Source organism: Gigantopelta aegis, chromosome 14 (genome assembly GCF_016097555.1).
Source record: "Gigantopelta aegis isolate Gae_Host chromosome 14, Gae_host_genome, whole genome shotgun sequence".
NCBI classification, from domain to species: domain Eukaryota; kingdom Metazoa; phylum Mollusca; class Gastropoda; order Neomphalida; family Peltospiridae; genus Gigantopelta; species Gigantopelta aegis.
This window is the reverse complement of record NC_054712.1, coordinates 29,309,078-29,381,166: the sequence shown is the minus strand read 5'-3', so window position 1 is coordinate 29,381,166 and position 72,089 is coordinate 29,309,078. Positions and strand designations below refer to the sequence as shown.

Below are 72,089 nucleotides of genomic sequence, written 5' to 3'. Positions count from 1 at the left end.
GACTATTTAATTTTTGTTTCTTTTCTTTGTGACTAGGACATGAGTACTCTGTGACATATTGACCAATCAGAGTTATCGGGGTCAGATAATTTGTATTCTTGGAACTCTGGGATGCGTTCAACCAGACCGAGCGGAAAAACATCTGCTAGACTAGTTTAGGCGCCTCACGTTAAACCAAATGGCCACGTCGGGAACCAATCAAATAGTTCGCGAACGTTAGCGAAACGTTTGCTGGCTGAACTTGGTTGGTTGCACACACACGCTAGGCTACTTGACAACTTGTTTCGCATTTATGATGGTGTCTAAAATTAAATTGTTGTTATTTTTTTAGATTATCTTTATTATGGCATCCTACATTTGGAATAAAATCTTTTGTAATGACAGATATATTTGTTTTTATCAACAACATTGGAGCCGTTCTAGATAATAACGTAATGCTGACTTGACATAGATGTCAGAGCCGTTCGTAACTGGTAGTGATAGGTCAAATGACGTTTTGTTGGGGGGGGGGGGGGGAGAGACTGGTTGCGTAATTGTTGAATTAAAAAAAACACGTGAATGTCAGTGCCCCAACCAACACTATCAATTGAACTAATCGTAGGTCTACGTTTAACGAGTTATTTAAAAATAATAATAATAATAATAATAATAATATGAGGGATCCAATTCAGTCGGTAATGCACACCTGAGATGCTTTGATCGTAGTTCTAACTGAACCACCTCCTCAGAACTAGTGTGTTTTTCCCATCACAACTATCCTAATCATATTCATTGTACATGAAATTCAAGATAAGTTGATTCCTACGCATGTTTAGCTGCACGTTGATCAAACCATCTCACACTGAAAAGGTATCTAATCGTGTGCATCAAATTATCTGCATCAGTGTAAGTCATAATTATATTTCTATAGCACTGCTCCTGCTATTTTTTATTAACACCATTCCTGAAAGGGAAAAGAAAATTAGACTACTTTGTTGAACCAGTTATGGATCACTGGTCGGTGCAAGTGGTTTACACCTACCCATTGAGCCTTGCGGAGCACTCACTCAGGGTTTGGAGTCGGTATCTGGATTAAAAATCTCATGCCTCAACTGGGATCTGAACCCAGTACCTACCAGCCTGTAGACCGATGGCCTAACCACGACGCCACCGAGGCCGGTCACATAAAATTAGAAGAAAACATCATTGGTTTATTGGTTAATGTTTGCAATATATGTCTCTACATTTAAATGTACCAATTACTTCATAAATTAATAATGCTTAGTTTTCACTCGCCTTAGCATTTTGATGAATGCGATTTTTCTCTCGTCTAAGCTTTTTGAGGTGTGCCTTTTTTCACTCGCCATGGTTTGTCAAAAGCTAAGGACTGTAGATCTGTTAGTCCAGCTGTTCAAGTCACGGAAATACCCACAGAGATGACTGTGTTTGTGTGTGTGTGTGTGTGTGTGTGTGTGTGTGTGTGTGTGTGTGTGTGTGTGTGTGTGTAGGCGATGCAAACATTAGGGTTGAGCTTGCTTTTCGCAAACACTAAAGCTGCCACGAAACATTTAGTGACTAACAATATGGTTGGTTGGGTGTTTTTGAATAAACAAACGGTCAAAGTAAATACTGTGAAAACATCTACCTAAAGATGAATTCACCAGTCTACCTAAAGATGAATTGGCCAGTACACCTAAAGATGAATTGGCCAGTACTTTAGGTAGGAAATAAATAGATGCGCTCAGAAAGTAAACATCATTGGCAATATTGAATATATTTCCTAATGTTAGCACGGTTGTAGTGCTCGTTTTGATGCGTTTCAATCACGTTAGAAGAAATATGGGATATTATCAAGATGTTAGCTCAAACAAAAAGTCAGCCGATACTAACTACATCCAAGAAAGTAACGTTACTAGTTTATTTACGAAACGATAATTGCTGAATGCATACGACATGTGACGGTACATGCTGTTAATTTCTTTTCGCCTGTGGCGATATTAATTGTTTTAGAGGGCCGTGTGCAGTTCCAAATGCACTTAGCCCAGGTCGGCACCTTGTTACGTAATACCTTCGCGCGATCGTGCATCCCAATATGCACTTAGTCCAGATGTGGAGGCCATGTGGCCAGTAGTTACGTAACACCTCTGCGAGTGCGGTTTCGACGACCGTGATTTTGGCGACTGGCGACAGAATGTCTGGTCATGTAAGAAAATATACCGACTCTGGGAGAGGTGGAAATATCAGATGATAGGTGAGGTACCGCGTTGTGCCCCCAGGCGATATTCGCTGTCTCTGAGAGTTTTGAATAAATAGCTAGGATTTTAGAGATATCGGGGAGAAACATAGGAAGGCTTCCAGGGATCGCTGTCCGTCCGAACTGGTAATTATATATTTTCTGCTCTGTGTATAACCTTGATGTGATTGATGTGACTTTAAATATTTTAATACTGTATTATACCAATATTATTTAGACGGTGCTGCCGGTCATCTGACGCAGTAATCTGTAGGCTCACTGTCTAATATATATAAAGCTTAAATAGTCATCCTAGAGGACCTAGGTAAACTGTAGGTTATTGTCTTCATTGTGATAGGTACCAGTATTAAGTCTGTATTACAAGGTTACTGAATGAGTAGTAAGGGTTAATTAAAAATTAACCAGTTAGGAATAGAGTTGTAATTCCTTTATTAATTAAGTTCCCCTGGAAGCGTTTCTCAATTATCACACGTTACTGAACGAGTAGTAAGGGTTAATTAAAAATTAACCAGTTAGGAATAGAGTTGTAATTCCTTTATTAATTAAGTTCTTCTGACAGCGTTTCTCAATTATCACACGTGTGGGTGTTGTGTCACGGTGAAGTGATTAGCATATTGTGTAAACTAGACACCTAGAGATTAACTAATTAAGTGATCAGTTCTGGGTTGTTATTATTTGTTGTTGTTAATTAACTACTGCGGCAGTACAATTGTCAGCGTAGGTTAATACAGATTCCAAAGTGTATTGTGTTTTTGTTGTGTTTTCTAGTGAACTAAACGTGCTATAATAATATATACTTTATATAAGATCTTATCTCTGATCATACCTAGACGAGCCAGCGGGTATAACAGCCCGTTACAGAGAGATCTAATAGATATACAGTTAGGAGAGATATTTGGACAATCATGTTTCATTCAGTTACGGGTATTATAGGATCCCCGTGACACGACATTAGAGATATCTTTCATATTTTTCGGCCCAGGTCTTTCTTTGATCGCTGAGCTTCATAAATGTTATGTGTATATTAGCGTCATTTTAACACAAATTAGTTCACACCCAAACACACCCAAACACACACACACACACACACACACACGCACGCACACGCATATATATATATATATATATATATATATATATATATATATATATATATATATATATATATATATATATATATATATATATATATATATATATATATATATATATATGAATGATATTACAAAGATATTAACAATTGACCCAGATGAAGTACTTCATAAATTAATAAAACACGCGATTCTGTTAGTAGTTTATGATTACAGTATAATATTATTTCTTGCAGGATTGTCTGTACAAAAACGAAAGACAGAAAAGATAAACGTTATCTGATTGTCAAACGCAATACGTATTAGATATAGGTTTATAGGACAGTTATCAAAGTTCCACTGTTCTAGGTCATGTCTGTGTATATTATTAGACTCGACATTTCGGCTTTAATGTTTCTGACGAACACGATATCGTGACAATACGTACTGATTTCTTTACGTCCGTCTAAGAAGTGTCATAATTTTTTTCAGGACACGTTAAAGTTTGATTAAAGTGAATAAATGGTCCACTTGCATTTCTGCATTGGACCCTATGTTTACAGAAATCATTATGATATATGTTACGAATATTGTGTGAAACATATGACCGAATCTTATTTAGTTGAAGCGAGACTAAGCTGGGTTAATAATCGCTTAAAGTGTGGTTACAATTTCGCTAATTACTGTTGGCTCTCCTCTTTCATATTTGATATGGCTTTTTATCAAGTGATAGTCTATCAACCACATTCCCTCCTCTTTTAATTTTTTATTTTATTATTATTATTTTTACGTTTCGGGCATTTCCGGACAATTCGCCGGGTGCCCCATTTATTTTGTTAATATCCTACCTATTTACTATAAACCAGGTTCTCCTTGAATGTTAAAATGTATGTACATTAGAGTGTTTGTGCTTGTATCATAATAAAATATATTTACTGCATGCTTGTGTTCTTGTTTTCATTTAAAACCTTTAGTGTATGTTATTTAAAATTGATTAGTTAAAAGATTCTAACCTGGTTTGCTTAGCTTAGCTTAGTAACTGGTTTAACGTGTCCATATACCACTAGGGTTTCGAACACGCCTATCCCGAGTCCGGCCTCCGATAGGATCGGGGGTCTGACTGAGGACAGGGATAACCTAACAAATAGGGTACATTTTGAATATTAACGTCAAAAGTATACAAATGGGTTTAGGTTAAAAAGTTTTGGCTGCGCCCTTAAAGAAAAATATCAACATTCCTAACCTATATAAATTATTAATATAATAAATTTTAAACATTGGTGTGACCAGGTGAGGGTCGGGAGGGAGGGGAGGCCGGCCCTACACAAAACCTAAGGCCGAACCGCCTACGCATATAGCCCCAAAGAATGCCCTAACTCTCGGCATCCCATCACCCCCCCCCCACCCCCACCGTGTCCAACCGCAGTTCAGCCCAATCCTGGCAGCCTACTAGTTGTTTAGGAAGTTAATATAACTTCCCAAACCGGCGTCACTTGAAGAGTGACGCCAAAGGGTTATAAGAGTTTAATCGCTGGTGCCACTAGTTGAGTTGCGCAAAAAAATCCAGCGATGATTAATTTAATATTTAATTTTAAGTATCAAGCCTGCCAGAAGGAGAGAGGTGAACCCGGCCGATCCATGGAAAAACAGGCGACTCCTCAGTTGTCCTCCAAAACAACACGATTACGTTATTTAGAAGACGCGGCGAACACTTTCATCTATAATACCTAGGGCAGTAGACGAAAAAAGTAAAGTAAAGTTTGTTTTATTTAACGACGCCACTAGAGCACATTGATTTTTTTATCTTATCATCGGCTATTGGACGTCAAACATATGGTCATACTGACACTGTTTTTTAGAGGAAACCCGCTGTCGCCACATAGGCTACTCTTTTACGACAGGCAGCAAGGGATCTTTTATTTGCGCTTCCCACAGGCAGGATAGCACACGCTATGGCCTTTGTTGAACCAGTTATGGATCACTGGTCGGTGCAAGTGGTTTACACCTACCCACTGAACCTTGCAGAGCACTCACTCGGGGTTTGGAGTTGGTATCTGGATTAAAAATTCCACGCATCGACTGGAATCTGAAACCAGCCTGTAGACCGGTGGCCTAGCCACGACGCCACCGAGGCCGGTGGCAGTAGACGAGGTAATATTAACCAAGCCACTACCAAAGGCACAGACCAGACACCTGCCCTGTTAAATTACATAATTTGTTTTTTTTAATTAAAAATATAAAATAATGATTAAAATATGGATAAAATATGAAAAAAAATATATGAAAAAATGGATATATTAGAGTCCCAGACTGACTGAGTAGGCAGGGAAACTAATATATTTACTGGATTATTAGCAACCAGATTTCTTACTTTATAAAGATGTTTCAGTTCCTGTTTTATGCGTCTGAGAGTAAGTGGGAGGACACCCAACTCAGCTAATACACTATCATGGGGCGTGCACACCGAGGCCCTTATAATAATACAGAGGGCCCTGTTGTACACGCTCTCAAGTTTTTTTAGTTGGGCGACACTGGCACAGCCGAAAGCCTGCGCCCCATACTGCAACCTTGAAACTGAACGCCTCGAAAATCATGAGCAGTGTTTTTCTATCGCTACCCCATGGAACTGCTAATAAAAATGTTATAAGATTTATGTAATACTTACACGTGCCAACTACATTTGTTATATGTTGCACGAATGAAAGCTTCTGGTCGAAGGTCACTCCCAAAAAGCGGACCGAATTGACCTGTGTAATTAATTTGTCGCCAAAAGTTAATTCAAGTTTTGGTGTCCGTTGGCCACGGCCTAAAAAAGATATACAATTAGTTTTAGATTGGGAAATGGTAACACACCAAGTTTCTGACCATTTTCGTAAAGTATTTATGTCCGACTGGAGGTCGTTTTGTACTAAATTAAAGGTATTACCTACCCTCCAGAAGGCAGTATCGTGTGCAAAAAGACCGATACTGAGTTGAGTTTCTTTTGACTCATTATTGTCAGTGAGAGTTTGGGCGAAATCATTAATAAATATTCCAAAAAGTGTGGGTGCAATCACTGACCCCTGGGGGATGCCATTTTCCAGTTCCAACTTGGGTGAAGAATAGCCTTTAAAGTTAACTGAGAAGGTTCTATTATTTATAAAACTGTCAATGAATGTAAACATTGACCCTCTTACACCCATTTTATAATTTTTTTGTAACAGTCCATGTCTCCAAACCATGTCGTATGCATTTTCAATGTCCACAAATACTCCCGCCACCTTGTGTTTCTTCCGAAATGCGTTTTTAACCTCGGTTTGTAAACGTACAAGGTGGTCAGTTGTGGCGTGTTTTTTTCTAAACCCACTTTGAAAATTTGTAAGCAAGTTATTTAATTCCAAATAGTGGGTAAGGCGAGTGTTAACCATATACTCCATGGTTTTACAGACACTGGACGATAGGGATATTGGACGATAATTTTTTGGATCCGTAAGGTCCTTTCCACTCTTTGGAAGTGCAAACACTTCTGCATGCTTCCAGCTGAGGGGGAGATAACCCAGCTTTCAAATTAAGTTAAATAGCTCCAAGAAAAGTTCAAGTATATTATTTGGCATGTGTTTAAAAAAATCAATAATTAAATTTATCAGGGCCTGGAGATGAGCCCTTTCGGTATTGAAAAGCCTTGAGCATTTCTTGGAGTTTAAAGGGCATGTCATATTCACAACCGCTCTTATGGAATTTAGCATCCAGGGGAATTTTATGGTATTTTTCTACATATAATTTACTTTTTTGGAAATCTTTAGAGAAATTAGTAGTTGCCGAATTTTGTTTAAAGGTGGCTCCAAGAATGTCAACTTTTTCCTGATTACTTTTATAAATTTTACTGTTTTTTTAAATATTATGATTAGTACTCGGTTTCCCCTGGATTCTTTTGATCTTGGACCAGACCTCCCTACCCGTGGTATTTTCACCGATGGAACTGACAAATGTTTCCCATGAGGCCTTTTTTTCTTTAGCTATGGCATAAGTTAATTGGTATTTAGCATTGTTATAATTTTGAACATTAATATCAGTTTTATGTTTTTTAAGTTTCTTCCTTAGTTTATTTCTATTCATTTTAAGTTTATTTAATTCATCTGACCACCACGGAACAGAATTATTTCTAGCTTTATGGTGGGAGACAGGGATAGTTTTATTAGCTATATCGATAATAGTTTTAATTAATTGATCATTATAAATATCTATATTAGTATTTTTAATCTGCTCAGGATTTATCTCGGCGCACAAGTTCTCACATTGGGGCCAATCTGCTTTATTTATATTCCATTTATGCTTCGGTTTAGTTTTTTCATCCCAAACATAATTTAAATTATAAACTGTTTTAACGGGTAGGTGGTCGCTACCCAGCTCATTCAGGACCTCCCACTCACACTTAGCAGCCGCCCCCCTCGAAATCATGGTCAAGTCCAGACATGACCAAGTATGATAAACATCAGACATAAAAGTAGGGGTGCCATCATTTAAACAGGCCAAATCATTATTATCCATGAAATTTTCCAATGTTTGGCCTTGAGCTTTGGTAACCTTTGAACCCCAAAGAGCATTGTAACTATTAAAATCTCCTGTAATTAACGTAACTGAATCAGTGTTACCAATAATTTTGGAATAATCATTAATTGAAATTTTAGAGTTACTGGCACCCGGATGGATATAAAAATTAAATATATTAAAATTTTCTTTAAGTCCATGTATGGAAACGCCCAATGACTCAATATTTGGATGGATGGCGACATTTGGAATAAGGGAGTGCGAGATACCATCTTTCACATAGGTAGCTATACCACTCCTAGAAGTGACTCCACTATTAAAAAAGAGACCAGTATATCCGGGAATTTTGTATTCAGTAAATAATTTAGTTTGTTTTTGTTTATCTGTTAAATTTGCAATCCAGGTCTCTTGAATGGTAATCACATCAAAAATATTATTATTATCAATCAAATATTTTTTTAAGTTCGGGCCCATGGTTGCGCAAACCTTTGGCGTTCCACTGTACCACCGTTAGACCTTTAATTGAGTTGGTTTTATTTTATTTAATTTTAATACTTTTATCGTTTTTAATATTATCTTTCTTATTATTAGTGTTATCTAACTTAACTTTAGGTCTTGCACCCATAATGAGGGACGAGACAATACTAGTTGCCAATAAAGAATTAATATTATTTAGTCTACAGTGTTGTTAATGTCTTCTGACAGGATGACTAAATTACGTTCCCTATACCATTGAAGATTTCTATTGTTAACTGACGCTGATTCTATTTTGATAGTCAAGTGTTTTTCCAGCATCCCGCATGCCACTTTAGTGGTACCCTCAATATCATCTACAGAGTATTTTTGTTGGGGGGTATTTTTGATCGCTCCGGGTACAGAAGCCTCTGCAGAGAGGGTGGGGGACTCCGATTGGGGGGTACCCACTTCACTCGGTTGAGGATTAGTTTTAATTCGCTTAGAAAGCGAGTAAGGTGTGGATATAATGGAAGAGTTAGTATCCTCCCCCTCATCTACACTGGACTCTGGGTCTAAACTGTCTTGTTCCAAACCAATGTATACACTGCCCGAGGAGTCAGCCGGCAATTCGGAGATGCCACTAACATCCAGGGACAAGCGCGCATTGGGCGGAATGTTATAAGAAGAGTCAGTGGTCGGTACCCCCCGGAGCAGCCTGCCCACGGTCAGTTTGGCTCGGGTGTCCCGGGTGTCCCGGGGGTCGGACATATCCCGATTGACCTTTTTTGCTGGCGTGGAAGAGCTGGATGGGATCCAGGCAAGATTTGTATGGTCCCACTCCCCACATCACCATTTTTGATAGAACGGTCAGATATGGCGGAGTTTGACTTGCCATTTAGGCTTTCGTCCAAACGGCTAAAAGCCTTATCGACTGAGGCCCTCAGAGAATCCATGATTTCAGAGACAGTTTAATGAACATACACGCTAACAAGAATACTTTTTAACTTACAAAATATTCATAATAACGACGGGCATCTGGCAATGCACGGCGCTATAACGAAATATTGTGAAAATAGGCCACGAGACGTAAACAAAGGACAGAAAAAAAGGAAAACTTCACAAATTACACAGTAACAACAACAAATTACAAATACAAACTTACACACCACAATTACACTTGCTCGGCAAAGATTAGTTAATACAAAATATAGTTTAATTATCAAAGATGGCGATGAATTTAATTTTATTTTCTTCAGAGCTCTAAAAAGTCGACCATCCGCCTCCCGGAAATTGCTCAGGGTGTTTCTAAGGCTCTTACATTTTTAGCATCAGTATAACACAAATCAAGCCAAAATAAGTGGGGTAGTGAACTGAAAACAGTTAAGTGTTTGCCTTCAGTCCAGCTAATCATGCTTTTTTAAAACCTTTTTTAAAGTAACCCATCAATTTCCCACCCCAACAATTTCATATTTGCGCCATGTTGTTGCTGTTGATTTCAGCGTCGTGTTAAATGTTTGTTATAATTTCTGCTTGTAAAATACCTAGGCTAAGAATGACGACTTCACAGTATATTCCATTTATAAAAAGCAAAAAAACAAAACAAGACAAAAACCCAAACAAACAAACAAACAAAACGTTAATAAAATTAAAATTTACGGTCTTTTTAAAATCCAGCTAACTTATTAAATGTTATTTCACAGTCTTACAAATATGTATCTAACATTATCTAACAAATATGATTATTGTAAACTAATTCAGTGTACGTTTAACTGAAATGTGTATAAATACTGCATGTTCATTTCTCTCGATCGCGATCTGCATGCATGCTCTCGACCATAGGTACAAAATTAACAAAGACAAAGGAAATAAACGAAACTCCAGTTACGTATTCATTGATGCAAACGACTATTGTTTTTCTATAAATTTACATCAAGATTTACTTTTGTGTAATCGTATTGTTTAATGTCCGTACAGTGGCAAAGGCAGGATTGTGTATTGGAGGGGAGGGGGGCACCTGGCATCCAAGCAAACAATGACATCGAGTAGTGGGAACCTTTTTAATGTAACAAATAAGCGAAAAGGTAAACATTTCCCGGGATTGCCCCCCCCCCCCCCCCCACACACACACACACACACCACTGTCCGTAACGATGTCTCTTTAACACGTGGGTGTCAGCTGACTGAAGCGTGACGTATATTCGCGCCTAGAGTGCGTCGTTAAATAAAACATTTCCTTTCCTTCTTCCTAACGTTCGGGAACTATTTCATTGGTGTCCGTCATGTCTATTTGGTTTAACGCGAAGCGCACAAACCGGTGTAGCGAACGTTTTGTTTTCACTCGGTCTGGCAGAACTCAGCCCTTGGGATAGCCCACGGGAGGTTCAGGCCTATTTTTTCTACGTTTTGTGTATAATTAGCCAATAATTTTCATAGTTGATATGTAATGTCCAGGCCAGTAGCCAGGGGAGGATCAGGGGGATCGGACGACCCCCCCCCCCCACACACACACACACCCCGCAGAGTTGAGAGTTCCACTCAAATGAAAAAAAAAATCGGATTTTCCATATAAAAGTCCTTGTTCCCAAATGACCGGGATAACGTAGCCGGGTTTGCTGCCCATCGGACTCCTCAATCACCAAATCAGTTATAGCGGTATGGTTAAATAATAACAATGTATTAAATACGGTTCCAATTAAAAGTTCCGAAATTCAAAACAGTCCAGGGGCGTGCGCAGGAAATTTTGCAGGGGGGTGGGGGGGGTGGGGGTCGAGGTGTTGAAGCCCGTGGCGGGGGGTCTGAAAAATTGACCCCTTCTAGGGCTATTCTGAGGTGTTTTCTTACCACATTTTTTTGGAAAGAAATTACCTTAAGGGATATGAAATTTTGTTCGCCTTGAGCGGGGGGGGGGGGGGGGGGGGGGGGTTCGACCCCAAACCCCCCCACTCCCGCGTACGCGCCTGCAGTCTAAACTGACAAAACAGCAGTATTAGTGAGTTTACAGATTAGAGTGGAAGCATAGATTAACTGCAGTTATTTGTTGTTCTTTTGTGGTCGGACACAAATGCATGTAAATATCGTTAAAGATTCAAACTACGCGTTTCTTTCTTTGACGAAGTATATAAACAGTTTAATTCAGCGAAGGTCACATGACGTGATATAGATGTGAACGAGGTTGCAACATTATTCGCCCAGCAGCACCCCAGGAAAATGCAACTCGACTCTGTATTTATACAGAGCGACGTGTGTGCTAACCTGTTCGTGGGATGTGGTAAGTGCATATAAAGATCCCTTGCTGTTATTTGGAAAGAGTAGCCATGTGGCGACAGCGGATTTCATTTGTGACAAAGTGCGTTTGCCATCCAATAACCGCTGATTAGTAGTCGCTGTGTTCCAGTAGGCTTAAATTTGATACAATTTTTGCCATGTATCATTTATTATAAATACATTGGTACGACTGAAAACAAACAGTGGCTCTGTGACCAGGCCATTTTACATGTATACCACAACTTGAGACAACTTGTTAACGTATATTTCGCAACAAAAAGTAGTGTAACCGGCGTCATCACATTGTTTGGCAAGGGCTTATATATATATATATATATATATATATATATATATATATATATATAGCCTACTCGAAAGTATTCCCCCAAAAGAAACACAACAAGGCTGGGAAGGGTTCGAGGGTTTCTCTCGATCACACCATACGCGTGGTTCTGTAAAAATAATTACAAACGATAAATACACTGATACTAACAATAATTAACAACCTCGACGTAATCATAAAAATAAATTACAAATGTCGTTACATAGCAATATATATACTCATTTAAACCATTATCACACAATTATGCCAAGTTACTGGCATAATACTTTCCTTCAAAAATATACATACGTTTCGGCGACGTTAATGCCAAAAACAATCAAAATAAGTACATGCATTTAAGATAATTAAATGCGGTTATACAAAAAAAATTACCACAAAGCAGTAAAGACTTGGCAACATTATTGCCAACGTTACTCGATTACAAAACAAACAACTTCCCCATTTCAAATGCTGTCAATATAAAACAATAACGTTCGGGTTTGTATGACAAACATTAAAATAAAGACCATTACAGAATACAAACTGGAACAATCGATTTAAAAACAATAATATATATATATATATATACATAAAATACTCGGTTACAGCGCAGGTGAAACAAGTCACGTACGTTGGTCAAGACGCACGTGAAACACCTTCGCTGCAAGAATTGCATGTAATAAAGAAATAGACAATACTACTACTACTACACACCTTCGCTGTGGGTGATGAACCGTATAGGATGATAACACTATTACATGTACGTGAGCTTCATCCTGTGAATAAAAGGGTAAAATATAAGCTACCACTCAAATGGATAATAAAACTACAGCAATTAGACATCTCATCCAACACTAATTACTAATTCTGTTTATACAATTAACTTGCGCCTCTATCTATATGTATACGTTTAATAGTATATATCCAACACCTTTACTTTATTACTGTTTATAAAGTTAACTCATCCATATATATATTTATTCGTTTAGTGTATATATATAATGAAAACGCAAAACAGATATTTTTCAATATTTTGTTGTGATTAATGAAAAATATATTTATTAGACTTAAAATAACAATTTATGAGAGGAAGCCATTGATTGGTACTTTTGTCTGGGTTTTAATCCTGGTTCTGTTCTCGTTACACATACAATAGCAGAAACATACAAAATGGTGTGAAATGCGTTCACTACATGCTGCATGCAATGCACGTGAAATGCCAGTATGTGGACACATAAAAGTCACGTAACGGTGTCATATTCCTCGTCACATTAAGAATGTCACGACTCAGAGAAGAACAAAGGGAGCGAGCGTTGGGCATGGTTCAAAAGGGGACTTCGCAAAGCCAAGTTGCTAGGACCTTCAGAATCCATCTATCAACTATTGGACGACTTGTTGAACGCCATCAACAGACCGGGAGTGTCCGTGATCGACCTCGATCTGGTCAACGTCCCGTTACGACCCCACGCCAAGATCGGCAGATTCGACGACACCACCTCCGTGTCCGGTTCAGAACTGCGACGATGGCAGCAAGCAACACGATAGGACGTCATGGAAGGCCTATCCATCCGATGACGGTCATCCGTTGACTCAGAACAGCTGCACTCAGATGAAGACGCCCGTACAACGGTAACATCATGACATCGCGACATCGTGCTGCGAGACTACAGTTTGCTCTCCAGAATGGTAATCATCCACCAGCCTTTTACCGGAGCATTGTTTTCTCAGATGAGTCTCGTTTCTCTGTCTCCTTTGCCGATGAAAGAGCACGTGTGTACAGGAGACTCCATGAACGGTACGCTGACGGATGTGTGAGGGAACGTAATCGGTTTGGCGGCGGTTGTCTGATGGTAGGGAAGGGGTGGGGGGGGGGCAATCAACTGTGATTTCAGGAGTGATCTCATCATTGTCCACGATGCCCTTACAGCCCAGCGTTGTGTTGACGTTATTCTAAAACCAGTTCTCCAGCCACTTTTGCGCCGTCACCGAAGACCAGGAGGTCCCCTTCCGTTTCCACAAGATATTCCGGCAAGGCATTCCTGCAACAAGCAGGTATCACCGTTATGAATTGGCCTGCCGTTTCATCGGATTTGAACCCAATTGAACACGTGGGATGAGTTAGGACGTCGTGTACGTCACCGCCAGCCACCACCGCGTAACCGCTTGCACAGGCGTTGCAGGGGGAGTAGGGGAACATTTCCCCGTCTTCTTCACGCATGCTCACGGGCCAATGGTGGACACACCAGATACTGACCTTGATATGGGGGGGGGGGGGGTTGTTGAACTTTTCGATTATGAATGCAACTCGATTACTGATGATAACTGGCCATGTTTTCATGTGAATGTATCTCATGAATACCAACCATTAATGTCATATTACATTATCCATCAATTCATTAATAGTTATTTGCAATGAAAAGTTGTTTTTGCGTTTTCATTGTGTTTCAGTATATATATATATATATATATATATATATATATATATATAGATAGATAGATAGATAGATAGATAGATAGATAGATATATATACACACACAAACACACACACACACACACACACACACACACACACTGATGCAAACGTATATATATATATATATATATATATATACTCTTCAAAAAAAGAAACGCAAAAGGGTACAAATGGGTTATAACTCCGATTTTATGTTTCCTACCGGTTCATGCTTTGTGAATATAAGGTCATTGCATGTCCCAAACACATTCCCACGGTTACATTCCATAAAACGCAGCTACTGTACAATAAAGTTCCAAAATGTGAATATTCGCAAAAACGCAGCCACGTGCAAACCATGTCACCACTGCACGTGCGTTGTCTGCACGTGCAACATGAACACCGACAGTATAAAAGTGCAGGGTGTTCGCTTGCCTGGCCTCTGTATCTGGCCGACAGTTGACAATCCAGGACATGCCACGTCAGTGAACCGCAGAGAAACAATGCCATCGGCCGACTAGACGCAGGCGAATCCAGAACGGCCGTTGCCAGGGCATTCCATGTGTCCCCAAGCACCATCTCCAGACTGTGGGACCGTTACCAGCAACATGGATCAACACGTGACCTTCCTAGATCCGGTCGACCACGGGTCACTACCCCCGGGCAGGACCGCTACATCCGGGTACGCCACCTTCGGGAACGATTGACTACTGCCACCTCCACAGCCGCAGCAATACCAGGTTTGCGCAGGATATCCGACCAGACCGTACGGAACCGCCTACGTGAGGTAGGAATTCGTGCCAGACGTCCAGTTCGAGGTGTCATCTTAACACCACAACACCGTCGACTCCGACTGCAGTGGTGCCAGATTCATCGACAATGGCCTCAACTGCGATGGAGACAGGTGTGGTTCAGTGACGAGTCCCGATTTCTGCTCCGACGTCATGATGGAAGATGTCGCGTGTATAGGCGTCGTGGTGAACGTTATGCGGCAAACTGCGTGCAGGAAGTGGACAGATTCGGCGGGGGTAGTGTCATGGTGTGGGCAGCCATCTCACACACTGGCAGAACTGACCTGGTCCACGTGCAGGGCAACCTGAATGCACAGGGCTACATTGACCAGATCCTCCGGCCACACATCGTTCCAGTTATGGCCAACGCCAACGCAGTGTTCCAACATGACAACGCCAGGCCTCACACAGCACGTCTCACAATGGCTTTCCTACAGAACAGCAACATTAATGTCCTTCCTTGGCCATCGACATCACCGGATTTGAACCCAATTGAGCATCTATGGGACGAGTTGGACCGACGCCTCCGACAGCGACAACCACAGCCCCAGACCCTGCCCGAGCTGGCAGCAGCCTTGCAGGCCGAGTGGGCCACCATCCCCCGGGACGTCATCCGTACTCTGGTTGCTTTAATGGGCAGGCGGTGCCAAGCAGTTGTCAACACACGCGGAGGCCACACCCGGTATTGACTCCAGATGACCTTGACTTTGGTGGTGTGTCCTATCACTTACTCACAATGGACTAGAGTGAATTGTGAACAATCCTGCAACATTTGGTAATTATCGGACTCGCCATTCAATAATTAAATCAATTCTCCAAATGTTACGACAATGTGGTTTTGCGTTTCTTCTTTTGAAGAGTATATATATATATATATATATATATATATATATATATATATATATATATATATATATATATAAAATATCTGGGGAAACCCCATACCACCACCACTACCCCGTCTACGGCTCCGCGCCTTTCGGTGCTCGCGTTTGAGGAGTTCCGTCTACATGAAATTTCGATCCTCCCTGCTAAACATGCTGCACGAGGCAACGACCCCTTCGAAACACCAGTGTTTTAAGATTTTTTCTCTTCTGTTAGGCCATTCTAATGCGGCAAAATATTCTGTTTCAACCCTTGAATATATACTGAAAGAAAAAAGAAACTTGATTTGATTATAAAATGCCCCACAACAACACACTGCAACTTGAGGTAACTTGTTATATTATGCTGTGTCCACCTGTTGACATGACATTCCACACATACAATACTCAGTCACGCGAGATGTTGCACGTGCACGGTCTATTTTGTGAAAAGCATGAAATGCACGTACATCATGTCACGTGACCACCACACCTTTGCTACAGTGATACGGATGTATGCCAATTATTCGTAGGACACGGAAAAACACACGAACATGTTCGGAAAACAATTATTCGAAAATGCCTAGACTATGCAATACCGACAGAGAACGCGCCATGGGTAGGCTGCAAGCTGGACAGTCTGTACCAGAAGTTGCGCCAGCCTTTGGTTGTAGCCAACAGACAATCCACAACCTAAGGACACGTGTTCAGCAAACCGGGTCCACTGCAGATCGCCCACGGTCAGGAGCACCTCGAGTGACGTCACGTTTTTAAGACCAACAAATAAGGTTACGTCATCTGCGCAATCACTTTATGACTTCCGTTTCAACATCAAGGGAATTGTTCAGGGGGAGGGTGACACCACAGACCATTCGAAACCGGTTGCGCGCTGCAGGACTTCGTGCCAGACGTCCTTACGTTGGACCCATTTTAACGGCAAATCATCGTCTTCAGCGTTTACACTGGGCACGAAGACATGTGAGATTTACTCAAAGACAGTGGAATAGGGTTGTATTCAGTGACGAGTCTCGTTTCTCGCTGAGATTTGCCGACGGAACCCACCCCAGAATCTCCGAGAGCTTGGAATGGCGCTTGTACAGCAGTAGCGTCAACTCCCGGTGCGGATGTTTACACAACCCCTACGGTCTATGAGAAGACGTTGCAGAGCTGTAGTGAAAGCTCGAGGTGGTCACACACGTTACTGACTGTAATCGACTTACTAATCCGTCACTTGTTATTTTGGAAATTAATACCCCCATGACGTCATGATGCTTACGGCTTAAATAAAATAATGGAAACTCGCACGGTTTTGTTGTTGTGTCGTTTATACTCAAAGGATACTATAATCGACAACTCTTGTTCTTAAACGTCTATTAATTTATCCCTGTGCTATATGTATTCCAAGTCAAGTTTCTTTTTTGTTTCAGTATATACTGTTTGAAAAGTGCCATTTCATTACATGGTTTGTCACCCTCTAATAATTTTTGTGTAGTCCAAATTACCCTTATAACTTTACTCCAGACAAAGATCCCTAAGTTCGACGCATAGTTGCCAGGTTTATGTTTAATTCCAAAAATCATTCTCTGTTGTCCATTGGAATTTAATCAGAATTTGTATCCAAAACGTTTTTTTAAAGATGGGTTAATTTGTTTAATAAACTGTCTAGTTTTGTTGCAGTTAAAAAAAGGCGTGTAAGACTGAGTCCACTCCGTCGCACACAAGGCACTCGGGGGTGGACTCAATCTTCCAATCATAGAGATGTTTTCTAACTGCAATTACATTTGTAATCATTTTATAAATTAAATCAAAATCATGATTTTCAATTAGGCTGGAATTTAGTGTCGGCCCCTACTACTCTTTTTCTTGACTTTACCTTGCTTTATAGTGATACCATTTCGTATCCTCCGAGGTCGGGCCCGTCCGCACCACTATACCAACCCATGACAACTGGACTATACCCTAGTCTGATACTCTCTCTCGTTCAGCCAGACCCGGCTTCTCAAGATCTGTATTTCAGCACAGCACTACACCTTCAACGTCTTTCGACTGTCAATATAGGGGTTTTCTTGACGGGATGCAACCCATCTCGTCCCTATAAGCTGTGCACCCAAACGGCCATAACGAGGCCACTCACGTGGACATATCGATCGGACTTTAAACTTTTAGATCTGCGTTCTAAAGTTTATGTCGAAATTACTTCTTCTTTTTTTTAATATTATTAAATAGTCCGATCCTCTCTTCTTTCTCTTATTTAATTTTGGACTGTCCTTCTAAAATGCTCCAAATTATATAAATATTCGGACGAGCAGTCAATTCTTTCTTTTTTTGGCTTGTAACTTTTTTTTCTTTTTTTTATTTATTCTGTTAACGTTTAACTAATTGCTATTTTCAAAATTCTGCCCATTTTCAACTCTACAGTCCCGAGTCAGGCCACCGATCTTATCGGAGGTCGGACTCGGGATGGGCGTGTTCGAAACCCTAGTGGTATATGGGCACGTTAAACTAGTTATCATCATCATCATCATCTGCCAAACATTTTTCCAATTTATGCTTTCAGTAAAAATGGTTTCCCATCTGGTCTTAAACGATGCATTTTTGTGAGTTCGTAATAAAACTGTGTACATGTCTTAGTTTTCGCGACTGTTAAGTCTTTGTTCGTATCACCTCAGTACCATATGGCATAGTTAAACTTTCCGTGTGAATGACAAGATCAATTAAATATTAATACGGAGATTGGATGTTGTTTGTTTAATTATCTTGAACATTTAAATATATTAATGGATGCCTCTGATATTTGGTATATAGAGATTATTATACGAGCTTGTGTGTCGTACTGATTTTACAAAACGAATGTCAGGATTTTTGTATTGCCCGAGCGAAAGCGAGGGTAATACATGAATCCTGACACGAGTTTCATAAAATCAGTACGACTCACACGCGAGTGAAATAATTTCTTTATTATCCATATTATTATTGTTATTTTCTTTATGGATAACAAGACCCAACTCAAAATGTTTCAGCCACAACTAGAAGGAGACGACAAAATAACCTCATATTTAAAATGCACAGTCTGAGCTAGGACTGGAGAAGCAACGTTATGTTATGACGTCGCTTCCCAAAGTTACGTCATTACACTTGTTATTACACGTGTGCTTCGTATGATTATTATTAACTCGGTTATGTTGAACCATGTGGATAATAAAAGTGTACATTAGTGTGGTAGTGCAATATGATCACGGGAAACGGGCTGGCTATTTAGAACTAGGTTGACATCTGATTTAATGGTGGCTTTCACATTTGATGTATCACATGACATTTAACAGACTTGAAGAATGTTCGTCCTTTACACAAATATCACTACGAATTGGGGAGACATCTGTTTTACACAGAACGCACTGACTGGAAACTATTCAAGCTGGAAGCAGTCTGATTTCATGCTGAATAGCCGTTTTGCATTACATACTGATTCCTCGTATCTCAGGCGGGCGCTGTACTGACTGAGCTAGATAATGAATTTAAAATTAACTCCTAGTCCTACCGAGGCAAAGTTGTACAATGAAGTACCAGCCTCGGTGGTGTAGTCGTTAAGACTTCATAGTGACACTAACGACCCAATGGGTAGGTGTGTAGAGTATCGTACCAGCCTCGGTGGTGTAGTCGTTAAGACTTCATAGTGAGACTAACGACCCAATGGGTAGGTGTGTAGAGTATCGTACCAGCCTCGGTGGTGTAGTCGTTAAGACTTCATAGTGACACTAACGACCCAATGGGTAGGTGTGTAGAGTATCGTACCAGCCTCGGTGGTGTAGTCGTTAAGACTTCATAGTGAGACTAACGACCCAGTGGGTACGTGTGTAGAGTATCGTACCAGCCTCGGTGGTGTAGTCGTTAAGACTTCATAGTGACACTAACGACCCAATGGGTAGGTGTGTAGAGTATCGTACCAGCCTCGGTGGTGTAGTCGTTAAGACTTCATAGTGACACTAACGACCCAATGGGTAGGTGTGTAGAGTATCGTACCAGCCTCGGTGGTGTAGTCGTTAAGACTTCATAGTGACACTAACGACCCAATGGGTAGGTGTGTAGAGTATCGTACCAGCCTCGGTGGTGTAGTCGTTAAGACTTCATAGTGACACTAACGACCCAATGGATAGGTGTGTAGAGTATCGTACCAGCCTCGGTGGTGTAGTCGTTAAGACTTCATAGTGAGACTAACGACCCAATGGGTAGGTGTGTAGAGTATCGTTTTGTAATAAAGTGGTCCATTGTGATAATAAAAAACAAAAACAACATTAATTCTAATCTACTCTAACTTAATCTTGGGGCCGCAATATATACCACCTGACCAAATTTGGCATATTTTTTTTAGCAATAGTGCTAAAGTGTCATTTTGTAATAAACTTTATTTTCCATATGTTATGTTGCTTATTAACATCTAAAAATCACTGCCAATGCTCAACAGGACATGGGCAACAAATTCCCATTCCAACGTTTATCAGTTTTAACAAACAAACGGAATTATTTCAGTTTATTACAAAATGACACACGTACATTTTTCAAAAGTGTCATGTTGTAAAAAAGTGACGAATTATTATTAAAAAAAAAAAAAAATTAAATTCTAATCTACTCTAACTTAATCTTGGGGCCGAAATATCTACCACCAGACCAAATTTGGTATATTTTTTTTTATTAGTTTGTCGATCCACAGACTTGGGAAATTACCCATATTGTTAAGTGTGTTAAGTGCGTTTTTGGAGCAATAGCGCTAAAGTGCCGTTTTGTAATAAACTTTATTTTCTTTATGTTATGTTGCTTATTAACATCTCAAAATCACTGTCAATGCTCAACAGGACACGGGCAATAAATTTCCATTCAAACTTTTATTAGTTTTAACAAACAAACGGAATTATTTCAGTTTATTACAAAACGACACACATGTACATTTTTCAAAAGTGTCATTTTGTAACATTTAATGAAGAAAGCAGGCAACATACACCATTTTGAAGCTTAGGCCTTGGAGATTTTAAAAATGTTTGGTGCCATGTTTTCCTGACAGCTTCAAGGTCACATGTCAAGGTCAAAGGTCACGAATTGTCAAATACAGCTTCAGACGTTTGATAATAGAATCAATCCAAGAAAAACATGTAGATATTGAGTAAAGTTAATAATACATAATGTATTTATGACTACTCTAAGGTCTCACTACACAGATGTCATCTGCCATTGAAACCCATGTTACATTTCCCAACTTCAAATGAATATTTCCAATAGAACGAGTTCTCGTTGGCACTAACAACATACACCATTTCGAACATACATTATGTAAGCATTTATTTTCACTCCAAAATTGAGAATATTTCCATCTCAGTTTTGTGCTACATGACCGCATCTGGCTGTAGTACTGGTCCGAACAGGTGGTTCATTAACATATTTCACAATTAGGAACTATAGTGGACCGTGATGAATGAACTCTCACCCGGAAGTGATCTGTGTAGTGAGACCTTAAAGTCTATTAACAGATTTTGTGAGACTTGGTTTGAAGTCAGTTTGATAACTTGGATCATGTACACCATGAAAAGCCATACTAGATCAGTGTAACTTATGAACTCTAAACAATACACCAAAAGTTAGATGCACCATACCATCCAATAAAACCTTCATATCACATTATTACTTCCACACAATAGATGGTCACCAAACAAACAGCTACTACATGGTAATGTATGACCTTTTTGGTAGTTCTGATATTAGGACCATAAAAAGAAGCTTATTATCTAGTTAGTTCATTACAAATATTAGCTTTAATTAATGGCTGCTATTGGCAACAGTTATTTCACAGTGAAGTGTTGAAATCCTGGGGGGTTTCTGTATATTTCAGCATGAAGATCCACACATTATTAATGGCATATACAAATTCTACTTTTATAGTAGAATACTATGTTATTTATTCACTATACCATCAATACTATTTGTCACTATGACTGTAGATCCGAGAAAAAAAATTCATAATTCACAAAATCACAGAAATTAGTGTGAATTTGGATATTGACCTTATGACCTTGAATTTTGACATTTTACAATGAGAAACTCTATTTTTGTGACAACTTCAAGGTATCATTTCAAGATTAAAGATCAAGAATAGATAAATACAACTTTTGAGGATTGATAACTGAATCACTCAAAAAAAGCATGTACATACTGAGTGAACTTAATAATTCTTAATGTATTTACTTCTATCCTAACATGGGGCGGGACGTAGCCCAGTGGTAAAGTGCTCGCTCGATAAGCGGTCGGTTTAGGATTGATCCCCGTCGGTGGGCCCATTGGACTATTTCTCGTTCTAGCCAGTGCACCACGACTGGTATATCAAAGGTCGTGGTATGTACTACCATGTCTGTGGGATGGTGCATATAAAAGATCCCTTGCTGCTAATCAAAAAGAGTAGCCCATGAAGCGGCGACAGCGGGTTTCTTCTCTCAATATCTGTGTGGTCCTTAACCATATGTCTGACAGCATATAACCGTAAATAAAATGTGTTGAGTGCGTCGTTAAATAAAATATTTCCTTCTGTCCTAACATATTTACAGTGATACAAGTGGTATGTAGCAATTAGGTAGCAATATATATATACTACTCAAAAGAATTTAAGGGTCAAAAATTTATAACCAAATAAGTTTCAGAGTGTATTAGATTGATGATGTAAACTACACCAAAATTTTTATTTATTGTTCCATATTTACAAAAAAACACAAATAAATGTCACTGTATACAAGAAAGTCACATGACATGCTGTCAAAGTTGAAGGTTGTCAAACATGGATTTTACACATTAGAACATTCGTTTAATAGTGTGTGAATCTACCCCTGGCGCGAATACACTCGACACATCGTTGCCTCATGCTGTTGATCAGACGTCTGAAGAACTCTTGGGGAATGGCCTGCCACTCTGCCATAAGAAGTTGACCCAGATCATGAAGGTTGGCCGGAGGGGCATGGTTATCCCGAACTCTCCTGCCTAATTCGTCCCAGGCATGCTCTATTGGGGCCAAGTCTCAGAGCAACATTTCTTTGCGTATTGCCATCCTGAAGCCAAGCAATAGCCCTTCCTCGATCTTCGATAGTCAGTTGAAGTCGTACTATTGTCGAATTTGGAGTGTGCACCGTACACGAACGCAAGCTCCAATTATACGGAAATTCAGCATTGGGAACATGGAATACACGTGCAAAGCGTGCAAATGAAACGCTTTGTGAAAAAGCAAGTTATGGGCACTTAGCAGACCTTTCGCTTTCGCCCTAATTTACGTGCAAATGTAAGCATGTTTTCGCCATTAGAACTAGTCGACAGTGTCAATGACAGTGGATTTTAATTCATTTATGGGTTGCTTAGACCCACTTTCGTCAAAATGGAACAATACCATGCGTGACATTATGGTCTAGCTAATATAATTGACATTCAGAAAATAATGTCGAAAATATCGTCTGACCCTTAAATTCTTTTGAGTAGTATATATGAAACAACATCTGCCTGGTTCAAAGTTTGAAGAATTAGGATCGGTAAAGATCCTTCCTGTTATATTCAAAATTAGCATCTTCACACCCACCCCTTTTTGTGATATATTTGAGGTTGAGGAGTTGTATTATTTATATTTTAAGTGTTAATATTGATTAAAAAGTTGCATGTGGTAGAAGTCAGATTTGTTTTGGTGGGTTACACCCAGATATATATTTGTTTTTGTGTGTCAATAATATGCAATTGAACTATACTAATTGTTTATTGGGTTTTAATAACAGTCACTACTAATGAAAAGACGTTTTTGCCCTATATCTCATTAACTTGATATAATTAAATTTCATTCCATCTATACCTTTGTGGCAAAAACAATACCTTACCCATCCCTAAGCGAAGTCATACAAAATATAATTGTAGTCAATACTTAAATGAATATTATCATTATGCATGGCGACTGGCTTGTTATACATAAAATATCTTAAATAATTATGATGCTAAATGTTGGTAACTTGGACTCGGAACTCTATTAGCGTGCCCCTATACCACAGATATTTCAGGCACATCTGTTACAGGTCCAATCTCTGGCATGACCAGTGACCTGAACATTTTCATATTAACATTAATTTATTTAATATGAAAATAGCATATGCTCTAATTTAGGTTATTGTTTTGAATCTTCGTTAACAAAATTAAAATAAGATATAAGACTGAAAGCATTCTAAAATTGTATAAAGACCATGTTTGTATTATCATTTTAGCATATCCTTAAGTTAACCAATTTTTATATTAAGTAAATGCATTTATATTTAAAAAAAAAAACAAAAAAAAAAACCCAAAGTAACTGATGATTTCCATTATTGGGTCCTGTGCAACACTTTTCATTCCTTCTGCTCTTAGTGTTTGTAACTATAAACTTGTTTAACACTGACCTGGATCAGTTAGTTAACCGGAGCACAACCCTCATACCATCAAAGGCCGTGGTAGGTGCTATCTTGTCTGTGGGATGCTGCATATAAAATACCCCTTGCTGCTAATCGAAATGGAGTAGTCCACTGCGTGGCGGAAGAATATTTCCTTTGTTATTATTTTTATGGTCCTTAATTCTATGTCCACACCATATAACCGTAAATAAAATGTGTTGAGTGTGAAATAAAATACTTCTTTTTTCCTTCATTTAAGCTTGAGGCAGCATAATAACTTGAAAGAACATGAACACTATTAAGATTATAATTTCTTCAATTACTGTACACTTAATATCTATAGGTACGTGCAATGTGTTTTGCGGCTTGTATGGAAAGAATGTCTAATTTTTGCTCCCCAACAAACTTTCATTCTGGCCCAGAAGTGCAGTGCTCTATATTTTCTTCTCATTTGATACGTTTTGACTTCATACAGCTTTGTATTACCACATCCTATTCCTCATAATAAATAGCTCTTTCGGTAACATAACTTAGTGGAATAATACCTTCTGATGTCTTTCTCTATCAACTTAAATATAATTGAAAATAATAGTATGTTGATACCATTATCAGTACTACATAAATGGAAGCAGTCATTAGGACCTTCATCCCGAATTAGTATTATTACCTGCATACACTGATATTACTTCAGGAGTAGGGGTAAGATTATATTTGACTTCAAGAGTTTAAAACATTGAGCTGAGTGAGCATAGATGTATTGTCCTTAAGGCTTAAAGTTTCTGTCAGCACTGTTGCCTGCATTTACATTATGTTGTTTGTGAGGAAAATGGTAGTAGAGATGAGGTGATATTTTATTATTATCAAACTTTTAAAATTTCATAAATTAATACAGTTTACGTCTTGTGTCTACTCAAAAGACAGTTACCGAGTTTAAACATGTACAATTTAATTAATTTAAGTTGTGCTGTGATGTATATTCCTAAAATCAAAGTTACACCGTTTGAATTCAGGATTCTAGTCAACACAAATATAATCCTACAGGCTATTTCTGTAATAAAATTGATAATATTTGGATGTGCTGCTCTTATGATTATTAACTATCAAACCTAGATGTGTGCATATAACCAAACATGCAAAATATACTACATTATATAGCGTATTTCAGAACAGACTTTAACTTGACCTTGAAACTGAATAAAATTAACTGTCACCTTTCTAATTTGTAATACTATGCTTAAAGTTTTATTATTGAAAAGCCAATATATACACCAGTGTTGTAAAATTGTTTGTTTCCATGAGCATGATCCTTTAAAATTAAATTTAAATGTTTCACCGTGGTCAGCTATGTTAAAATTTGACGTTTACCTTTTCCATTTCTTCCATGATTTGAAGTAATTAACGTGTAGATAGAGGGACCAATGTCCGAAATTAAATTATGTGATTATTGTTCAGTAAATACTTAATTGAATATTAATATTGGAGTTATTTCATGAAAAAACTTAAGTATTTCTCGCTAATGTCGTCTGCTTTGCGAGCGAAAATGCACGAGGCATACTACTTCCGGTTTGTTGTAAAGTACTGTTGGTTGATAAACCGGAACCGTGGTGTTATCGCTTAACCTGCGAAAACGATGTTATTGTTTTAATTAATGTTATGAATAATAAATAGCATTGATATTAGGAATACACGCTCAGATACTCGGTGATTTGTGTATCCGTTGTTAATTGTAAAAACTTATTGTGTTTTTCTTGAGATAATATTTTACGTCATACTAGAGATTTAAAAAAAAGACCAGTAACGTCAATGTTGGGGTATAAATAGAACTGTTACGTCAGTTGTAAACAGTTGGATCCAAATTTTTACAGCAATCAGCTGTTCGGGCTTAAGTTTATAATTATAATGTTTTACTGAATATATATATATATATATTTTTTTTTTTTTTTTTTTTTTTTTTGGGGGGGGGGGGGGGGGGGTCTGGACAACACTGTGAGGTAAATGGGCGATTGTCTTTAGCTTCCTTTGTGGTTCTTCCAAATTAATAGGTTATCCGATTAAATTTACTTTAAAGTAAAGTTTTGGGATCCAACTCAATAATTGCACTTCCTTATTTATTAAATATGGGATAGATAATTAATTACTTTAACTGTTTATTAAGAGCATCTTGAGATAATGGGCGATTGTCTAGTCTCCTGGTGTTAGTCACTGAGAACATTCAATGGATAATGGGCGATTGCCTAGTCTTTTGGTTGTTTAAATAAATATCTGTAACTGTACCTAACTATATGTAATATTAACTGTAGTTAAATATTATAGTGTTTGATGTATAACTCTTAACTAACTGTTCATTGAGAGCATCTTGAGATAATGGGCGATTGTCTAGTCTCCTGATGTTTTTAGTCAGTCACTGAGAACACTCAATGGATAATGGGCGATTGCCTAGTCTTTTGGTTGTTTAAATAAATATCTAAACTGTACCTAACTATAAATATTAACTGTAGTTAAATATAGTAGTTCTTTGGTGTATAATTCTCAACTGTTCCTTGAGAGCATCTTGGGAAAATAGTTAAATCTTTTGGTTGTTTAAATAAATATTAATTTTTAACTGTGATACTTGTAACTGACATCACTGGTTAACTACATGTTTTCATATTTTTCATAGTTTAGTGTTAATAGTATTCTTAGTTCATAACTGTGGTTGATATCAGCATAATATTTCATGTATAAAATTATGTGGCTTTCAATGCAATAACAACCAGTCTTTAAAGCGACATCTTGTTGTCTTCTTTATTTTAACTATTATTTTATGTGGTAAACGCCTTCATGGTCATGCGTGCGTTAGAGCGTGCAGTACGCACTCCTCGTCGCTTACTCAATACGTAGGTCCAGAGTAGTTGTACACGTGCTCGCACGACACTCAGGCAAAACGCACGAAATTCTAACACAACCAGCCACAACTACAATTCCTCAAAATACGGAAAAACAGTGTAAATATATGTAAATATATGCAAAATACAGCATTGTTTGGTGCTATGACTTTGACCTTGAGGTGTGACCTTGAAAATATTTGGGAAACAATGTCACCAAAACTGTTCAGAATGCTACTGTAATAAGTTTTAAAATGATATATGTTTCTAACTTTCTTCATTAGATTCCCACGGAATTACAACTGGCCATGGAAAACAAAGGAATGTACGGCTCAAACACTCAGTTAGCTCAAGCATTACTTAGTGGTCACCAGCTGCGGGTCTACTCAGCAGGAATTGTTTCGACTGCCAAAACTGTCTATATCCATGGTCAGACCATCACTGCATCGTTAGAGGACATGATGGAACAGACTAACATCGGCAACTTTGACTTAACTGGAACAGCTGAGAGGAAGATGATATCCTCAAAAGGGTCGGGTCCAGATTCGCAGATACATATTTGAAACGGGCATAATAATAGAAGAGTTGCAGGAACATCAGAACATAGATTGGTCTGTGGTCACGCATGAATGGATCCAGGCTTTTTCTGTGGCAGGCGATGGACAGAAATGGAGTGGAACCAGTTGCTTACCTGTACGAAATGGAGTGGATCCAGTTGCTTACCTGTACGAAATGGAGTGGATCCAGTTGCTTGCCTGTACGAGAAAGTTCTTATGGGTGCGTCAATTCATATCGTTATGGAGTTCACTTCAGGAGTATACCAAATATTAGATACTGATCACTCGGAAGTATCGTCTGATGGCCACGTGGCTGCTGCAATCATCTACCACGCCAAAATACAGTTTGGAGAGAATTACAACATCACCATTCCACTTGTTTCGTCTTACCATCTCTGGTCAGCTATCATAATAACAGATGGTGACTTTAGAAGGTATCTCTACACGTACAAGAGGAATAACGGTCGGCATAAAACAACTTCATCTAGTGTAGACAGATACACCTGGTTTGTTCAGATGTAAATGTTTTCCATACAGGAATGTAATGTCACAGTTAAGAAAAAGCATATATATAAGTCTGTAATATAGCGTGTTTACTTACAGATTTCTACCACAGAAAACCTTTACATGTCTGTAATATAGCGTGTTTATTTACAGATTTCTACCACAGAAAACGTTCACATGTCTGTAATATACCATGTTTACTTACAGATTTCTACCACAGAAAACCTTTACATGTCTGTAATATAGCGTGTTTATTTACAGATTTCTACCACAGAAAACCTTTACATGTCTGTAATATAGCGTGTTTATTTACAGATTTTTACCACAGAAAACCTTTACATGTCTGTAATATAGCGTGTTTATTTACAGATTTTTACCACAGAAAACCTTTACATGTCTATAATATAGCGTGCTTATTTATAGATTTCTACCATAGAAAACGTTTACACGTATTTATCATAGCGTGTTTATTGACAGATTTCTACCACAGAAAACTTCTACAAGTGTTTATCATAGCGTGTTTATTTACAGATTTTTACAACAGAAAACCTTTACACGTCTGTAATATAGCGTGTTTCGTAACATATTTCAACTACAGAAAACCTTTACACTTCTGCAATATAGCAGTTTATTTACAGATTTTTAAAACAGAAAACGTTTACACATGTTTATTATAATGTGTGTATTTACAAACGTTTACAACATAAAACATTTGCACGTCTGTAATAAATCATGTTTAATAACAAGGATACTCAGGTGATGCTATTAACTAAACTAATGGGGTGTTTACAGTTGTACAAACTGATGAAAAAGAAACAGTTAACAGTTATTTCAAATTAATTGTGTAAATTATTCTGTTTCTGACTAATAGAGCTTCAGTAGGTCAAACTGGTGTCTGTAGCAGTGTTCAGCTTGAAGTGTCCGATTTTATTGGATGAACTGTGCTGTTTTAATATTTGTTAAAATACTTTTTGTCCTACTTTGTTCGATACATAGGTGTGTTAGGTTCCATTGTCGTGGAAGATCCCGTTGTTAATATCTGCTATTTGTTACATAGCTTTGAAACGGCAATATGTATTTAAGCGTGTGAAATAGCCTCCTGACTAAACACACTGAAGTTGAAACGCAAATGAATTAAAAACATATTGAATGAAAGACATATAAAGTGTTGTTTTTCTTCATTACGAGGCCCAGTAGTAGAGCGCTCGCTTGGTGCGTGGTCAGTTTCGGATCGATTCTCTGTCAGTGGCCCATTGGGCTATTTCTCTTTCCAGCCAGTGCACCACGACTGTTATATCAAAGGCCGTGGTATGTGCTATCCTTTCTGTGGGATGGTGCATGTAAAAGATCCGTTGCTACTAATGGAACAATGTAGCGGGTTTTCTCTCTAAGACTGTCAAAATTACAAAATGTGTGGCATCCAATAGCTGATGATTATTATATCAATGTGATTTAGTGGTGTTGTTAAACAAAACAAACGGGTTGTTTTCATTACGATCATTTCCAATAAACGTTTATTTAAAGTCCTCCGTCACGCTCTAATCACCCACCCCTGTTGTCTGGAAGGGGTTACGTTTTTTCTGTACATGCACTTATATAGTGAAATGTCTCTAAACATATTTCTTAACCAACTCCAACCAATTTGTGGGCAGGTTCCTTGGGATATGGTTAATGTGGTCATTCTAACTCACTTCCGGGACAGAGAAGAGGGCGCAAAAGAGGATAATTAAACCAATTCTAACCCAATTCTGTTGCAATTTCCTTGCTACGTGGAAATATTTTCCACCTGCTGCCATTTTACGAAGTGTTCAGTTTTTAATAGGAACTACTTCTTCAAGATACATTATGGCGGCCATATTGCCATGTAAAAACCAGAAATCTATTAGTACCTTTGCATCAGTGTCGGTGCCACCCAGCTTCGCAATTGTGTTTTCTAACTATACATTTTCTGAGGGCAAGAAATGCAAATATGTCATTTAAAATATCACTAGATGATTTTTGTTAAAGGGACATTCCTGAGTTTGATGCAATGTTTAAGATGTTATCGACTAACAGAGACTTTTTAACGATTGTAATTACATATCAACTATATTTTTCTGCATAACATATTAGTGGCTGTATATTAAACGTGTTTCTTATCGTTCTAATATTTGTACCAGGTTAAATTTCATTTTATTTCCTAAAATATATTTTTTCGTACGTATGATATTATTTGAAGACAAATTCCGGTTTGGGCTTCTTACAAATATTAAGACGACCAGAAACACATTGAATATACAGACACTGATATTCTTAACAAGAAAATATATTTAATATGTAAGTTTAATCGTAGAAATATTTTATTAGTCGGAAACATCTTACAATGCAGCAAACTCAGGAATGTCCCTTTAGTACAAGGAACACAATATGGAGACAAGATATTAATACAAAAAATATGCAATGTATACTGTGTGCCTTGTCAGCGTTTTGTGTTGATATCATTTCGTTTTAGACAAGGCAAACTTTGCTTGGAATATAGGGTAGTTTAGTCATGACGTAGATTAAAGAAGAATTGCATATATAGTGGCACTTAAAACAAAGGTGAACATTAGTAAATATTGGAAGGTCTCAAATAGTACTAAAGCCTTCAATTTTTTCCCAAATATTTATTCCAGTCATTTACATGAGGTTAAAACACGAGTCGCACCAGTACATGATATAATTATTAGATTTCAAGTAAACTTTCATATAAATATATGTAAACGGTACGAATCATGTCTTGTTTCTGTAAACAAAACAAGATAAATAATAACACAATGGTTTGTAAAAGTCCTAATAAAAAACTTTTATGGTTTCTGTCAGTCTAGGTTACAAAAGAAGGATTAAATACGAGAATCAAGAAGATAATAAGTAGAAAAAAATAATAAATAAACAAATAAGTAAATTTAAAGAATATAGAAATAATAATTTAAAAAAACTAATAATAATTTTTAAAATAAATAAATTTTTAAAAATAATAAAAAATAATAAAGCCCTCCGTTAGTTAATGCACTCTCTGAACTAATGCACAGCAACTCTCAAATAATTTAGCACTATTTGAGGTTGAACTATTCGAGGCTTTTCAATACCACGTGAAACAACAATAACACATTTGTGCAATGTCTTTTCTTTAATTTTCCATCAACATTTCATTGAAAACGTAGTGCCGTCGCTCCGCTCAGTTCCAGGTGAAAGTCGCGGTGTTGCGCAGATTTGCATTCGTCATGGGATGTCAAAGGTGTTGTCGATGTCTTGGAGTCCTCCATACGTGTGGTTTTCCTCTGGACGATGCTGTCCACGTTAGATGCTATCTTTGCTGAAGTTCTCTGTTAGGACAAAGAAAAACCATCATCGATACACTATCTTTGCTGAAGTTCTCTGTTAGGACAACGAAACACCATCATCGATGCACTTGTGGTTTTACATTTTTATATTATGTACACAATATAACTACACACAGAAAATGAACACAAAGTGGCCTCTTTAGATAAATGGCTTCTTAATACAGGTTGCATGTATAAATTATGATTTGGAACAACATAAAGGTGGCCCCTTAATCCAGGTGACTGCTTTATAGTGTGTGTCCAACTAAAGTAGGTAATGGTTTTCAAATGACGAAACATTTGAGAACTTGAAATAATAAAAACATTTAAACCACTTATCCGAGGTGAATAAATCATCGCATCTGCCTCAATAAAAGTCATTAACTGTATATATAGTTTTAATCATGCCATTAAGTATTGTTACCTTGTAAGCCTGAATAACCACGGACCCGTTCTATCGGCTATATGCTGCTCAACAATGTTGGACTGATACAGCCTAGTCGCGGTAGTAGCCAGGAGGGAGTGGTTGATGTAGTACATGTAGCTAGTGAAGCCCGCAGTCTTGCACCGAGTCGGCTAATGGTCGAACATAAAATGGATGAATACAAACAGAAACATCTTCGTATCACCAGTCCGATGTCAAAAATCGAAGTGATCTTAGGTGGAAAGAATAACATTTTCCAATCTTAGGCCTATAACATAAAATAAAATACTGTCTTAGGACTAGTAGTTTCGGTGTGAAATGGTTCTGCAGTAAGGCACCATGGGTGAGTAAAAATGGTTTTCACTGTCTTCCTCTTCTAGCAGTACACGACCTCCCTTGCTCGGTCAACATGTTCCCGATCGCTGGTCTAACAATACCAGGTAACTGAATAATTCCCATATTCGAATGATGTAGTATCTTCAACTAGATTGGTGTGATACGTCGATTCACGCAATACGTACTCAGGAACTATTAATATGGAATTGTAGCATAAGTTGCTATAATATCGATAAAAGCCACTTGATTTGACCATCAACAATGTGTTTAGTTTCAGTTAACTTCATTTGGTTTGTAAATTATTGTCCCCAGAAAGAGACAATGGCAATGGAATGGTTGAAGTATATATACCTTTATTACTAATATTCTTACAAGCACCTGATGTGGAGTGGACAGTGAAAGAATTTGAAAGATAGGACACACACACTAACACACACACACACACACACACACACACACACACACACACATATATATATATATATATATATATATATATATATATATATATATATATATATATATATACACACACACACACACACAGTAACTATATAATTACTCAGTCATATACTAGTACTCTTATAGGCAAGTATCCATAGACATAAACATATACATAAATACTTTCATTTAACTACAAATATTTTATTTAGCAATGATGAGATTCATAGTTGCCTACTGTCTATAGTGTTTACAATATATTTATAAATATTTAGCAATGTAAATAGAAGATCGGATGTGTAGTTTCCAAAACGAAGAGATAAATGTATTTATTATTAATATAATTGTATGCAGATATCAATGGAAACAGTGTAGCAATAGTGGGCGGACAAAGACAACAGGGATCAATGCAAAGACGTATGTCACATTTAATATTTACTCAGTGATTTACGGGCATTCATGTTGAGTTAATGTATGTGGACATGCGTGGACTCCTTTTTTCCTTTGTATAATATAAGTGATACCGTGAACAAAAGGTAGTTAATTATTAACAGCAGCGTAGGGAGATGGCCGTTGTAGCACACTGTAATGGACTGTTATACGTTATAGTTTTTCTTTTTAGCAGATGTCTATGTAAGTACTATTTAGGTATCACATGTTTACTACCTTGTCAGAGTCTCCATAGTAAAACTTTTTTTATGAAAAACATATCCATATGTATAAAAAATCAAGATACATTTGTAAATAAATATTTTTATTCAAATGCTATCAGTTGTATATATCTTACAATTAAAGGGACATTCCTGAGTTTGCTGCATTGTTAGATGTTTCCGACTAATAAAATATTTCTACGATTAAACTTACACATTAAATATATTTTCTTGTTTAGAATATCAGTGTCTGTATATTCAATGTATTTCTGGTCGTCTTAATATGTGTAAGAAGCCCAAACTGGATTTTGTCTTCAAATAATTTTCAGGAAATAAAATGAAATTTAACCTAGTATAAATATTAGAACGATCAGAAACATGTTTAATATAAAGCCACTAATTTGTTTTACGCAGAAAAATATATTTGATATGTAATTACAATCGTTAAAAAGTATCTGTTAGTCGATAACATCTTAAACATTGCAGCAAACTCAGGAATGTCCCTTTAAAGGTTCTCACAGTTATAATAATAACTGTATAACTGTATAAACAAGTGTTGTTGTAATTGAACATTTATATACATATTTATGAATATACGGACATTTACAGTAAGTTTATTTTAATAAATAAATGTCTTTATAGCTCAACCTACGTTCACATTTACAGCGGTTCCAGGATGCTCTCTTAGTACATACCTTCACTGTTAACTTATATATGGTTAACGAGTTTCCTCTCAGGCCTAGACCATGCTAACAGCCGTTTATTAAAACTATTTTAGTGTCGTTAACCCGGCATTATTTTCGTTTGCTCAGAACGTTGTGTGCCTTAAATTCTATATTTTTATTTCTGTTTTGAAATACAACCATATATACATTTACTATATTGCAAATAATAATAGTTCTATATTGTACAGCAATATATTCAAATATATATATATATTTGTTTTTAAAACACACTAATTTAATTATTCAGAATAGAGACCAAGTATATAAAATGATTAGCTTTTAAAACTGATACAAAATCTCAAAAGATATATCCAGAGTGATTATATTGTTCTGATAAAAGACACCATTTTTGCATGTTTTTTAAACAAGTTTCTCAGTAATAAATATTATTTTACAAAGGCTGACAGTTGTGTACACAAAGGTACGTTGTTAAGACAATTTACAGTGATTGACTGATTGCTTGACTGATTGAAACATGGTATTGCTTTTTCAAAGAACAAATGGGTCACGCACAAGTTACACAACGTAGGCCTACTAAGTCTTCTCCATAATATATACATGTTACGACAGTAATATATTGTTGCAATTTAAATATGAACATAAATAAATATTACTGAAAAAGAGAAAGAAAAAAAGAATAAAGCAAACAGGGGAAAAAACGCAATAGCGTTTTCTGTGTTCGATAATTAGACAGCAGGTTTGCTAAAGAAAACACAAACAAAGCATCGCAATGATTACGTAATGGCTACAAAAAATAATAACAATAAACTAAATAAATAGTAATAATTAAAAATCCATACTTTATTTACTAATTTAGGGAAACGTTTTGTTTCATTATATACTTATGTACATGGGGTTGTTTCTTTATTGTCTTATTCGTTTAGAACACTTTTACCATTTAAAACCAGTTGTAAATCTTTTGGCTGAAATCTTTGCAATGAATTCCAGAGAGTTCGTCTTTGTCTTTCATATAAAATGCATTCACAGTAAGAAAAAATTATAATTGTTTTCGAAAGTATATCCACAACTACACGAGTAATCGATGCTAAGACTCGATATAAGTCTGCTTTTAAATCACTACACCTGTGGCTTAGTTTGGTATGCAATACATGTTCTCTTCTATTACCAAATGAATAGTAATGGCACAACGCATGGTACATCGGGTTTTATTGCTTTTTAAATGAAGATATGTTTTGACAATTTCGAATTTCAGCCCGTAGATTGTTCCAAAGTTTTATTGTCGAATGGATAAATGAAGATTGAAGTAAATTAGTTCTAGCAGGGGGTAAAGAAATATCATTCCGATTTCTTAGCATGCAAGGGGATCTTGGTCCAACTGTTTATGGTATACTGTGTATTATAAAATCAGGAGCCATACCTTTAATTAGTTTTAAATATAATCCGGTTTTGTAATACAAAGACTTTCTAGATGCAAATTTAAGCAAACCCATGATTAATCTGGCGGCTTCTAATTGAATTTTCAATATTGTCTTCCTCGACTAAACCGGCCTCGGTGGCGTCGTGGCAGGCCATCGGTCTACAGGCTGGTAGGTACTGGGTTCGGATCCCAGTCGAGGCATTTAATCCAGATACCGACTCCAAACCCTGAGTGAGTGCTCCGCAAGGCTCAATGGGTAGGTGTAAACCACTTGCACCGACCAGTGATCCATAACTGGTTCAACAAAGGCCATGGTTTGTGCTATCCTGCCTGTGGGAAGCGCAAATAAAAGATCCCTTGCTGCCTGTCGTAAAAGAGTAGCCTATGTGGCGACAGCGGGTTTCCTTTAAAAAAACACCTGTGTGGTCCTTAACCATATGGCTGACGCCATATAACCGTAAATAAAATGTGTTGAGTGCGTCGTTAAATAAAACACTTCTTTCTTTCTTTCTTTCCTGACTAAAGAACACCCATCCCTTACTTCCGATTCATATTCTAATAGCAAGCGGATAAAAGTTATATATGCATGTTCAATAATGTTTGTCGATTTACTAAATATTTGTATTTCCTAAGTATAGAAATCATTAACGAAGCCGATTTACAAATATTATTAATATGTATTGTCCATTTGCATTTGCTTAAAACGTTAAACCTAAATGTTTATGAGTTTCTGTTGTGTTTAATGTTGTGGTACCAAATACAAGGTTAGGTTTTGGCTGTATGATTGTTTTTGTAAAGTGTACAATGCTAGTTTTATCTGATTAGAAGATATAAAACATTTTAGGGACATTTCGTGAAGCTTTAACAAGTTTGAGTTAATGTTGTTTTCAATGGAATAGATGAAGATGAAGATGTTATGTTGGTATCGTCAGCAAATGGTCTCGTTACACAGTCTAGGTTATCTGCAATATCATTAATATAAATTTAAAATAATAATGGTCCTAATACTAAGACTTGAGGCACGCCGGCCATTAAAGTGCCTGAATTTGATAGAGTACCATTTAAGACAACTCGTTGCTTCCTGTTTGATTGTGACGGAACATGCTCTTAATTTCTTTTCGCCTGTGGCGATATTAATTGTTTTAGAGGGCCGTGTGCAGTTCCAATACACACCCAGGCCAGGTGCGGAGGCCATGTGGCCAGTAGTTACGTAATACCTCCGCGAGTACGGTTTTTACGACCGTGATTTTGGTGACTAGGCGTCATCAAGTCTGGCCATCTAAGGAAAATTGCCGTTTTGGTCTCTGTGGAAATATCACTTGTAGGTATTCGGTACCGCGATGTGCCCCCAGGCGATATTCGGATTTTTTAAATTAAATAACTATGGTTTTAGGGATATCAGGGAGAAACATATTGGACGGCTCCGGGGAACGTTAGTCCGACTGGACTGGTAAATATTTTATTTCTGCTCTGTTGTATAACCTTGATGTGATTGATGTGACTTTAAATATTTTAATACTGTATTATACCAATATTATTTAGACAGTGTTTCCGGTAAACTGACGAAGTAAATTGTAGGCTTCACTGTCTAATATATATAAAGCTTAACCAGTCATCCTAGAGGACCTAGGTAAACTGTAGGTTATTGTCTTTATTGTGATAGGTACCAGTATTAATTCTGTATTACAAGGTTACTGAATGAGTAGTTAAGGGTTAATTAAAAATTAACCAGTTAGGAATAGAGATGTAATTCCTTTAGTAATTAAGTTCTCCTGGCAGCGTTTCTCAAATATCACACGTGTGGGTGTTGTGTCACGGTGAAGTGATTAGAATATTGTGTAAACTAGACACCTAGAGATTAACTAATTAAGTGATCAGTTCTGGGTTGTTATTATTTGTTGTTGTTAATTAACTACTGCGGCAGTACATTTGTCAGCGTAGTATTATTACAGATTCCAAAGAGTATTGTGTTTTGTTGTGTTTTCTAGTGAACTAACGTGCTATATTACTTATACCTTATATAAGATCTTATCTCTGATATACCTAGATGAGCCACTCGGGTTTTGAACTGCCCGATACAGAGAAATCTAATAGATATACAGTTAGGAGAGATATTTGGATAATCGTGTTTTATTCAGTTACGGGTATTATAGGATCCCCGTGACAGGAGTGAAAATTGGGGCGCTCGTCAGGGATCTGAAACGGGATTTGCATATTTAAAAAATATTGTTGGTAAATGGGGGCTTTATAAATTATTTTTACAAATTAACTAGAAGTAGCAACGTTGTTCACTAGAAAATTAATTAATAATAAGTGCGTCATACCTAAACATGGATAAGAATTTGCTGGATAGACATACGCTCAGTGTAGTGGAGATTAAGCGAGCACGTAAGGCCGAGTTAGTTGAAATCGCAAGTGAGCGGGAAATTGATTTAACATAGCTAAAACCTTAGGTGATATAAAGACAATTATTATCCAGGACGTTTTTGGTGATAGGCCTGTTATGGAAGACAGTAAGATTGTTCCAGAGATAGAGATAAATGACTTGAGTATGGAACAACAGTTAGCTTTTAAAAAGCTTGAGTATGAAAGAGAAGAACGTGCATTAGATAGAGAGAGAGAGAGAGAGAGAGAGAGAGAGAGAGAGAGAGAGAGAGAGAGAGAGAGAGAGAGAGAGAGAGAGAGAGAGAGAGAGAGAGAGAGAAAAGAGAGAGAGAGAGAGAGAAAGAGAAGAGAGGGATAGAGAAAAAGAAGAGAGAGAAGAGAGGGATAGAGAAAAAGAAGAAAGAGAGAAAGAAAGAGAAGAGAGGGATAGAGAAAAGGAAGATAGAGATAGAGGAGAGAGAGTTAGAGAGAGAGAGAGAGAGAGAGAGAGAGAGAGAGAGAGAGAGAGAGAGAGAGATAGAGAGAGGGATAGAGAGAGAGAGAGAAAGAGAAGAGAGGGATAGAGAAGATAGAGATAGAGAATTCCAGTTAGAAAAATTAAAAGTGGAACATGAGTTAAAGTTGAATACTGAAGAAGTTAGACGTGAGGCAGGAAATGGTTTTAACATGTCGGAGGCTTATAGATCAGTGCCTGTATTTGATGACCAGGAGGTAGACATGTTCTTCCAACTTTTTGAACGTGCCGCTAAGCAGCTAAATTGGCCGCAGTCTAAGTGGACATTGTTAGCCGTGTCTAAGTTTAAGGGGAAGGCTAGTGTAGCTTATAATTCAATGAGTGATGAGCGAGCAAGTCAGTACGACCTAGTTAAGGCTGCAGTGTTGAGGGCTTATGAATTACGACCTGAGGATTATCGTTTACGGTATAGCGAGTTGAGAAAAACGCAGGGTCAGTCTTATAGTGAGTTTGTGGCTAAGAAGGCAGGGATGTTTGATAAATGGGTGGTGTCTCATCAGGTAGAGTCATATACCGAGTTACGGGAGTTGTTGATCTTACAGGACATTAAAAATGGATTACCAGTTAGCTTACGTTATCATTTAGAGGATCGTGATGTCAAAAAGATAGAGGAGGCAGGCATAGTGGCAGATGATTACGTGTTAATACACAAAGCTCAGGCAGTACAGGGTAGCTCTATACAACAGGGTGATAAGAAGAAATTTCAGCCAGGTTTTTCCCGGGAAAGTAACTATCGGGGAGAGTCATCTAGTTGGTCAGCTAGTCAGGCAAGGAATGCACCTGGTGGGCAAAGTAAGGATAAACCTGCATTATCAGCCAATGCACGAACTTTTCGTCCACATTGCAGTTACTGTAAAAAGGATAACCATCTTGTCGGGGACTGTTTTAAAAGGAAACGCGATAATGCGCAAGTGGTCGGTTTAGTGAGGTCAGCTCCGCTAGCGAGAGAGTTAATGGTTAGTCCCATGGCAGAGAAAGTAAACCCGTATGTGTCCACTGGTATGGTTTGTGATGTGAAACAAGAATTGAGTCCTAAGGCAATATCAATCTATCGACATACCGGGTGTAGTCAGTCACTGATCACGTCGGAGTGTTTAGCTGGTATTGAGAATTCACATACAGGACGTAGTTTGGCTTTAACCTCAGTTACTGGAGAAAATATGGTTGTCCGGTTACATAACGTTTTCTTGTGTTCGAAGTTTGTGACGGGACCAGTCATTATGGGTGTTGTAAAGGACTTGCCTGTTGAAAACATAGGAGTTTTGTTGGGTAATGATTTGACTAGTCAGTGTTGTCAGCCGAAATGTGACCAATTGTTAATTAGAGACAGCCCTTTACCCATAGAAGAGTGTGAGGTTGATGAGACTAGATATCCTGCGTGTGTAATGACTAGGGCTATGGCCAGAAGGGTAACACGAGACCCAGAGGATATTTGTGATTTGTCTGATACGTGTGTGAGCCATGAAATTGGAGTGGATGAGGTTATCAGTAAAATGGTAGATAAGTCAACTGAGGAATTAAATGTGGTGGAACCTGTTGATCTCCCGCAGAGGGGAAATGAACCAGTTGTGGTTGATAGAGGGTACTTACCTTGTAATAGACAAGAGTTAGTTCTAGAGCAGGGGGCTGATCCAAATTTGTTGGCAGTTCGCACTACTTTGTTAGCTGAAGGTGAGATGGAGGATCAGATGTCAGGTTATTATATGGACAAGGAAGTATTAATGAATAAGAGAGTTAGAGATAGCAAGGCTAGGAAGCAACTGAGCCATGCTCAGAGCAAAATAAAATCAGTGTTTGATAGGAAGGCTAGGAGTTGGGAATTTAAACCAGGGGATAAGGTGCTACTATACCTTCCCATTAAACGGGGTTCTGTGCAGAACAGGTATTTCGGGCCCTATGTTATGGGCAAACGGGTTAATAAGACAGGGTATGTGATAAACACTCCTGATAGGGTTAGGAAAAGTAGGTATTGTCACATCAATTTGCTAAAAGGTTATTTTGACAGATTGCCGATAGTTCCAGAGTTACCAGTCCAAATTGAGAGTCACTCAATTTTCTGTGATGACGTCAAGACTGCAGAGATCAAATTAACCAACAGCCAGATTCTAGCAGACTTGAGCCCCCAGCGAGCAAAGCTGACTACATTGATACAAGACAATGTTTCCATTTGTCAGGACCTTCCAACAGTTACCAATACCTTAATCCAGGATGTGCGCTTGGAACCCAACGCTACACCGATTCGACAGCATGCCTATCGGAGAAAACCTGGAAAACGTGCGACACTGAAAAAGAAGGAAACGAAGTTCCAGTGGTCAGATGAATGCGAGAAGTCATTCAACCGTCTCAAGCAGATGCGCTCCTCGTTTCCCGTGATGGCAGCACCAGACTACCGAATGCCTTTCAAGCTGACTGTGGATGCCAGTGGCGTGGGAGCTGGAGCTGTGCTGTTCCAGGAAGATGAAAATGGACTGGACCATCCTGTAAGTTTCTTCTCCAAAAAGTTTGACAAACACCAGGTGAACTATTCCACTATAGAGAAGGAAGCTTTGGCCATGGTACAAGCTCTGAAGCATTTTCAGATCTACATGAAATCGGCAGTGCATCAAGTGGTGGTCTTTACTGATCATAATCCGCTTACCTTCATTCACAGAGTGAAAGCCACCAACCAGAGAGTTTTGAGGTGGAGTCTTCTTCTGCAGGAATTCCCAATTACCATTGAACATATCAAGGGCACATCCAATGTAATTGCTGATGCTCTGTCCCGAAGTTGAACGTTATTATAATGTGTTGACATTCTTGATTTCTGTTTTTGTTTTTATATATATTATTGTATACCAGAGACTCAGAGACTCAGTGTGATTACTGGTAGTCACCTTATTACTATGTGTTATAAATGCCCGGATGCGTCGGTTAACGCACATTTTGTTTTAATGTAGTATATTTCCCTATTCCTAGAGTAGAGGAAATATCCTTTTTGAGGTAGGGGTGTGTGACGGGAAATTCTCTTAATTTCTTTTCGCCTGTGGCGATATTAATTGTTTTAGAGGGCCGTGTGCAGTTCCAATACACACCCAGACCAGGTGCGGAGGCCATGTGGCCAGTAGTTACGTAATACCTCCGCCAGTGCAGTTTTTACGACCGTGATTTTGGCGACTAGGCGTCAGCAAGTCAGGCCATCTAAGGAAAATTGCCGTTTTGGTCTCTGTGGAAATATCACTTGTAGGTATTCGGTACCGCGATGTGCCCCCAGGCGATATTCGGATTTTTATAATAAATAGCTAGGGTTTTAGAGATATCAGGAAGAAACATATTGGACGGCTCCGGGGAACGTTAGTCCGACTGGACTGGTAAATATTTTATTTCTGCTCTGTTGTATAACCTTGATGTGATTGATGTGACTTTAAATATTTTAATACTGTATTATACCAATATTATTTAGACAGTGTTTCCGGTAAACTGACGAAGTAAATTGTAGGCTTCACTGTCTAATATATATAAAGCTTAACCAGTCATCCTAGAGGGCCTAGGTAAACTGTAGGTTATTGTCTTTATTGTGATAGGTACCAGTATTAATTCTGTATTACAAGGTTACTGAATGAGTAGTTAAGGGTTAATTAAAAATTAACCAGTTAGGTATAGAGTTGTAATTCCTTTAGTAATTAAGTTCCCCTGGCAGCGTTTCTCAATTATCACACGCGTGGGTGTTGTGTCACGGTGAAGTGATTAGAATATTGTGTAAACTAGACACCTAGAGATTAACTAATTAAGTGATCAGTTCTGGGTTGTTATTATTTGTTGTTGTTAATTAACTACTGCGGCAGTACATTTGTCAGCGTAGTATTATTACAGATTCCAAAGTGTATTGTGTTTTGTTGTGTTTTCTAGTGAACTAACGTGCTATATTAATTATACCTTATATAAGATCTTATCTCTGATATACCTAGACAAGCCATTCGGGTTTTGAATTGCCCGATACAGAGAGATCTAATAGATATACAGTTAGGAGAGATATTTGGATAATTGTGTTTTATTCAGTTACGGTTATTATAGGATCCCCGTGACATTGATATATAATCTTTAATCCCATTTAGTGCATTTCCTGTTACGCCAGTTTACAAGTTTATGGATTAATCCTCTGTGCAACACTCTATTCACAAATTTGGGAGTATAGTTCTAATAATTGATGAACAGCACCGTGGTTGACAAGGAGGGAATTCTTTATTTGTACCATCTACTGAAGCAATAGAAAGAAAATATTTATTTAATGTTTCAGCTTTTTCGAAATCACTGAATGAATGCAACCGATAAATATGTATTTGGGTCGTTTAATGGGGAAATTATCGCCTGACTATTGTGTTTATTTACAATGTATTTTAAATATTGCCAATATGTATTTTTACTTTCTGAACACAATTCTGTTAATTTACTGTCTATCGTATTTGCAAATTCTTCTTTAGCTGATTTGTTTTTTCATTTTATTTACTTTGTTCCTTTACTTTTTTATATTTTCTTTCATAGGTGGGTCTTTTCGACCGCAAAGCCTTTTTCCGTAATCTATCTCTGATTCGTAGTTCTTTTCTGAGTTTACTTTTAAACCATGGTTTGTCATTTGGTCAAATAGTAATGATCTGATTAGGTATGCATGTGTTAAAGGGACATTCCTGAGTTTGCTGCATATTAAGATGTTTCCGACTAATAAAATATTTCTACGATTAAGCTTACATATTAAATATATTTTCTTGTTTAGAATATCAGTGTCTGTATATTCAATGTGTTTCTGGTCGTCTTAATATTTGTAAGAAGCCCAAACTGGATTTTGTCTTCAAATAATTTCGTACGTACGAAAAAATCTTTTTTTTTAGGAAATATAATGAAATTTAACCTAGTACAAATATTAGAATGATCAGAAACACGTTTAATATACAGCGACTAATATTTTATGCAGAAAAATATATTGGTATGTAATTTCAGTCGTTAAAAAGTCCCTGTTAGTCGATAACATCTTAAACATTGCAGTAAACTCAGGAATGTCCATTTAATATGCTATTTAATTATCGGTTAAAAATGTTTGCAAACGATATCAACGTTTTCTGCATAATTTATTATTTCTTACCATGGTTCTTTCAGTATTACATTTTTGAGTTTTGTAAAATCACCTTTATCGTACAACCAAACTTTCTTTTCGAATGTTTTGTTATTGCATACAGTATTATTTAATATAACGTACGTAGCTTTATGGTCGCTAATATTCTCCCAGAATGACCGGCCTCGGTGGCGTCGTGGTTAGGCCATCGGTCTACAGGCTGGTAGGTACTGGGTTCGGATCCCAGTCGAGGCATGGTATTTTTAATCCAGATACCGACTCCAAACCCTGAGTGAGTGGGTAGGTGTAAACCACTTGCACCGACCAGTGATCCATAACTGGTTCAACAAAGGACATGGTTTGTGCTATCCTGCCTGTGGGAAGCGCAAATAAAAGATCCCTTGCTGCCTGTCGTAAAAGAGTAGCCTATGAGGCGACAGCGGGTTTCCTCTAAAAACAGTGTCAGAATGACCATATGTTTGACGTCCAATAGCCGATGTGCTCTAGTGGCGTCGTTAAATAAAACAAACTTTACTCTTTTTTTATTCTCCCTAAATTGAATTACCACACTTTCGATGGTTTCACATGTTTTCGAAATAAGAATAGGATCGATTAATGTAGCACTATTGCTACCGCTGTTGGTACGACTGTTTGTAGAATGAATGTTAAACATTAAACAACAACCCTGTTTGTTCTAGTTATGACTCACGTGTAAGCACCATATATTTTTTTTTTTTTTTCTATATATACCATCGCCCCTCACCCTTAAAACGAATGACACAAATTGGGGGTCAAACATATATGTTTCAAGCACAAGGCTATTTGACACAGTGGTACTAGATGAAATAAAATTGCATACATTTTTTGCCCAGATGAAACTAATTTCTTTTTTTCACAACCAACACACTCACACTTATCACCAACCACAGGACTTGTGGTGTTAACTTCTTTATCAAACGTTAGGTGAACCTCGGACTTTGACCCATCCGAAAGTTATTTGGTTAGTACTAGCTGTTAACTCTTAGACCTGAAATATCCATAAAGAAATCCAGCACATGAAGGATCCATGGGAAACATTTGCGGGAACCATAAACATATAACTGTGTGTCGTCTACAAACTGTCCAGTAATTCTACACATCCGCCGATGTTAATTCCATTAATATTTGCATTATTACAGACTATAAATCCAAGAAATTATACGCAAATAATATGAACATGTGGAGATAGAAGATCACCCTGTTGGTAACCTCTTCATGTTATAAGGTTCCAAGAGATGCCCGTTTTGTAAAATAAATGGAATAGCATTGTTATAAAAAGTAGCTAACAATTTAGTATAAAGCGACTAAACCCTAAATACTCTGAAGTGCTTTAATGAAATGTTGTGTCTTCGCTATAGAGTAATCTCTGACTGAGAGACCGATCATAACCGTACAAATGTCCATCTGGCTTTCGAACGGCAGAGTACTTGGGATATCTGCTATACAGGACGATGTCAAGTTATTTGTTTCAACGTGAATCTAAAATGATTTGAACAAACTACCTCGAAGCTGGGATCGCATCCAGTTATCGGCTCTCACGCACAGCGAGTTTTAACTACTCTATAGATAGTTGTAAGGCCATTACACTGACTTCTCTCCCACTAACCACTTGCTACTAATAGACAGCTTGATCCTTAATTTGATATAAGCTGAAACATAAGTTAAAATAAAATGAAATGTTGTGAACTTCTGTTTCAGCGCAAGCACAGACAATCGATGACGTTGAACGTCTACATATCGATATTTTCAGCAGCTACAACAGACTGATTCGACCGGTCCGGAACATGACGAAAACTCTTCAGGTTCATATAGGACTTTTTCTCTCGAGTGTGGATGAACTGGTGAGTTGTTGGGCACACATTATCTCAGATATATTTTAGTTTCGAAAAGAAAGATATTGCATCTTAACACACCAGCACATTATAAATACACAGTCGCACAGACGTTGACCTGTTGAAGGGACCAAATAATACTACATTGTTGTAACATCTCATTTGTTATCGGTAAGTCGATGCATTATTGAATTATGTATACATAGCTATACATCAGACGAGAGGCCAAACAAAAGAAAACGAAAACACAGGTAACACACAAAAACCATTTTAAAAACCCACATGTATTTTATATATTTTTCATTTAATATCTTACATTTTTTGTGCAATCAAAGTATGTGATATTTTTCAGATCACATACTTTAAGAATTTGATAACTGCAAATTAGATGCAAATTAATCGAGGTCACGGCACCATGTTTATTGACATTTAAGCAAACGTACTAGGGTGGCACTCCATAATTGGCGTATGCATTCATATTCGTCAAACAAAAATATTCCAATAGCAATTTTAAACTGAAAGCTGTCCAGCGTTAAACACTAGTTTATTTTGATGTAGGTACATCCAAAATGGCGTCATTCGAGTTTGACGTCATTTCCATTCAAAAAGACACCGCGCCACATATTCTTACGTCATTTGAATAGCTAGTAATGGCGGACTGGAATTAAAGTTGCTTGCGCAGTTTACAAAAACATGTTGTATGACGCTTGAGATTATATGATAAAGAGATTATTAACCTCATCTGTTTCGATAGCATATATTTGGAATACAATAATGCATTATGCTCGCCAGAGGTAATAATGCACGCGCGCGCGCACGCTCACACATACACACACACACACACACACACACACACACACACACACACACACACACACACACACACATATATATATATATATATATATATATATATATATATATATATATATATATATATATATAGCTGGCATATCCAGTGTAATCAAAGTATGAGATATTTTAGATTATAAATAGCATTTCAATAGTAAAATTACACTGAAAGCTGTCAAGCTTTCAGAAAACAAAACTCGTTAAGCACTAGTTTATTTTCATGTAGGTATATCCAAAATGACGTAATTCAAGTTTGACGTCATTTCCCTTCAAAGAGACACTGTGTCACATATTACTAAGTCATTTGAATATCGGTAATGGCTGACGGGAACTAAAGTTGCGTATACAGTTTACAAAAACGGGCTGTACTGAGCTTGAGATTATATCATGAAGATATTATTACCCTCGTGTGTCTCGGTATCGTCAATATCGTATATTAGGAATACAAATAATACAATTTAATGTAATCTATGTAACAATAACCAAAACCATTAGTTTTAAAACTAAACAATGCTGAAACTGAAAAAGGCTAAATTGTAACTTCAATTGTGAAAATATGATTTCTATTAATTTTGCAGAACGTCAAAGATCAAGTGCTACGAACTAAAGGCTGGTTGAGTTTAGTAAGTACACATAGAGGTTATCATATTTGTTTCAAGGAAAGGAAAGGGGTCAGCACTTTTAAGCGAAATTACTTAATATTTGTATTGTTATATCGTGGGTATTTTAGAGCGATACCCATAGGATACCACAAAAGCACATTTCTTTCACTTTGGCCTGTAATAGAATAATTCACTTTGACCATTGAAAAAATTATTTTAATTAACCATTTATAAAGTGTTTTGATTTGACCAAAGTTGATATGATAAAATATTCTACTTTGACCTTAGATGAAATATTTTACTTTATTAATGAAACGTTTTAAATTGTTTGTAGAACTGGACTGACGAATTGCTATCATGGAACAGAAGCGAGTACAATGGACTTGTATCCATACAAGTACCCGAAACAAAAGTCTGGTTACCAGACTTCATGCTCCTCAACCAGTAAGTAAATGAGAGAGGCCAGCAGCAAACACAAGGAATGGCCATTGAGTGTGTATATTTGGGCTTAACAATAACGACCCCCTGATAGACCCTTTCATCATCACCGAGTTGGAACACAGGTCTTGTGACATTTGCGGTGTTCAAAGTATTAAGGGATGGTACAATGTATCTGCCTACCCATTGCATTAGCTGTTTGTACAAACGACAGCAACCCCATTAGGATGCCCTATCAACAATCGTTCGAGTAGAATGTTACTCAAGCAAAGTTACCCAGTAATCTGTAAACTTATTATCGAGCTAGATGACGATGACGATGTGTATGATCAATACCACTCTTAAATCACTGACTTACTAAGGTGTATATTTGAGTATTTGATTTACTTTTTTCTGCTAAATATTTAAGCAACAGGGCCCGTGTTTATAAAAGGTTAAGAGTCTAGACCCAATCTTTAATGTCGTTATGACGTTGCCATGTCGTTAAAGTCAATGTCTAGCAACACATCCTGATGGATAGCCTTATGGATATCTCATGGTGGACGTCAACACGGGGACAGCGCTATAGTCCGAAGGTTCAATGGTCTGAAGGTTCAAGCGTTCAAAGGTTCAGCAGTCCGAAGGTTCACTGGTCTGAAACACTGTACTCCGTGAACATAGGCCAATGTTGTACTACGTCTAATATGTGTATGGTATAAATGGGGCGTTATATGGTATCGTATTTTATCCTCAGCATTGCTTCAGGTGAATTCGTACCATTGCTTAGTTTAAGATGACGGTACATGTAACTGTTAGAATAGTCCAATGTCAAACATATTTAAAACTGAATTTTCAGTCGGCGTCGTAATTTCCCTAACTGGTACACGTTGAACATTAACAAGTCTCAACAGACAACACTGCCTCAGGGATCATGGGCGTATTCTGCCACAAAAGCAGTACAAATGTACGACTTATGAATTACATGTCTGGCTTGAAAACAAAACAAAGAATTGTACAGAATATGCATATACTTTCAAGAAACCGAATACTTCTCTGTTGTGGGCAGAACTCTCGTGAAGTCAGCGGTTGTGCCCAGGATAGACGTACTTGAACAAAATGACCCATACACACACTGTAGGTGCTTATAATATTACTAAACTTATACTGTTCGATATCAGTATGATAGGTTATTTAGTGCAGACGTCTCATTTGTGGAGGTCAAACGTACTGAAAAAGTGGCGTACACTCGAAGATAGGGTAGCTCGCCTAAAGTCTTACAATAATGGGCGGCGTACGTTAGAAGACTATTGGATATCAGTTACATATGCTGTTCGATCATATGTTTGAAGCTTGTGGTGAAGTCTCTTTGTGCTAAACACATTATTAACTGTTGAAGAGTGTGAATCGTGCAGGACGTTTTGTGTGTTGTAGTCCTTGTTAAAGGTGCTACATCCGGGTGTCATGTTATAACATCGATTAATAAATCAAAATGCAGGCATAACTGCACTTTTTCGTCTTGCGAATTTAGTAGTTTTTTGACGATATTCCTTGATTAGTATTCGACATTATAACATATAAACCGGATATAGGAGCTTTAACTGTTGGATTTCAATAAAGTTATTTTAATTAAAAACCGACATTTCTTTTTTTATATTAATTTATCCGGGTGGGCTTATGTTTTCAAATTACCACTCTTAAAAGGGTAATTATTTTTGTTATATTATTTATCACCAAGTGTTTAAATCGTGACACTGTTGAATGTTCTTGGATACACAGAGTGAATGATCGTTACATACCTTTCAGCTTCCGAGTTACTTCAAACTGTACCCAAATGTGCCAATATTGGCGTTGTCTGTGGAGGGGGGAGGGGGACTATGCTCCTCCTAAGCACACCTCTTTTTTTCCAACCACATTGTTTATGTTTGTCCTCGCCCTATTAATTTGGTTACCATAGTTTGACGCCCAATAGCCGATGTATTTTTTCGTGCTTGGGTGTCGTTAAACATTTATACATTCATTATTAACTTGGGGCCGGGTCGTAGCTCAGTGGTATAGCGCTCGCCTGATACACGATCGATCCCAGTTGGTGGGCTATGTTTTTTTCCAGCCAGTGCTCCACAACTGGTGTAACAAAGGCCGTGGTATATCATATACTGCCTGTGGGATGGTGCATATAAAACATGCCTTGCTGCTAATCGAAAAGAATAGCCCATGAAGTAGCGGCAACGGGTTTCCTTTCTCAATATTGGTGTGGCCCTTAACCATATGTCCGACGCCATATAACCGTAAATAAAATGTGTTGAGTGCGTCGTTAAATGAAATATTTCCTTCCTTCCCTATTAACAGTCTCAAAATGTGGTGGACCCTTCATGACATTATGTACCCCCACCAATATAAAATCCTGGCTACGCCAATGGGAGCGAACGTGAGGTAATTGTAAACGAAATGCAATGGTGTCTAACTGACACGAGATTTGAAGACACGAGTGTAGAATTATTTTTCTTACATATTTTTATCTTTAAAATACAGGTTTAAGAGAAATTAAAACGTATTTTGAACCAAGTTATATACGGCGCTAGCATTTACGTAATATACACTGTTTACTTGTACGTCATCAGAAAATAGAAATCGACGTGTGTAGCCTTAATCTCTGGTTGGTTTAGACTGTTATTTAAGAAGCCAATCAGATGTCTGTAAATTGATATCCAACATGTTTGTCATGTGATAACATATAACTTACGCTGTAGCCTAAAACGTTTTACACAGAGCTGAGGTACGCTTAGTGATTACTGTAGAGCATTTACATTTGTTTAGTACATTTGACACTGTTGTTTTGCTATTCTTCGTGATTATAGTTCTATAAACCTTAGGACTATAGAGCTGTCGTCATGTTTCAAAATTCGACTCAATGGCTTAGAGATGGAACATTGCGTGTCTGATATCACACATGGATACAGGGCCTGGCACATCTTACATTGGGAAAGACTTGACCACAGACGGAAATGGGTTACGCCACTTGCTACTTAGATCAAAGTCATAAAAACCTATAAGTACCAAACACTTACACTAGTTGAATACTTGTGATATCCAAGGGGCCATGTGAACTTTATACAGCCTGATCCAAATTGCTTCAATATATTGTTCTATAGATACACATTACGCTTCAAATCGGACTTGAAATTGAATATGTAAATGTATACTTGGTTTCTGTTCTTAATGACTTTAAATGCGTTGGAATGGGTCTAATTTCTAATCGGGCAATAACTTACCACAGATAGATAAATCTGGAAATCAACAAGCGTCTTGTAAGTTCGATCGTATTATTCAAAATACTGACCTATGTACAGGGCTGTCAGCCTTCACGACTACAATTAATATTAAAGAGACATTCCCGAGTTTGCTGCATTATAAGGCGTTTCCGACTAATCAAATATTTCTACGATTAAACTTACATATTACATATATTTTTTTTTTTTAGAATATCAGTGTCTGTTTATTCAATGTGTTTCTGGTCGTCTTAATATTTGTAAGAAGCCCAAAATGGATTTTGTCTTTAAATAATTAAGTACGTTTAGGAATAAAAATAAAAATTAACCTAGTACAAATATTAGAACGATCAGAAACACGTTTAATATACAGCCACTAATATTCTAAACAAGAAAATATATTTAATATGTAAGTTTAATCGTAGAAACATTATATTAGTCGATAATATCTTAAAACATTGCAGCAAACTCAGGAATGTCTCTTTAACAACAAGGGTTATTACATTATGAAGCCTGCCAGTCTGAAAGATTCGTTGTTATGACCATGAATTATCCACAAAACCGTGTAGATGATTTGGACGGTGCGGTCGCGAACAAGCTTCATTATGTCCAGACAGTCCTGAGATAGTTGCAGTCCTCCTACAGGCGGTACAGGAAGGATGGAGGCGTCTTTTGCCGTGCCCGTATCGGCCATATGTATTTGACGCATTCATGTATTTTAAAGAAGGACCCTCCTCCTCAGTGTGAACATTGTCAGTGTACACTGACTGCGCCACATTTTGGTGCAGTGTAATCATCTGAAGCCGACGAGAAATGATATATTTTGAAACAGAAATGTTTGGTAATCTTCAACATTTCACCCAGAATTAATTTTAAAGTTGATTACTATACAAAATGTAAAATATATTTACATTGATAGTTGTATTGTATTGTACTTTTTTACACAGCCCTTTACACTGTGGGTTTACACAATTGTATAAATAATATTTCCATATACTTACTTTTTATGACACCCAATAGCAGGTACCGGCCTTGGTGGCGTCGTGGTAGGCCATCGGTCTACAGGCTGGTAGGTACTGGGTTCGGATCCCAGTCGAGGCATGGGATTTTTTAATCCAGATACCGACTCCAAACCCTGAGTGAGTGCTCCGCAAGGCTCAATGGGTAGGTGTAAACCACTTGCACCGACCAGTGATCCATAACTGGTTCAACAAAGGCCATGGTTTGTGCTATCCTGTCTGTGGGAAGCGCAAATAAAAGATCCCTTGCTGCTAATCGGAAGAGTAGCCCATGTAGTGGCGACAGCGGGTTTCCTCTCAAAATCTGTGTCGTCCTTAACCATATGTCTGACGCCATATAACCGTAAATAAAATGTGTTGAGTGCGTCGTTAAATAAAACATTTCTTTCTTTCTTTCTTTCCCAATAGCAGGTGTGTATTGTTGTGCCGGGGTGTCGTTAAACATCCATTTATTCATTCAATCATTGCATATTTCAGTATACATTTAATTTTGTTTGCTTAAATTAAAAATTAACCCACAAAAATCAGACTTAAATAATAATCGTCATAATAATGATGATGTCTGATGATAAACATGACAGTAAATATAATGATTTACAAATAATGATGATGTCTGATGATAAACATGACAGTAAATATAATGATTTACAAATAATGATGATGATGTCTGATGATAAACATGACAGTAAATATAATAATTTACAAATAATGATGATGTCTGATGATAAACATGACAGTAAATATAATGATTTACAAATAATGATGATGATGTCTGATGATAAACATGACAGTAAATATAATGATTTACAAATAATGATGATGATGTCTGATGATAAACATGACAGTAAATATAATGATTTACAAATAATGATGATGATGTCTGGTGATAAACATGACAGTAAATATAATGATTTACAAATAATGATGATGTCTGATGATAAACATGACAGTAAATATAATGATTTACAAATAATGATGATGATGTCTGATGATAAACATGATAGTAAATATAATAATTTACAAATAATGATGTCTGATGATAAACATGACAGTAAATATAATGATTTACAAATAATGATGATGATGTCTGATGATAAACATGACAGTAAATATAATAATTTACAAATAATGATGATGTCTGATGATAAATATGACAGTAAATATAATAATTTAATAATAATGATGATGATGTCTGATGATAAACATGACAGTAAATATAATGATTTACAAATGATGATGATGTCTGATGATAAACATGACAGTAAATATAATAATTTGCAGATATAACCGGAAAATGAGGTTTGGTTCCAAGGACACCGACATTATCATCAAGCACACAGGAGAAGTCATATGGGAGCCAATCTTGGAGTCCTCTACGTCTTGCCAGGTAAACATCCGGTTCTACCCATTCGACAAACAAACATGCACCTTTGAAATCTTATCGTGGATGACCAAGAAACAGTTTCTAATGGCGCATGCCACACAGCCAAGCATTAATCTAGAATATCTTACACCCAGTGCAGAATTCGAAATGGAGGACTCATCGGTGGAAAAAACCCTCAGCGATGATCTTGGAGGTTTATTGTTTTCTCTGACACTGCGAAGAAAGACGACATTCTATTGGCTGACGATTGTACTTCCATTAATAGCGTTTCCGTTTCTGTGCCCTGTCAGTTTTCTAATACCGGCATGCAGCGGAGAGAAGATAACACTTTCTGTGACAGTTCTGCTGTCGTTCCTCGTGTTCACTGGGCTGATCAACGATTCTTTGCCGAAACTGTCCAACACCATTTCATACTGTGGTAAGTTCCACGCTTCAGATTAAAGGTACATTCTCAAAGTTGCAACCGCCAATACACTTTATCATACATGTGAGTTTTTTACTCCAAAATACGCTTGAAGAAATCTGTACTATACAGACAAAACGTCGTTTTATATTATTTTAACTTTATTTTGATTCTGAAAGTGGGTGATTGTTTTAAGACAAATATCACTAGTTTCCATGTATTTTTCATAAATAACTACAAATAAATTCATTCCACATATAAGCCATGCGTTACTAACCATATTTTGCATGTAACAAGAAAATATTCATTGCGTAACCAATAAACAACAGCTAGTTCTTTGTCAATATGTTAACCCTTATGTTGTATGCATTCATATGTATAAACTAGTAGTAATTTTGGATATACGTTGTTTTGGTTTCCATACTATTTACAAAATATTTATATTTCACATTATGCAATGTTCAGTTTGACCATTTACCTTTATCTTAAACCATTACCACGACTGCTATTCTGTCTGTCGGATGGTGCGTATAAAATCTTCCTTGTTACTAATGGAAACATGTAGTGGGTTTCTTCTCCAAGACTATATGTCATAATTACCAAATGTTTGACATCCAATAGCCGATGATTAATGAATCAATGTGCTCTAGTGGCACAAAAACCTAAAACAGATACACTAAGTGGGGGTTTGTTGGAGAAGTGATGTAGGAGACTAAATTACCTGGAACACAGCATGGAACATGAAAGACACACACACACACACACACACACACCAAAAAAAAGAAGAAATAAACAACAGACCAAAAAATGCAACACATATTAACGCAACACATATTAACACCACATATATAACAACACACTGATAAAAAAAACGCACCTCAAACACGCACGCACGCACACACACACACACACGCACAAAACAAACAAGAAAAGAAAACAAAAACCTTACCAAATACCATGCCATAACCGAGGCTGAAAAACGGAAACGTAGTGTCTGATCTTGTGGTAGTTAGGGGCACAGTTTAATAATCTATATCTCATCTGATTTCATCTGCATATTTTATCATTTCAGTTCTGTACACATCACTACAGACACTGTCCAGTCTATTGACAGTTGTTATTAATGGCATCATTATATACATAGATGCTATGCCTCCATCTTCACCAATGCCGCGTTGTCTTAGATATTTTGAAGAAGCGCAGACAGAATCTAAATCTAACGCACCGAATGGAGAAAATGGCCGAAACGTCAGATCGTCTGCTTGTGATGTGAAAGAAGACAAGACCAAGTACCAGGACTATAAGAACATAGCAAGAAGAATAGATCGCTTCTGCTTCTCTTTGGGTTTAGGGTTTTCTGTTACTAGTTTATTCGTATTTGGTATGTTAATATTTTTCACTTAAATGTTGTATCGTATTGTGTTTTTGCTCATTGCTTCTCTGAATAAAATGTTTTGGTGGTGAAAGACGTACAGTTAGTGTAGATTAGACACAACAAGACAAGACAAAACAGGGTAAGATAAGGCAAGTATGTCATAGGACTTGAGGCTGGTAGGTACTGGGTTCGTATCCCAATCATGTTCAGATCTGTGAAGTACATATTTTATAGTGTTAGGAAACTAGGTAATTCTTGTCTATATCAGAGACTGGTAACTTACAAGATAACACATTTTCTTAATATTTATAAGAGTACTCACTTCTTTCTTTCAGCATATAGAAATAGATCAATAAAAATATCGCCAATGTCTATATTACATAAGTCACACACATGTTCCCCCTTCGTCTCTTTCTCTCTCTCTCTCTCTCTCGTTACCTCTTCCCCTCTCTCTTCATTCAACAGACTGAAAGATCAAATTTGAATGACAAAACCGTATTCCGTGATTCCAATCGTATCTATGCATAAGACAGAGTATGTTTTAGGCATACCCGTGATTGCACAGGCGATCCTCTATCATTACTTAGTTTATTGTCGTACAGGGAAATTACACGAGAAAGGTTGCTGACAATTATGACTTGAAAGACCATACTACCTAGACTTCCTGTTTTTAACAGAATAGACTGACTTTACGATTTTATTTTTCATCAACATTACCTAATTAATTGATTGCTGAGGTGATCTACTATCAGGCGAACGCTTTATCACTGGGCTACGTCCCGCCCCTAAAATAATATATAGTCTTCAAAAAAGTAAGGGAACTCTAATAAGAATTTACAATTGCCAAAATTGTAAGGTATATTAGCTGTGGGGAATAGATATATGATAATAGTGAATTAATTGGGCAAACATTACAACCGGTAGTTAGGTATTACAGTAGGTTTTATGACCACCAAATATCTTGAAGGATGATTGGGGTCAGAAGTGATATTTAAAGTTGACGGTTTTTTATCAGTAAATCGCAAATTCAAACAATAAAAATGACTAAAAACAAAACAATAACAACTGTATTATCAACAGAATGAAACCGATTGACAGAACTAATGTTCCACAGTGATTAATGGAGCTTCCTGGAAATTGTAAAAATCGAGAATGACACCCGACGCACGTGTACGGGGCAACTGCGTGATGTACGTGTAAACTATGGAATGTGTTTCGGTGTGTTGATAAACAGACCTGAACGTTCTTTACTAGGATGTCTGTGGTCAAACGTATGTTCGGTCTAATAGTTGACATTAACATTAATATTTCGCCAGAGGTAATAACGAGCGCGCGCGCACACACACACACACACACACACACACACACACACACACACACGTGTGTGTGTGTGTGTGTGTGTGTGTGTGTCTGCCTGTGTGTGTGTCTGCCTGTGTGTGTGTGTGTGTGTGTGTGTGTGTGTGTGTGTGTGTGTGTGTGTGTGACCGGGTGCATTAAGCACCCTCAAGTTCGATCTCAATTGTATTCTTTAATCCATGATGATAACATATATACTGAACAAAATAAGAAACTTTCGCTAACTTTGCTTGAACATAACTTGATGAAAACAAACCGGGGGAATAATTGTTATATATGCGTTTAAAGAGTGTTCCATGATGCATCGTTTGGTGGAAAAAATCATGGCCATAGGTTAACAGAAACTGGGAGAAATTTTGACCAAGTGTGGTAGGGCTTAAAAAAAACTCCACCCACTTAATAACGGGTATGATCACCTCTTGAATTGACCACTGCAGTGCATCGCAGGCGCGTAGAATTGACTAAAGTGTTGATTTCTGCCTGTGGAATATTGTTCCATTCCTGAATGAGCGCTTGACGAAGTTCGTTGACGTTAGCAGGTGGGTTGGGACGACGCCTCAATCGTCTGTCCAGACTATCCCAGACATGCTCGATGGGGTTGAGATCAGGACTTTTAGCGGGCCAGTCATCAATGAAATCAATGTTATTTGTCCTAAGAAAATTTACAGTGTCTCTAGCTGTATGAGAGGTGGCATTATCATGCTGAAAAATCGAGATGTTGGCGTTGTTATGGAACAGAGGAATGACGTGATGAGCGAGAATGTCATCGCGGTAACGTTGAGCATTTAAATTGCCATCAATGACGACTAGTGGTGAACGATAACCATGGGCAATGGCTTCCCAGACCATGACAAAACCCCCACCCCCGAAACGATCTCGTTCAAGAACACAACAGCCTGCATAACGTTCATTTCTCCTACGGTAGACGCGCACCCTGCCATCACCACGTTGTAGATTTCGTATCGCTCGACTAGAACTCCCAACATGCCTTGCAACGTCTTCTGTCGACATGCCAGCATCAAGCATGCCAATCGCCCGTTCGCGTAAATTATTGGGTATTCTTGGCATACTAAAAATGATACAATGTAAAAAAACGTTAATTTTTTTACAAATTTTTAAGCGTTTTCGTTCACTTGACAACAATGTCAGTAAGACAAGTAAAACACATTGACCGAATACTACACGGGACATGTCGAACCATGCATGCACGTGCAAATTGAATTTCACGTTGTCGACGATTAACAGTGCAAAAATAATCGATAAAATTCATGAATCCTGATAATACAGCTCAAGACTAATACTACCTATATAATTTCATTACACAATGAATTCTTTAACACAACAAATACTATATGTACAAATCGGAAGTTTCTTTTTTTGTTCAGTATAGATAATGTATATGATATGGAGAGTTGGCCCCAAACGTCTTTCTCTCTTGCCAGATAATCTCTCTCTCTCTCTCTCTCTCTCTCTCTCTCTCTCTCTCTCTCTCTCTCTCTCTCTCTCTCTCTCTCTCTCTCTCTCTCTCTCGCTCTCTCTCTCTCTCTCTCTTCAGTCACACTGATAACATCACACACACACCTGACCAATACTGGCAGACCATTACTGTCCTGGGTTCCTTAAGATAGCCCAGTGACAGTGTTTACCATATATTAATGTCCCAAGTGTCTTGAGGGAATTAAGTCTAAATAAAGAGAAATAAGCCTTGGACGCCTTAGTGGTGTTTATGCATGTTTAGTATAATAACATGTTATGCTCGATGCTTTAGTTGAATCCCTTACCAACTCCCCTGCTTTACGTTTACGTCCTCGAAAACATTCATATTATTAAACATGATAACATCCATGGACCTATTTTGTAAAACAAATATAATTGCTACTTTAAACTACAAATTTATGAAAACTACTTATGTCGTATTGTAAAAGTACATATCATGTCAGGCACTGCCATGATCATAGAAATCTGCTGTTTGAAACTAAATTACAAACCAGCTAGACTTGTTACTGTTTTAACATGTTATACTCATCTTGTTTGGAATCCCACATTATTAGGTATCTCTGTGACCTAAAGCACTACTTACCTCAAGCACTACTTAGCTCTCAATTGCCTGTTGCATTAATGTAGCACTAAGACAGATCAAAACTTTCTCATCTATGACCTGCTCGTTAGTGGTTGCTGGCAGGTTATATGGGTTTCGATTTGTACCTTTTGTTGTACGCTGAGACCGTCTCATCGTGCCTCTGGTACATTTTGTGTATCTTGTGTATCAGCTGGTGGTGCTACATCGTTTACCAAAAGTTGATGTGGATCATCATCCTCACTAGATGATGACAATGTATCTAAGGCAACAGACTGGTCATCTCTTGTATTGTTTGACTGACGTTTAAGTCATCCTTCTGGTTGTATCTGACATAACTCTCTTTCATCGCTTACCGGTTCACCACCCTGACGTCTTTGTCATCTTCCAGAGGACATACTTTGTACAACTTTCCATCTGAATCCAACATGTCAATGACTCTGTACAGCTGACTTCTCCAGTGGTCTTGAATCTTATTCCTGCCATTGATATTTCTATTCCTGAGATATACAAGAGAATCAATACTTACTTTGTTATCTCTAAGTACTTCATCATGGCGAGCCTTCCTCGCCTCTACCTCAATTCTGGTATGCTCCCCTGCTTTTTCATAGGCATAACCTAGCTTCTCTTGATGCTTCTGTATCCATTCTGGCATTATCTTCTCATGCACCTCGTCATAGTCTCCAGCCAGAAGACAATCTATTGGAAGATGGGCGTGTCTTCCAAACATTAGATAAAATGGTGAAAAGCCAGTTGTAGAATGAGTTGGCTGTAGCATTGTAATAATAAATGAGCTGAGGTATGTATCCAGGCCATTTCTTCTTACGATCATTTGGAATTGTGTGTAGCAGATCATGCAGTGTTCTGTTGAATCTCTCGCACTGACCATTCCCTTCAGGGTGATAAGGTGTGGTCCTACTAATTTTCACTCCATAAAGGGTACATAAACTGCTTATTACCTCCGATTACCTGGTGCACCGTATCTCTGAAATCATTCAGACACTAGTAACTTTGCTGTGGTCACAGCTTTCTGGTCGTTTGTAGGAACCGCCACAGTGAACTTGGTAAACACATCAGTCATGACTAAAACACTTTCGTTGTCACTTGAAGATGGCTTCCACACTGTGAAGTCCATGGCTACAATCTACAGAGGTCTTGTAGCAATAAGATATCCCAAAGGTAGTTACAGTTTTGGTTGTGGCAGTTTAGCCACCGCACACCTTTTACACCCTCTACACCTTTTTTCCACATCTTTGTGCACACCAAACCAGTAGCGTCTTCTTCTAATAAGACACATGGTTCTTTCAAAACCTTGGTGTCCTGTCTGATTATGTAAACTATGCAGAACTTTCTCCTTCAACACACTAGGAAGTACTATCTGCTTCATACTTCCCAAGTTGGGGTCCTTTGCTTTTCTGTAAAGCACATTGTTTTCAAGGAACAATGTGCCTTTGGGAATAAGAATTATCGTTGTTAATGTTTATTCAAACACTGCTGCAGCTGACGTTCAGTGATACTCATAATTGTCGACCAGTAAGCAGATTTGAGAATCATTGTTATATAACGAACAATTAAACATTCAGTGATGATGTTAATGTTACATAGAAAATTGACAGGATGCTACCTTGAGGTACAATCATCTCTTGTGGAGAATTCCAGATAAAATCGATGCCATCTGAACTTTAAAAGACTCGTCACACCACCACGTAGGCCCCTGCTATAGAGACCCTTAAAATCCTACACTCCAACGTGGTATCGTAAGTTTTCTACAAATCAACAAAGACTGACACTAAGCGTTGATTATGGATGAGAGTCCCTATTAAAAGTTTCAGATCTAACAAGGCGATCAATCGTGCTGCATCTAGACTCAAACTCTCATTACATTTTACTAAGCAATGTGTGGGTCTCAAGATACCAGACAATATTTAACAGAACCACAAAATATGATTCATAAAAGATACAGTTGATAGAGTATTTCGTCGGATTCTATTGCAGTATCTAAAAGGAGTATACTGTAACTCCTCCCTAGTGAAATCTCAATATGCTGCTTTTCAGCTTTGTACAAATAAATGTACTGACGTCAAAAGATGAAAGCATAAGACCATATGTCTGCCAATGCATTGGCAATGTTTCTATGATACGTGATACTTGTGTCATTGACAGATAAATGGTGTACTTCAATAATAGATTATGTTTCTGTGACATTGTGGATCTCATGCCAGGCAGATTTCACAGATGTTTGAGAATTCAACTTGAAGACATTGTTCATTTCTTACTCTGATTTCTCTGCAAACCTTAGCTATATGTATTCAAATTATCCCCGTCAGGTTCACATTGGAACCTCTCAGGGGTCGTATTTCACTCTGATTGCATCTTTGCGGGTATTATTAAGCAATTGATTACAGAAATATTTTGGTATTGCCGAACTCTGAGATGAAATTGTCTTGATTAGATTATCCTACTAATCGCTCTATTTTGTATTGGGACGAGATTTAGCTCAGTCGGTTGAGTGATCGCTTGAGGTTATTACGTCCCAGGATCGAACCACATCGGTGAATCCACTCAAATGATTGTTTTCTCGTTCCAGTCAGTGCACAACAACTGGTATGTGTTTTCCTGCCTGTGGGAAATTAAATATTAAAGATCCCTTGCTGCATTAGGAAAATGTAGTGGGTTTCATCTGGTAACTGTTAATCAATGTGCTTTAGTGGTGTCGTTAACCAAACTCTATTATTATTACTTCATTAATCTGGCTCGACTAGATGCATGTATGTACATAGGATTTTTTTTAAATCAAGAAATAATCATTTCAAACTCAATCAGTAGACGTCGTTCTTCACTGTTGGTGACATTTGTTTTCTAACTTTACCAATGTGTTGTGTGTTTGTTTGAATGTGTGTGTGTGTGTGTGTGTGTATATGTGTGTGTGTGTGTGTGTGTGTGTTTGCGTTTTTGTTGGTGTTTTGTTTGTTTGGGATTGGGGGGGAGGGGGGTTTTGGGTTTGTTTTGGGGGTTTTTTTGGGGGGTGGGTGGGAGGGTTGCAATATCGAAAATATAAAACAAATATAAAATATAAATATAGAATATTATTATTATTTCCAAACTGTTTGTTGTTTTATTGTGTTTTGGGGTTGTTGTTGTTTTGTTGTTGTCGTTGGGGGGTCCCTTTTCGTTTTACCTCAAAGCAAACTGTTGAATTATTGATAATAAAAAAGCACTTAAACGTTTTGTTGGCACTAGACATAACCTGATTGAACAAACTCACCGTCGGTCTGATTAACTGTCAAAGCTAACACTTCTTCGTTTAGTGGGAGACACATTCATTACAAAGTCACTACCACAAATGCAAATGTGGTTGACACACCATCGGAAACGTTGATGATTTGATGCTGAATTTACCTTATTTCTAATCAAACTTGCGGATTAACTACGCTCGGTGTAGACGCTGCAGACATGAGTGATAGTAGCTGATGTTTATCATGATTTATAATTATACTATAATATCATGCATTAATCTTGAATGCGTATTGTTTTGTTCTGTTAAATGCATGATTTCATTAGCAAGAACAATATTGCCAACTTGAAATGTGGCCAAGTGAAAGTAGGCCTAGTTCCATGTTATCGCTATGTAATTTACACATTAATGTAGACTGCATACTTAAATTTCCGTTACATTCAATACAATATAACGTCACCCCATTGGTCCAGACGTAGCAACGAGAGTTTGTTCATTTCTCGATGAACGAAAACATTACGTGGTCACGGAACGTCATATCTGATATTATATGGGCAAGTTGCCTTATTGAGCGTTATTGTTTATGGACCAAAAATAATTCAAAATAAAGTATGAACTTTTAGTGTTATTATTAGCAAGTATGACTCAAGTTTAGTTATAACTATACCCCACTTCCGGTCTCGGTGTCATGGTTTCTTTTGTTAAAAGTGTAGGTGTATTCACAGATATACCTACACTTTTCTTCAAAAAGTGTAGGTGTATTACACTTTTCATTTAACTAAACCTGTATTTAAAACAAAACAAAAAACAAAACAAAAATTATGAATAATACAATGAACTTTTATTGTCATAACTTACATTGAAATCTGGAAGATATTTCCGTTGTTTCTCTTATATTTGATGTGCACGTGTTCACATTTGGAGAAGCGCACGACTGCGCGAACGTTTCTAACACTTTCCGTCACGTTCACTCTTGTTTGGTTGTAACGTATTTTAAATCCATCAACACTTGACTAAAGTTTTTGGGTATCCCTATTGGGGGAATGTAGACGATTTTTCCCTTGTAGTACACGTCTACCTGTCATAACCTGTACTATACAGCACCACGTGTTCTTAGACGTGTTTGCAGGAATAGCGTAATTGTCTCCAAAAACTTTTTTCCTCTTGCAGTTAGAATTTAAAATCTTCTTGATTGTCCAAATTAAAATGCACAGAAAATGAAGTCCATTTAACTAAACAAAAACAATATACTGGACAACTCCCAGATAAAATACATCAAGTTAGTACTGTCAGTTGCATCCCACCATGGGAAGCGGCCTCAGTGGCGTCGTGGTTAGGTCATCGGTCTACAGGCTGGTAGGTACTGGGTTCAGATCCCAGTCGAGGCATGGGTTTTTTAATCCAGATACCAACTCCAAACCCTGAGTGAGTGCTCCGCAAGGCCCAATGTGTAGGTGTAAACCACTTGCACCGACCAGTGATCCTTAACTGGTTCAACAAAGCTCATGGTTTGTGCTATCCTGCCTGTGGGAAGCACAAATAAAAGATCCCTTGCTGCTAATCGGAAAGAGTAGCCCATGTAGTGGCGACAGCGGGTTTCCTCTCAAAATCTGTGTGGTCCTTAACCATATGTCTGACGCCATATAACCGTAAATAAAATGTTTTGAGTGCGTCGTTAAATAAAACATTTCTTTCTTTTTCTTTTTTCCCACCATGGGAACCACAAGTAGACAATGTAAAGATCTGCACAGTGGTCCCTGGAGAGGAACACCGTGAACCAAACAAACGAGCTCTGACACTGGCTATGATTGATGAGCAGAGACCCAAGACCCAGAGACATCATGAACAGGTATATACTAATGGATCTGCAAAAAAATGCAGTGGAAAACGGAGGGGCTGGAATATACATCATGGACCTTAGTGGCTACCGAGAGGAGGCACATTTGCTTACAGGGAAACACTGCACAAACTATGCTGCAGATGTTGAGGCTCTCATTCATGCTGCCCACATCATCAGCACCGGAGAGGAGAACTGCTCACATGTCGTCTTCCTGACTGAGGCTTTTGATAACAACAAGCTTGACAGACTTTCAGAAGCCCTACATCCTATCAGCAGTGTCAACCAAATCGTGTTACAATGGATTCATGCTCACTGTGGCATGTCAGGAAATGAAAATGCACACAGACTGGCAAAACTGGGTTCAGCTAAAGAACAGGAGGATAACTGGGTGACATACGAAGAGATGAAATCCCATATTAAATCTCTCTATAGACCTCCCAAACAAACCAATGATTATTACCTGCTGTCCCGTCAGGAACAGGTCATCGTTTTCTGACTAAGGACTGGACACAACAGGCTGAACAACCATATACATAAGAGGTTCCGTCTGGTACCTTCTTCTATGTGCTCCAGTCGAGAAGCAGAACAGACGACTGAACATGTCATCCAAGACTGCATAAACCTACAGCAGCTGAGGAAGATTACGTGGACAACTACAACAACTCTCCCGAAGAAGCTGTATGGCACAAGACGTGATCTACAGAGAACAGTATCGTCCATAGTCACTGCTGGCCTCGACGTGTAGTCTACAAGCGAACGAAAAGAAGAAGACTAAACCAAAAAAATCTCCATTCTGGCCTTCAAAGTTCTTTTTTCTCGCTGGCTTATTTTCACGCCCACGACCATATTTCAGAATTTGCCGTTACAAAATAAGACAAAAATGGTTGTGCTTGGTGACGCTTATCATTTGTATATAACAAAGTTCAAACTATGTTTTCGTAATATTTCAACCAATAGAATAAGCCATCTACAAAATTCAGTTTGTTGGGTGACATCATATTTTGTATATACCAAAGTTCAAATTATCTTTTCGTAATATTTCAACCAACAGAAAGAGCTATCTAATTACACATGTGCACTTATTCACAATAGTTCCCTTGAGACATGTACAACACGATATGTCTGTTAAAACTCATGCAATGTGCAGAGCTGTAGTTAGTGTGGTAGGGGTGTCAACTAACCCCTATCCAGTAAATTCCCCAAACTTAAAACAAAAATCATTAAATATTATTTCTAGTTCTACGAGTAAAGGTTTTTGTTAGACGATCTAAATATAAAAATGTTCTCAGAAATAGCATTTTAGTAATTAATTCTCCATACAATTCCCATCCCAAGAAATATAAACTACGTCCTTGAGTTGTAATATATTCCCATTCCAGTACAGCCCTAAAACACACTGATAAAACCACCCCAAACTGCATTTGCACGTGCGACACGAACAACTGAAATAGAGGGGTCACTGCTTCGGAACAAAATGTTTCATTATTTACTACTTTCTAGTTATTGTTTTTATTTGCCATAGAACTAATATAATAATTAACTCGACCTTAAGTGGGGTATACGTCACATACTCGGCCCCAAGACCAAAACTGCAGTGATATTCACCGATACACCTCGTAAAGTGTGGGTATGACTATTACGTATCGTCTGTTATTTATTTTACATTCATTTGGGTATGAACAAACTCATCCGCAAACGTATCTGAGAATATACGTCTCAAAATATTGATTTGTAATGGATGTTTCCAATGAATTCGATGACGATATTATCTGTTGACAATGGTCTTTTTCCGTTTTAAAATGCACGCTGTTTTTAATTGTTCGTATTAGGTAATTTGTAAGCCGTGTGCAAGTCAGCCATCAAGCTGGTGCTTTGTGTCAATAAATAAATCATAACCACACTGTGTGTATAGTTACCACGGTCCATATTGATGTACTTTATGGTTCACTAGTAATCAAATAATGTGCCTTTCTTGTCACTTATTGGGTGGAAGAATTCACACTGATACCAACCTAAGAATACTCAATGAAAAGGTTAGACAATATATACACAACAAAAACTGTTTTTGCACATGTATAATATAAGGAGTTATTGACAGTGAGTTTCCATTAAATATCAGACTTGGTTAACTTTGAAATATAGCATAGCTGAGACATTATGTTTGCATATTTTGTTAAACCATAACTACTAATGCTTGATAGTTTTCAAATCTTCAGTATTCAGTCACTGGTGAACCAGAAAATATAGAACACAGACATACATCGTAGATTTGGACAAAATAAAACCTGGTTTTGAAACACAAGGCAATCAAAATGACCGGTCGCCCGTGGAATACCTGAAGGACCTTTGTGGGAAAAAGATGTTTGATATTCTCGTTTATGAGAGGAGTGGATTGATTTAAACATCCGTTTGTAATAAGAAACAATCGAAAATAATAATACCCTATTTATGTTTTGGAGGAATGCATTGCAGAAAATATCACACACAAAAAAAAAATCATTTATCAAATGTCTAACATCTTCTGATGTCTGACATCTTCTGTTTGAAGCCAAAATTAGAGGATCAATTTTTCGATCACCTAAACTGATTTACTGGAATGTTTCTATCAATACTTCTTTTATCTAGTTTTGTTATTTGCATCGTGTGTTAAACATCCCTCCGTTGATTCTTTCATTGATTTGGTTTATGAAAGTCATCATAAGACATGATACATCATCTTAATTGGTTTGTGCTGGGGTTAAACATTCATTCATTCATCTTATTTGGAACATTTGTAGAACTACGCTGCATGTACATAATTATGCCAATTATATCTTTTATATATTCAGAAGCGGTTCCAAGGGGCGGGGATGTCCAGGGGGCCAGTCTCCCCTAAATATATTTGAATGCCTTTTAAACATTTTCTTTGGGTTGCCTTTTTCACGATTTGATTTATGAGCCCTTTTCGACTTAATCCTGTCAAATGTTTTGCTAGATCCACCCTTGGTATTCCCATGATTTAAATAAAAAGTATCGACCTCAACAACAGATTTGATTTTTAGATTAAGATCAGTTTGTTTCACATTAACTAATCGGAAAAGTGAAATTCTCACACACATCAACATTAACGACTAACGTCGCACGTCAATTCAACGTCCACAGAAACAACATATGGCACTTATGGCAACGATATCAACAAACAACCAGGTCAGGAACCGTCCCCGCAGCGGCCGACCACCCGTGACAACCCCTCACCAAGACATATGGATCCGAAACACGCATCTGCGAAACAGGTTCCAGCCAGCAATCCTCACAGTCCGTTCCATCCCTGGCAACAGAGGTGTATCAGCGAGGACAGTCCGACGTCGTCTACGCATCTACGGCATCCGTGCAAGACGCCCAGCCAGAAGGCCAATCCTGACGCCAGAACATCGACGTCGACATCTCCATTGGTGCAGACAACACATGCGATGGACAGCACATGACTGGAGACGTGTCCTCTTCACGGATGAATCCCGTTTCCTTCTCCACAGATCTGACGACAGGACACGTCTCTACAGACAGCAAGGTGAACGTTACGTCACGCCATGTGTTCTTGAAGGGGATCGTTTTAGAGGTGCTGGCGTTATGATATGGGGTGGAATTACAGCAACAGGCCGGACCCAGATGGTTGTGATTAAAGGCAATTTGAATGCTGTGAGGTACCGAGATGAAATTTTGCAAACAACTGTGTTGCCGTTTTTTTTACAACAGAACGGCCCCGGGATGACATTCCAACACAATAACACCAGACCACACATTGCAAGAGTTGTGCAGCAGTATCTCAATCAGAACAATGTTGATGTGCTACCCTGGCCTGCCAGGTCCCCGGATTTGTCACCAATCGAACATGTCTGGTATGAAATGGAGCGACGCTTGCGACGTCTTCCAAATCCTCCAACAAACACTGCAGGAACTCAGGCTCTTCCTTCCTCAGATCTGGAATGGCATTCCCAGGAACTTTCTCCACCGTTTAGTGGCCTCAATGACACGACGGTGCCAGGCCTGCATCAATGCTCAAGGTGGACACACTCGCTACTGACTGTGTGAACTTCACTCTGAACCCCCTCTAGTGATGTTTCTCATTTGCATATGGCAGGTGCGTCCTTTTCATGAACTATTGCTCGTTTCTATACCTTCGGACATTTCTCTTTCCATGTTATAACGTTTCATACACGGCAGTAAAAACTTACCATCAATTATCTTTGTCTTTTGTGTGTCACAATAACTTTTGCCTTTTAGTATATTAATAGAATACCTTGCAGTCCATAGCTACCTAAATAAACGCACACGAACTAGTATATGTCAAGCTATAACAGAGGGAAATACTATCATCCTGAAATACATTTAATTTTAATTACGTCCATATGGCATCAGATACGGATGAAACATGAAACACACTGACGTTATTCTGTTTCACTTAGCAGCACTAGGTGTTATGCATGCACCACCCAACAGACATGACAGCACATAACACGGCCTTTGTTACACAAATTGTAGAGCATAGTCTGTAACAAACAAAATAATGTAATGGGATCACTGAAGGGGCTCGATCCTAGACCGATTGCATATTAGGCGAGCGTTTTACCACCAGGCTATTTCAAGATTTTGATCATTAGTAACGCTTAATTTGTGGCAGAATATCACACATCCAGTTAGTTGTTGTTAATACTGTATGTATGTGTGTGTATGCGTGCGTGCGTGCGTGGGGGTTTTGTGGGTATTTTTGTATAGAAAAAAATGTTTTAAATCGCTATTAAATCTCTACTATATGCTGTATAAAACTGAATACTAAAACAAATATTAATGCATTGAAAATCCTTAATAATCACTGATACATCACTACCAACCAGAGCTACAGCGATATTCGCAACGTAATTATTTTTAGATATATATATCTGTTTGATACCTCACAACTGTGATAATCTAATTCTGAAACAGACACCTGGTCTAACTTGAACACTCTAACCAGGTGACAAACCCCCGGACAGGCCAACATCCCATTACATCGTTCATCTTCATAGCAGAGTCGAGCACACTGGAGTCTACTAATTACGCTCTTATGTGTCTTGTGCAACTTCCGGTTAAATGCGTCTGTAGTGGACATTTCTTTCAGTTGTGATGTTTTCAATATTAAAATTGTCACGCCTTCTAAACGTTAACATTGTGATTCCAACAAATCGGCAAAATGTTAATCTCGGCCCTCACAAAAAACATTTTGTCCCGAGGGATGGAATTGTCTTATTTCACTTCACAACGGTGCCTTTTTTGTGTTTTTTTACCCATTTAATTACAGTAAAATATTCATTTGTTTAAATAAAGTGGCAACTTGGGAATAAATAATTCAATATAATTCTGAAAAAAAAAAGTAATGACGTCAGGCGTATTTAGAAATTGTCTAGTCCTAGGGTCAGACAGATTTATCTAGCATCGTGCAAAAGCTGGCTATTCCAGTCCAGTGGGCAAGAAAATATATTCGTACACCTGCGATGTTTTCCAAAAGAAAGGTTTTAATGCTTGCATGTGTTGAACGTAGGATATATTACAGCTGTGATAGGTTACATATTCAACATGCTAAATATCGCACCTGTTGCACAATAACAACCGTAATAAAACAAAAGGCATCACACGTTGAATATTGGGTTAGGGACTAGAATACCATATTATCACTTTCGTGATAACTTTTCACTGAAATTTGAACGATTGTTAATTAAATACTAGCTATTTAGATAGTGTATTATTGGATCTTCGACATCACATAGCCTGCCTCTTTCTCTCTCTCTCTCTCTCTCTCTCTCTCTCTCTCTCTCTCTCTCTCTCTCTCTCTCTCTCTCTCTCTCTCTCTCTCTCTCTCTCTATCTATCTCTCTTCTTCATAAAATAGTAGTGGCTGTATATTAAAAGTGTTTCTGATCGTTCTAATATTGCTACTAGGTTAAATTTCATTTCATTTCCTAAAAAACTATTTTTTACATACATACGAAATTATTTGAAGACAAAATCCAGTTTGGGCTTCTTACAAATATTAAGACGATCAGAAACACATTGAATATACAGACACTGATACTGACACGAAAATATATTTAATATGTAAGTTTAATCGTAGAAATGTTTTATTAGTCGGAAATATCTTACAATGCAGCAAACTCAGGAATGTCCCTTTAATTTATTTATTTGTACTTCAAAATCAGAATCAGTGTGAGAACAATGGATTTCCAGATAGTAATGGATGTTGTAGATGCAATAGGGGTTACGGGGGCCCTTTCTGTGAAAACACCGTATAGAGTAAGATAAATCTGAACTATAAAACAAATTTCCAAATCGTACCTCTGCACAAGGTAGACTCGAAGGCATGTTTGGACAACTTGTAGGAATTATCACCAGCCGCCAAAGTCATCACTAGATTTGAATTACAGTTCTTTAATATTTATTTGTATAAACCGTATAATATTCGACGATGAAAAAATATACAAATGACCAGTTTTAAACTCTAAACATATCTATTTTGATGTTTTCCATCTCTGGGATATAACATAACACATAAAACTGTACAGTATTTACAATAGAAAATAGCATAGTACACCACAAGATATAATGGAACAGTGGGGTATAGAATAAAACACCGTAGTGCAACAAAACGCAGATTAACACAAGAAAGTGGCATTTGGAACCTTTTAGAGCTATGAAACATAACAATCTTTGACTGACGTTCATATCATTCGTTATACCAAGGGGCGGGACGTAGCCCAGTGCTACAGCGCTCGCTCGATGCGCGGTCGGTGTGGGATCGATTCCCGTTGGTGGGCTCACTGGGCTATTTCTCATCCCAGCCAGTGCACCACGACTGGTATATCAAAGGTTGTGGTATGTACTACCCTCTCTGTGGGATGGTGCATATAAAAGATCCCTTGCTGTTAATCGAAAAGAGTAGCCCATGAAGTGGCGACAGCGGGTTTCGTATCTCAATATCTATGTGGTCCTTAACGCCATATAACCGTAAATACAAAGGTATTGAGTGCGTCGTTAAATAGAACATTTCCTTCCTTTGTTATTCCAAATTGTCTAATTTGCCTCAATACATGAGTTATATAGTTCCTTCACTTCCAAATTGTCTAATTTGCCTGAATACATGAGTTATATAGTTTCTTCACTTCCAAATTGTCTAATTTGCCTCAATACATGAGTTATATAGTTCCTTCACTTCCAAATTGTCTAATTTGCCTGAATACATGAGTTATATAGTTCCTTCACTTCCAAATTGTCTAATTTGCCTGAATACATGAGTTATATAGTTCCTTCACTTCCAAATTGTCTAATTTGCCTGAATACATGAGTTATATAGTTCCTTCACTTCCAAATTGTCTAATTTGCCTCAATACATGAGTTATATAGTTCCTTCACTTCCAAATTGTCTAATTTGCCTGAATACATGAGTTATATAGTTCCTTCACTTCCAAATTGTCTAATTTGCCTGAATACATGAGTTATATAGTTTCTTCAGTTTAAAAGAGAAGAAATGTCCATTTAAAGGGACTTTCCTGAGTTTGTTTTCATTGTTTTCATTGTTAAGATGTTGCCGAGTAACAGAGACCTCACAATAGAGCATAACATCTTTGGTTTTTGGTACGAGACGAAGTCGAGTTCCAAAATCCAAAAACAAATTGTGTTAAATCGTTATAGTTAATAATAAAACACAGTGGCATTATCCCTATTCTAATGCTACACCTATTATGACTATTTGCAAGACATGTTATTGTTATTAAAGAAATCATCACTATTCTCATTTCTGAAGATATTCATCATTGAACACGCTTGTAAAAGATGACAATCTGTTGTACTCTTAAAATAACGTCACTGACTTAGGAGCGAAGCAGATCTGATGGCAAATTTGTTTGTACTGTATTTTGAACATGATTTATTGGAATACTGATATACTAAAACTATAATTTTTGTTTGCTATTTTTTCTGTTGTAAAAAGTGTTGATATTATTGGAGTTTACTTATTCGAAGCTGTGATTCAACCTCATAATTATTTTATTATTTCGAGAACTTCGCCTGGACTGATTTTCGACAAAACCACGTTGAAGAGGTAGACCTATTAGTTTATACTTTTATTCACATTATTTTCACGGACCTCTTTAATAAACACATAGAAATAATATTAATATACGAATGGGGTTTTTCTAATTTTTGCAATGTTTTGGAGGCAGTTAATGTTTTAAAATGCGTTATGGGTATGTTCTAGACCACAATGTTGTACTTCATAGTGACACAACATCGGATGAGTGTTCGAAATCATGTCATCGTTGTCAAACCTGGTTATCCATGACATAAATCGTCCAATTTAACACGAAAATTAACCAATAAAATAAAGACATATCCAATAATGTCAGTTGTAGTAAAATTTATTATTGCATAATAAATGCATTTATATATAAACCACATCGGGCACTCATAACCGTGGAAATATATATATATATATATATATATATATATATATATATATATATATATATATATATATATATATATATATATATATATATTACATACCTATTCAATCTTACTATAGTGATAAAGACATTTTCAAACCTTTGATAAATTTATCTTGTATTACACACATAATTATGTGCAATCTGGACCGGAACTTGTTAATGGGGAATTCCCTTTTTATTTTTACTGGAGTTAGCGCCGGTTCGTTACTGACGTTATTTATTATTTACAAATTACGTCACATCGTATTTGGAACATTACACAAGATTGCC

General features: G+C 37.5%; 1 protein-coding gene across 1 annotated transcript; it reads left to right on the top strand.

Annotated features, from left to right (window-relative positions):
• The first annotated feature begins 32,437 nt into the window (after positions 1 to 32,437).
• On the top strand, positions 32,438 to 58,479 carry LOC121389174 (acetylcholine receptor subunit alpha-like 2). The gene is made up of 7 exons (XM_041520780.1): positions 32,438 to 32,441; positions 45,348 to 45,490; positions 46,912 to 46,956; positions 47,270 to 47,379; positions 52,919 to 53,439; positions 54,497 to 54,798; positions 58,426 to 58,479. Exons 1-7 carry the CDS (start codon positions 32,438 to 32,440, stop codon positions 58,477 to 58,479), a joined length of 1,179 nt encoding a protein of 392 aa, XP_041376714.1.
• The last annotated feature ends 13,610 nt before the right edge of the window (positions 58,480 to 72,089 follow it).

Excerpts from the sequence above, each read along its gene's own strand:
- LOC121389174 (XM_041520780.1), top strand. Across the intron at positions 46,957-47,269 it reads CTAAAGGCTGGTTGAGTTTA|AACTGGACTGACGAATTGCT; the intron begins GTAAGTACACAT and ends AATTGTTTGTAG. Across the intron at positions 54,799-58,425 it reads TTTCTGTTACTAGTTTATTC|CTGGTGGTGCTACATCGTTT; the intron begins GTATTTGGTATG and ends CTTGTGTATCAG.